Source organism: Coenobita brevimanus, chromosome 13, assembly GCF_032717465.1.
Source record: "Coenobita brevimanus isolate Jiangsu-jjx chromosome 13, ASM3271746v2, whole genome shotgun sequence".
NCBI classification, from domain to species: Eukaryota; Metazoa; Arthropoda; class Malacostraca; order Decapoda; family Coenobitidae; genus Coenobita; species Coenobita brevimanus.
In genome coordinates this window covers 9731101-9803189 of record NC_136966.1, presented here as the reverse complement: position 1 = coordinate 9803189, position 72089 = coordinate 9731101, and the positions used below count along the sequence as shown (strand labels likewise).

General features: G+C 43.1%; 1 long non-coding RNA gene and 2 pseudogenes across 1 annotated transcript; 2 read left to right on the top strand and 1 right to left on the bottom strand.

The window, feature by feature from the left end:
- The first annotated feature begins 18531 nt into the window (after window positions 1-18531).
- LOC145414874 (toll-like receptor Tollo) lies at window positions 18532-20288 on the top strand (annotated as a pseudogene).
- Window positions 20289-24908: 4620 nt separating this feature from the next.
- LOC145416055 (uncharacterized) lies at window positions 24909-39249 on the top strand. The gene is made up of 3 exons (XR_013900195.1): window positions 24909-25004; window positions 37873-37979; window positions 39182-39249. It is a non-coding gene; the product is annotated as an uncharacterized LOC145416055 (long non-coding RNA).
- A 20375-nt stretch (window positions 39250-59624) lies between these two features.
- On the bottom strand, window positions 59625-59743 carry LOC145416837 (5S ribosomal RNA; annotated as a pseudogene).
- Window positions 59744-72089: the final 12346 nt, after the last annotated feature.

The window sequence follows — 72089 nt, the reverse complement described above, 5'->3', positions numbered from 1 at the left end:
CCTTTAGGTGTACACTTCCAAACTGAAAACCTGGTGCAGCCCATGTCATATGCGTCTCATTACTTAGTTTATCCATCAGTTCATTTGACTTCACAATGTCCATTCCTCCCTTTCTCATGACGCACCCACCTGTGTTGGGTTTCCACGCCTCCATTTGCCATCAGACACACTCTAAATTCCCTATTAACCACGCTAGTCACATCCATTTTCTCTTTGTTAATCATGTCATTTCAACAACATACTGTACTCTTTAACCTTTTGATCACTGGACATCCTTACTCAACGTGTCATAGAACTCAGTAATTCTCGCCTTAACCAATCAATGTAGCAATACGATGTTATTGGTGATGATTACGACTACTATTTATCCTACCAGTAATTCTGTCCTTCCTCATATTTCTCGATCAGGTCACTTATAATCAACACATACACAGTGCTAATGGTGGTGATGATTATGACTCCAGGTTAGGCTATCCTACCAGTAATCCTGTCCTTTTTTTCCCGATCAGGTCACTACCACAGCAGATCGAGACAGTAAGAGGAGAAAGATCATCCCAGGAGGCAAACGTACTTCCAGGTTTTACACCGCTACGAGACCCACAACCCTACAGCTTGTCTGAGTTTCAGAGCTTGTCAGTTTCAAAATCATCGCCCTCTATAACTCGCCCTGAAAGGATTGCAAAGAGACACACTCGAGGCTGTGACTGTAAAAGAGTGGAACACATGCACCGAGCGTTGCAAAAGATTAAACAAATTATTGCGTCACCATTAATCCAGGAACATGCAGTCTCTTATTCACCAAGTGTTCCCTGTGGTTCGGTCCTTGAAGGTTTGCAGCAAATAAGCGTAATTATAAACCAGATTCCTCATGGCATATCAGACACAAATCTCGACGACGAAGGACGAAGCTATATACCTAGTTGCCATCGGGAATCCAATCCTGCAACTCTGGTATTTGTTCATACAATAGAATATTTGATAAAGTTTATGAACACCATGGATGGAAGACAAGTTCGCAAGCAACTAAAAAATATAAAGGAATTACTTCCCACCATGTTTTCAGACCTAAATAACGAATGTTTGCATCATGAGCTAGAACAGGTATTGAATCATTTGAAACATCTAAGTGTGTACAAAAACATTAAACGAAAACCTGTTTTAACAAATGTCATACTGTCTCTCCTCCATCTGGCAAAGCATTCAACATTAATAAAGATTTGCTTTGATATACAGTCTGTCGAGAGAGAAATCATTCGAATTCAAGATGACCCCAATTTAACAATTAACCTTATCGCCATTATGAAATTACTTCACCCGGCCCGCAACATTCCTTGGCCAACACTGCCAGCAGAGATACCACGCCAGCCACGGGACCTGTTCGCGAACATAATTCTGATTTTGCTCAACCAATTGAATGGGATAGATGATGTCAACGGACCACAAGATATAAAGATAGTAATAGGGATACTTAAAGAACTACGCAGAATTATCGATGAACGTGATCCATCCATAGATATTAGGTTGATAATAAAGAAAATAAAGGCTGTGGGAAGATATACTGATTCATCAGAACCTCAGCCAAGACTAATCACTGAAATTATATTACTGATATTGAAGCTGGCCACAAAGATCAACGAAATAAAGAGTTACTTTGATCTCACTGCCCTTACGAGTGCAATCACAGCACTTTCAACCAGCACCAACTTTGAGCATGATTGTGAACTGATTTTTATTTTACTAAACCCAAATAAGAAACCAATACAGCCAACAGTGCGACCAATAATTGAACCACCGAGACCACCCGTACCAACACCATCCATACCACCCATACCACCACCAATCCTACCAACCATACCACCACCAGTCCTACCAACCATACCACCCCCAATCCAACCAAGCATACCACCACCAATCCTACCACCCATACCACTCCCAGTCCAACCAAGCATACCACCACCAGTCCTACCACCCATACCACCACCAGTCCTACCACCCATACCACCACCAGTCCTACCACCCATACCACCACCAGTCTTACCACCCATACCGCCCCCAATCCTACCAAGCATACCACCACCAGTCCTACCACCCATACCACCCCCAATCCAACCAACCATACCACCACCAGTCCTACCACCCATACCCCCCCCAGTCCTACTACCCATACCACCACCAGTCCTACCACCCATACCACCACCAGTCCTACCACCCATACCACCACCAGTCCTACTACCCATACCAACACCATACTTTCCATTAGCGACGCCACCCATCCCAATAGTTCATCCACTGCCAACCTTGCCCAGCATCTGGGTAACTCAGTCCCCGTCAGCTAAGTTTTTGGACATTATAACCACGCTGATAAACTTGTTGGGAGAGAAGGATGAGAGCAAGGCGCTCCATGATATTGCTGTTTTGAGACTAAAAATCACCTATGTATTCAGTCAACCAGAGTACAACTGGGCAGTTACTTACGTTAATATTGTATTACAGAAACTAGATCAGCTGAGAGGTAATTTGAGGCCAAGCCCCAGTCAGACTCATTTGTTACTTGAAATCTTATTGAAGCTGCTGAACATAGCAAAACAATCACCTCAGCTAACGATCCAGTTCGACATACAAATATTTGAAAGAGAACTCAAGCGACTGTCACTTGATCCCACTCTTATTATTGACATGAGTGGCATCATCCACTTACTACAGTTGGTAAAGCCAGTCAAACCACTTGATCCAGTCCTCAGTAGGGAAATAATCCTGATCCTTCAAAACATCACCCACGGCAGCCCCATCATTCAGCCAAACTTCAGAGTTCAGGACCTACTGGTGCAGCTGCGACAGCTTCTGAGTAACAATGGACTCACTCACTCCATCCCTCACTTGAACATTGCCATCCTATCAAAGCTACTGAGTTATCGACCAGAGTCAGATCAGTCACCTCCTTACTTCGATGTTACTCCTCTCATAGCATTAATTATTGAAGAAAAGGGAGCTTTCAACTCAGAGACAGATTTTACAGTAGAACTATTGTTGAAATATCTGCTCAGTGTATTAAAAGCCTCGGTAGCTGTAGAGGAAGAGGCACCTTCGGTTAAACCAAATTTGATTATTGATTTTATGTTTAAACTTATAAATCTGATGAGATCTCCGACAAGAAATCAAGAGAAAATTGAACTTGAATTAATAATTAACAAGTTTAAGCAAATGATTGCTGGCAGTGAGAATTATCCTTCGGTTAAAGTCATTCTCACATTGATACTAAGTCTTCAGCGTGACATAACCTCCGGGAACATGCACCCAGCAGTATACATTCACTTGTTAATGAAGCTATTGAATCTAATGAAGGAATTTACTCCTTCTTACCCGGGTATAAGTATTGTAGTTATTGAGACTCAGATTCAACAAATTCTGTCACATTTAAATATGTCCACTTACACTCCATCGACTGAGTTCAGTGCATTATTAAATCTCTTAGTTAAGCTTCAAACAGCTGTACTAGAACCGTCACCAACACCTAAACCAGTGATAACTGGTGATTCATCCTTTATAACTAACATAATCATCAAGTTAGTAAACATTCTTAATGCACCAGGCCAGAGTAGGCCATCTTTCGAAACACAGTTAATCCGAAAACATCTGGAAGCGCTGTTTACTGGCAGGCTAAACGCTGAGATCCGTGGGAAGATCAGTTTGCTAATAATGGAGGTGGATAAACTCAACCAACAGCAGGTTCACGGCAAGCAACTGTTGGTTCTTGTGATACAAATTTTGATAAAACTGCTGAAATTGCTGGGTCAGTCTGAGAGGTACCATGTAACTTTTTCCCTTGGACCTTTACAACAAATTCTGCATCAGATTCAAGCCAGTAATGTTTCTAATATACGATTAAATCTCAAATTCTTGCTGGATGAACTTGGGAATATGAAGTAGGATTTTCCAACTAATATCACCACCTCCAGCTATATATGTACCAGCATCTGTATACAATAATGAAGGATTCATCCAACTACTTCAGTAGGCAGGCATAATACAAGGTCCGACACCCCCTGGATTCATTATGGAAGCACTGTTACAGCAGCTGGATTAGAGAACACAGAATCACAAAGTCACTCAGAAATACTGAAGAAAGTGCAAGCTGTCTTGAAAAAATATCCCAATGTTCCCTTCGAATCAGCCTATGGTCTATGAAGCTCATCTTGTTGTGTCACATATTCAGCTATTTCTCTCTCAAAATGGGAGCTCCAACGGTAGTATAACATTCGAATTAAAGCCAGACAACTGGACTGGAATACATAATGCAACACTTAAGCTGATCTCTGGCAAACTTCTACACCTCTTGCAGTCTGATAACTAAATAATACAAATAAATTAAAAAACTAGGGATATCCAGTTATTGATATGCTAATAAAGATCATTATTTAATTAGATTAACAGACTCCCAGGCACTTGGAGTTCATATATTACCAAATAACAACCAGTCAAGTAACGTGTATGAAATCCCATATCCTCAACCCCTATCCTTTGTTTAATCGTTCTCTTTACTCTGTCAGCCTGTTTTCTTTTTCGGGCTCTTCCAGTCACAGCTTTATTTCTGCAACCCGTCCTGTTGCTCCAGTAAGGCTTGTGAACCCTCCTAAGAAGCAGCATCTGTTGCACAATGGCACAGATGATTGGGAGGCCCTTAGGCAGTACTACTTTGACTATCCCCTGGGTTATTATTGCTTCCAAGAATAAGATCCATCTGAGTGTGTTCTGCACTTTACTGAGGTTATTCATTTTGGTCTGGAAGTATATACTTCTTATTCCTACCCTCTATTAAAGCCATAAACTCAGTATAATCCCTTCCGTTCTAATGCTGTGCACAACATGGCGCCTTTAAATACATACTGATACCAGTGAAACCCTTAATCTTATGCACTTTATAGTTTTGCCAAGAACTGTACTAAATCTGTTTTTGTACTCATAAAAACTATTTCATCCATTCTATCCGTAGTGCATTTTCCACCTGACTTCTACTGATGTTGACATCTTGTTGAAAACTTCTCCAACTTTTATATTTTCTTCCTTCCCCCTTGTTTGTTGTTGTTCCTTCCTCTGATAAAGCTGATTCATTTCTCAGTTCATTTATATATATATATATATATATATATATATATATATATATATATATATATATATATATATATATTGATTGATTCCGCGGTTACACTCTGCATGGGCAAAATATTTACCTTTGTTTTTCAGCTTGCAACTTTCCTTATAACTTGGAATTTGCTCTCTTTTGTCTCCTTTCAAAGAAAGGTAACCATTACAAGCTATCTAATAACGCTTCTTGCATTTTTAGTCTTTGAGTTTCTCCTCATAGGAAGATTCCATTAAGGACAGACTTGTTTAAAAAAATCCTTCTGATCACTGATAAGGGTCCCATCGCTTATTCCCTATTGGTCATTGTTTCACACGTTGTTTGTCATCCCCCTTTTGACGCTCAGATGAAACCTTTGTCATTGCACTTGACATCTTAAAAGCTTTCGACAAGGCTGACACAGAACTTTAAGTTCCACATTGCATGCTAACTATGTCTGTGTCTTCAGTCTCCAAAACACACACACACACACACACACACACACACACACACACACACACACACACACACACACACGTTCTATTGTCTTATCTGTCACAGTCTTCCACCAAAATGTCCCTTCAGTTTCAACAGTTCACAACTCAGTCCTTCTCTCTCTTGTAATCTGTCATTAAAAACTGCATTACTTCCCATGCAAAATCAGCGCAGTTCGTGCATCGGGGCCTTTCACGCCCTTGTGTGCAGTGCAACACTTATGTTAGTGTGGGGAGAGGGAGGAGACCCGCCACATGCAGCTCATCCTAAACATGGGGCAGTCAAAGAATATTCGGTTCCCCACTGCTCTTCTGAATTATATGCCTGCATCCCTCTCCCATTTCAGTGGGTGCACCATACCCTTCTAGCAACACACTATTTTCAGTTATCTATTTAACCCACTAAACAATAAATAGCTGGTAGACCAACTCTTTCCTTCATTTAATTATAAAATCTGGTAAACTCTCGAACTGTCTCTGTCTGTATTTCCTTCTTCCTGTAACCTCCAGCCCTTTAAAACCAATTTTTTCAGCATCTAGATATGACCGGATCTTGAGTTTTGCTCTTTGTTCATTTCTCTTGGTATCTTTTCCAGGCTTCCAACCTTTAGTTCATGCTTTAGTGCATTAAAAATATCAACATATACTGGATGGTCAGTTCCACAACCAAGAAGTAAATCCACCAAAGGGGGAAATTATGAAGTCTTAAACTACAGGAAGTGCCAGAGATTGCAAGACTCTACTGACTTTGAATGCAATTGAAAGTTCCTTAGTTTTCAATAAAAGCAAAAGTAGAGTGAAACCTCAGTCTTAACACTCTGTAAAAAAAAATGAAGAGACCGTTATCGATTGGTAATTCCTAGATTATAAATATATTGCAGTGTGAAGCTTTTCCTGCAGCTTCTAAAGCACCTTGAATCTTACGAGAAGTTTTTTTATTCTTGAATTTTGGGGAAAAGAAAGGTTAGTGCCAATAAGATCTGATGTTGAACAATATTTATATCTAAATCATAATCAAATGATGAAAACAACATTGGAATTCAATCCATTTTATTGCTCTGAACTTTTGATGTAAAGGCCGGAAGCGGTGCGCTGCTGTTAGAGAGATGGCTCAGGAAGCATTCTAAAATCTCCAAACAAGTTCGATGTAGTTAGGCAGATTCAAAGGTTATCCAGACAAAAATAATCGATGCAACGCGTTAGCTACTCATGTAATGTAGTCTGGCGAGGGGCTTGAAAATATTTAATAGTGTAAATGTATGTCAGCAGGTTGCATCTGATGATGGCGCTATACACTCTTCTCTGTCGCGTAAATAATGGTGGGTAATACACTGTATGATGGACAAGGTGAGGCAGAAGCTTTTATGCCAGTATCATCTTGTCAGTTTCAGAGGACCTGTAGCTCATGACAGGTGGCTGTGCATGGTAGCACTGGTCCTGGTGAGGTACGCCATCTAATACACTAAGATACAAGAAACAGCACAGTTCATAGATCTAGTGTTAAGACTGAACAATACAGATATCGGCTGAGACGTGTCCTACCCACAAACAGAGACATGTTGAATTAAATAGTATAGATCTTTTACAGAAAGGCCTCAGCAGAGGTCATCCTGGCACTATTAAGATACTCTTCAAACAGTGGCTGTGGCAACTTAGATTCATAATATGGCTGTCTCGCTATAGGACTGGGCACAGATACCCCCCAGTGCAAGGACCCTCACTATGATCCACTTGAATTCCTGGTGAAGGTAACGTGGCCTCTTGCAGTAAATTACCTGATGCATTGACGGTTAAGTAATGTTACAGATCGTCTCTATATCCATTATATTTCACTATATTTAGCTTCAAATAACCACAAGGTAGAATATTATACTGAATATGTTGCTGGTGAAAGTATGTGTATAACTTCTTGGCTTTGATCCCTCAAGACACACCATGCCAGGTTCAGAGTTGAAACTGAAGGCATGATCAAATTTCGCCAACGTAAAATAAATGGATTGGGTGCAGAGTCTTGGCACAGATTATGATGGCTATAAAAATAAATTGCTATGATCAGTAGTAGACGTAAACCCAGTACTAATAAGGGAATATAGCCCAGAAAATATCAAAATATGAGTAGTGTCAGTAATGATGCAATGCTGTTCTGTATGTTTTTATATATGATTGAATTTGATTTAACATCTCTAAAACTGACTATATTGTCTTAGATTAGTTAGAAGTATCTTGCTATGAATATTGTTTGCTCTGTTATTCTCACTAGGCCATCTAACAAAATATTTATAAGAAAATAAAAATCGGGAAATTCAAGTTCCATATGCACTGTGTATTTTGCAGTTTTAAAGAGCACCGTAGTTGGTATTAGTTAACAGGAGATTTTATTTACATGTCTGTGTAATTTGCCTTTGTATTGAATTTCCCTATTTGTTACCATCAAATACATAATTGGATATTAAGGTAAATGTGTTTTCTTAGCATATATGATTTTTTTTTCACAGTATTCATCATCATCACCATCATCCCAGCCCAAATTGCCACAAAGAGATGGGGTGAAATAGAATCCAGAAAAAAGAAAAAAGATAGAAAGAAAACATAAAATCAGGACTAGCACACAGCACGGCCAGAGAAAATGAGCTACTCTTCTCAACAGTGTGGAGTTAAAATCTTTTTGTCTTATTAACTCTCCTGCTCCTACTAGCTTCCTTCACCCGCTGTTTCTTCGTATCACTATTGCATTTGTATTTCTTTTTTATCGCTACTTCAGTGGTCACTTCTCTGAATGCTTGACTCCCACCACCACTACAGCTGGCACGTAGCATCTGTCTGGAAGCAAACTCTCATCTCTTTTCTGTCCAACTCTCTAATGCAAGAGTTATGGTGACCGGTACTCCCAGTCTTTCATGTATGCTACAGGTCAACTTTCGAATTGTCTTCCTTTGTCTGTATTTCCTGCTGCCTATTAGTAGGTAGGTAGGTAAGCTAATTGGCTAGTAAGAAAGAAAAGAGAGGTAGAGAGTTAATGAACAATGATGACAATGGAAGAAGGGAAAGAGAAAGGGAAAGAAGGGATAGAGGGAAAGAAGGGAAGGAGGAGAGGATAAGTAGTGAAGAAGGGATGAGGAGCAAGATAACTGAAGGGAGGGAATACTGAAAACTAGGAGGAAAGGGAGAGACGAAGGAAGAACATACGCACGGTGCTGTATGAAGGCAAAAATTGACATAGGGAAAGAAAGAGAGGAAGGAAGGGAGAAATATGGGAGACGATACCTGAACGAGAGAGAGAGATGGAAGAAAAGGTGTTGATTGACTCAGCGCATAGACGAAGGTTTTTATGCATTTGTGTTACTAATCGTACTATATGTTACCGATATTCTCCCTTCCCCTCCCAAAAAAAATAATAATAATAATGGTAGTGGGTATTGCGAAAAGTTAACTTAGTACAGGTGGCGAGATCCTGTAGGTAAACATATTATTTTAGTTCACTACCGTATAATCTATTCTCTCTCTCTCTCTCTCTCTCTCTCTCTCTCTCTCTCTCTCTCTCTCTCTCTCTCTCTCTCTCTCTCATTCTCTCCTCGCCTTCCACCTTCTCCTCTCTCTTGCTGAAACTCCTCACATTCCTGACTGGGTTTGGATTGGCCCACTTCAGATCTGTCGTACTAAGTTAGGTTAGGTTAGGTCAAGTACATTAACATAGATTCAGCTGGGTTCAGGTAAGTTCGTTAGTGTGTGTGTGTGTGTGTGTGTGTGTGTGTGTGTGTGTGTGTGTGTGTGTGTGTGTGTGTGTGTGTGTGTAAATAAAAGCAAAACACGTCTTGTCACACGATATTTTTTTTCCTGAATCTCCGCGTAACTCAGAAAACAACAAGTATACTCCTTCCATCCTCATCTCCCTGTGTTTCCTCTCTCATGCCTTCTTTCCCTCCTATCTTCCCTCATTACTCTCTTCCTCCTTGGTTCTTTCCCTTACTTAATCTTCATCTCACCTCTCTTGTCCCCTCCCTTCTTCCTTCGTTACTCTCTCCTCCCTTTCTCTCCTCCTTCTTCCCCTTCCCCTCGTCTTCTTTAATTACTCACCCTTCTCCTCTTCCATCCTCCTCTCAGCCACTCTTCCACGCATTCTTCCCTCCCCTCTTCTCTCCACCTCAAGACTCTCTTCTCCTTTGCCTTCTTTCTCATTAATTTCCTCTTCCTCTTCTTTCCTCCAAGCCGCTCTTCTTCCTTGTCTTTTCTCATTACTCCTCCCTCCCTCTTCTCTCCTCCCAAGCCTCACCGTCATGCCGTCTTCAGCACCACACATGTCCAGACCAAATGAGAGAGACATCTGTCAGTTGCCATATTGCACACACACACACACACACACACACACACACACACACACACACACACTCGCTGGTGCAGTGGTAACGTTCTCGCTTGCCAACTGGTGGACGGAAGTTCGCGCCTCGCTCAGTTGCGAAAAGTTTCACTGACGAAGTGGGTGGTTACTGTCCCCCTTGAGCAAGGGGACGGGTGTGTGCGTGTGTGAAGGTCACAGCCTTGCCCTTAGATCGGACTACATGAGCTCTCAGCTCCCTTCCGGGAGGGTAAAAGCTGACTATCACGACCATCAAGTGATCCTGACCGACCCGGTGAATTACACACACACACACACACACACACACACCACACACTTATTTAAAGCTCTCCCTCTACTATAAAAGACAACTGCTACTATTCTCACAAAGATGATGTGATGGGAGGTGAGTATAGCAGCGGGCTTGAGCAATGAATGGGTTTGGTGTGATGGTGAGGGTGCTCAGTCCTTACCACACGTGACTTGGTCCTTCCCCAGCCTGTGATGATGGCCAGTGGATATACCACCACCATGTACTCAGCAGGGTTACAGGAGTCTGCCGGCAGCTCTGTCTGTCGAGCCCTGACTTCCAACGGATTTTCCATTCGGGGTTTACTCCCTTAGTCCTGACCCAGCAAAAGGCAATCCATAAGGCAGTGGACCTGGGAACACTTAGTCAGACCCCTCACTGATGGCCCTTCCAGCCTGGGCAGCTCGCATGAGTAGGTATACAACAAAGAACTTAAATCATCTTCCCTCCATCCAGTGTTTTTCTCCTTGCCACTGATGCTCTACATCATTGCCACAGCACTTCTTCGTGACTATCAGTATTTCTCTGCTACAACCTGGCATTCAAGATGGATGGATGTGAATTATTATTATTATTAGAGAAAAACGTGTAAACAACAAACAACTTAAATCACCACCAACCTTGTTTGTTCCTTAATGACCCGTGTTTTCGTCACTTAAGGAGGGTCCCTAGCATCCCTTCCCTGGCGATTTATTTTTGGATACGACTGGTTGGTATAATTTTGTGCGTTATGTCTGCAGAGTACGGCGATATTAGAATGATTTTTGCAACACAGGGAGGGACGGTAAGTAATAATCCAAAGAAGTCGCTTGGGAAGAGATGTTTGGGAGCTTCCATCTTCTTTGTTATTCTTATCTTTGTTATTTAAGTCATTCCAGTGTCACCATACTCTTCATAAATATAAGTTTATAATTATACTGAACGGCCATATCCAAGAATAATTCGCTGAAAAAGAGGTGTTAGGGAGCTTCCTTAACCGAGAACACAGACCCTCAATAGTGATGATCAACTCGCCAGCCACACACCATCCTTCAAAATTCATCCTGCCTGGTGATTACTGGATTCTCATTGGGCGGGCGAGAGTCAGGAGGGGTGAGTGATGAGACGCCTGAGTTACCAGCAGTGTTACAGGTGGGAGAGACACACACACAGACAGACAGTGGTTGTGGATTTGAGTTAGTTTTATCGTGTTTGTCTCCCGAAAGTGTTGAGTCAGCTACTCTCTCTCTCTCTCTCTCTCTCTCTCTCTCTCTCTCTCTCTCTCTCTCTCTCTCTCTCGTAGTGGTAGTAGCGATAGTAGTAGTAGTAGTAGTGGTAACTCAGGATCATTTGGACGTGAACCCCGTGTACTGTAAGCTGAGGCTGTCCTTCTGTACTGCACCTTTTTCACTCACCCAATAATATTTACAAGAGAAAGAAGAGGAAGGAGGAGGAGGAGGAGGAAGGAAGAAGAAGGAGGAGGAGGAGGAGGAAGGAAGAGGAAGAAGAAGAAGAAGAAAAGTCCCTCAGCTTAGACCCTGGAAGCTCCCTGGCACCTCTTCCTTAGCGAATTATTTTTGGGTGTGGCAGGTTAATATATTTTTGTGCGATATTTATGCAGAGTATGGCGATGTTTGAAGGATTTATATAACACAAAATAGGACAGTAAGGAGTAAAAAACAAAATAAATCGGTAAGGAAAAAGTGTGGAGAGGATAGAGAGTGAGAGACTGACGAGGAGAGTGTATGTGAGTGAGGTGGAGGGGGGGAGAGGGAGAGGGAGGCCAAGGATGAGATAGAGGGATGGAGTGGAGAGGTATATGAGGGAGGGGGTGTGAGCTGGGAGCAGGGCAGTGAAATGGCGGGAGACAGAGCGACATGGAGGCGATTTGTTTGTGGCCACCCCTTACGGGATTAAGGCGTCTGACTACAGACAGACAGATAGATAGATAGAAAAAGTGTTACAGAGGTTTCCTAAAATGTGGTCCCTAACGTGAGGTGGGTCTATACCAGAGCCATTGAGTAGTACATAGCCCTCCCCCCCAGCATACCTATCCACTAACAAGCCTTCACTAACAACCCAGTTATTGCTTGCCTTCATTTTGTGTGCGTGTGTGTGTGTGTGTGTGTGTGTGTGATGTTGTAGGTTATAACGATAATGACGATGATGATGTTGATGTAGGTTATGATGATGATGATGATGATGATGTAGGTTATGATGATGATGATGATGATGTAGGTTATGATGATGATGATGATGATGTGCATGATGTAGGTTATGATGATGATGATGATGTGCATGATGTAGGTTATGATGATGATGATGATGATGTGCATGATGTAGGTTATGATGATGATGATGATGTGCATGATGTAGGTTATGATGATGATGATGATGTGCATGATGTAGGTTATGATGATGATGATGATGTGCATGATGTAGGTTATGATGATGATGATGATGTGCATGATGTAGGTTATGATGATGATGATGATGTGCATGATGTAGGTTATGTTGATGATGATGATGATGATGTGCATGATGTAGGTTATGATAATGATGATGATGATGATGTAGGTTATGATGATGATGATGATGTGCATGATGTTGATTGCCAACTCTATTTCTTGGGATTTTCATTTCCTGTATTGACAACTCATTCGTATGTTCGGTAAATCAAAATAAGAGAAAAACGAAAAGAAAAACTAAAATGGTGGACTATACACTGAGCAGGCTTTATAGGGCCTTTAAGGTGGCGTGTAAAGTGGCGTTGACGGCGGTGGTTTGCGTGGGAGTGGCGTGGGTACTGATGATGGCGTGGGCTTACGTGGAGATCAGCCACGTGAAAGGTCTCCTCAACAGGATGGATCACATGCACACTGGTCTCCCCTCCCTCTTGACGCAAACCTGTCTGGAGCCACAGACTTCTTGGTTGAACCCCTACCGGACTGTGATGGACTTCAGGGCTTACCAGGCGTGCCTCATGGACCGGATTGAGTCCATTCAGAGGTGGACCGGGAGCATCATCACGCTACTGGTGCTCCTGAAGTTGTGGTCCATCAGGTGGTCGTGGCAGAGGGAGGTGGAGCTGGCCAGGATGAAGGAGTGGATGGCGACGGAGAGCTGGACGGAGTCGGTGGATGAAGAGGAGGAGGAGGGAATGGATTGGGATGAGTGGGAGGATGAGTGGGAGGAGGAGAAATGGAAGAATGGGCTGAGGATGTGGAAGAAGGGGTTGAGATTGGTTGGAAGGACTTACCATCTTGAAAAGGACACCTCCATCCCTCAATCCCCCTCCAACCCACTGTCCCCCTCTGACTCCCCCACATCCCTGTCCCCCTGCAGCTTCCACTCTCTGTCCAGCTCCGACTCCCCCACCTCATATCCCTACCCCCTGTACCAGCTCTCCCACCCCAGCACCTTCAAGGCCTCCCCGTCTGATCCCGATGCCCTCTTCCCGGACCCCGTCTAACTGGACCCCCTCCAGGGTGCCACGACCCCCTGCAGTAAAACCCTCTTTACTGTACGGCTAAATATAAGGTTCTCCCTCCGCCGATGTCACTGTCAGTCACGGTAAACCAGCCTAAAAAGTGAAGGATGAGTGACCGGCAGCTGTGACTCTCGCCTTTGAGCGGCTATTACTCCCTTCTTGGTATGGGGGACCTGCTTTCCGTGCGGCCACTACTGCACGTCTACTGCGGCATGGGTGCTGGAGAGTGACTGCTGCCGCCATCACACGGTGGCTTTGATAACTGGACGATACCGCTGCCCTGCTAGGCAGACTTAATTCCCTGTCCCCTAAAAAGGGGATAGGCTACCGGACGTCTGTGAGTTTATTTTGATGCATCTGCGATTACAACAACTACTACTACTAGTTCTACTACAACAACAACAACAACTGCTACTAGTACTTCTACTACTGCTACTACTACTACTATAACCAACAACAACAACAACAACTACTACTACTACAACTTCAACAACATTTACTACTACCGTACTACTACAGCTGCTGCCACTGCTGCTGCAGTACCTGGCAGAGCTCCGTGACCCACTTTCAGTTAATGGCAAGACGTAGTCAGAGTGAAAGTTTGATTTGTCTAGTAACCAAGGAGACTCATTCCTGCCTCGTAGCCACGTTTCATTAAATCTCATGCCGTATTCTAGATGGCGTAGGAGGGTAGTAACATCTCTTCCTTAGTAATTTAATTTTCGTAATACGCTGCATCTTAATGCTTACTTTCGGTTAAGAGCTTTGGTAACACCCTTTGGTAAGTGATTTATTTTTGCCTGTTACACAAAATATGTTATTGTTGCAGTGTTATGGGTTGAAACCTTTTGTAACACCGCTTCCTTAGCGATTTATTTTGTCTTTTACCCGCTAGTATTCTCTTGCATGTTGCTGATACTTACTGTATTCTCGTCTGGTTATCAGCTTTCGTAACATCACTTTCTTGGCGATTTATTTTCATGTTACACCTTAGTAGCCTACTGTAACTTGGCCTAAAATTGTCATCTCTCAAACTTGAATGCCGAGTTGTAACAAGCGATAATATCATCATTTTCTGCCACTGACCTATGTGGTAAGAGTTGGAAGAGGACAAAGTTAAGGTGAAAGAACGTAGAGAGAGAGAGAGAGAGAGAGAGAGAGGGAAAGGGAAAGGGAGAGAGAGAAATGCTATGGCTGTACATCCTTTCCATGGCACGAGAGAGAGAGAACAATGCTATGGCTCTACATCCCTCCATGGCACCTCTCTCTCTCTCTCTCTATCTATCTATCTATCCACCTATCCCACTACATATGTCTCTGCATCTATCTGTGTCTGTGTCTTCCTTTTATCCATCAATCCCCCGTATGTGTCAATTCTTTCTCTTCTCAGTTCTTCTTTTTCTCCTTACTCTTTTGTTTCTCCCTCAAGCTCTTTCCAACCTTTACGAGAGAAAGAGAGAGCTAGACAGACAGCGACAGAGAACATGAAGAAAGGAAGTATACACGGAGCAGACGAAATGGCAGGTGTGATTCTCTCTCTCTCTCTCTCTCTGCGGTTTACCCCTTCCGAGCAAGCCTGTATTTTTTTTATAGTATGGTCAAGGTCTGGCGAATATATATATATTTTTTCAACGGTATGATCAAAGTCAGACGATTTTATTTATTTTTAGTTGAATTTTCTGGCCAGGAGGGGTTGATGAGACAGGAGAGATAATAGCCTTCCCCCTCCTCTCTCTCTCTCTCTCTCTCTCTCTCTTCTTCCTTCCCGTTTTCTTACAATATAATTAAAATTGACCAGTGATAGTAAGCATAAAGAAGATAATAGTACGCCCCTGCATCCTTCCCGTAGCACTTCTTCGTGACTAGCATCGTATTCTCGTGTTAATCTATTGCTATGGCTCCACATTCAAGGTGGGAAGATGACAAATACACACCTACATTCCTTTCACTCTAACCTGGCCTAAAATTACCATCTCTACCTCTTGAACGCCGAGATATAAGAAGATATTAAGACATGAATATGCTACTAGTCACGAAGAAGTGCTGTGGAATGAGTATAGCGCCGTGCCATCGTCTTTTTCTGCCACAGACCTACGTGAAATAAACTGCAAAAGGACGAGAAATTCAAGGCTAAGTTAAGGTGGAGGGAGTATACTAGTTTCTTGGACTACTTAAGCCTAGCCTCGGATCCTTACGCCTCCAATACTCAGGGAGCGCATACCCCTGCCAGGCAATACCGTCCCCTCTTTTGACCTTGACCTTTGACCTTTTATGTCCAAAATTTAACCACGTGTTCGTTTGGCGGTCCGTAGTGATGATTCCATATTTAGTGCAATTCTGCCAAGTAATTATTCCGTGGTGGTAGGTCGTGGCCACCATCATCCACTCACTTGTTGTACTTCTTCCTTAGCCTTTATCATTCTTTTTCTGTGCCTGCCCTCCTCTCTTCCTATTTCTTCCATCTTTCCTGTCACTTCTTATTGCTCTTCTTTCCTTTGCAAGTGGCTTTTCATTGAGTGACAAGCCAAATGGTTTCCTGTAAGCCAAGAAACCATTTACAACGCTGGGTGGTAACCATATAACCAAGCCATACGTGCTCCCTACGTGCTAACAAGTGAGTTGGTGGAGGGTTAGTGCCCCTCCCCATAAAACAAATAACTCAAAGTCAAATGGCCACCCCTTATGGGATTATGGCGTCTGGCAATAGATAGATAGATAGAATTTTTCCCTAATATTGCTGACAGACAGACAGACAGACGACCAAACCCCTCCCTTCAACAGTAACCACAGAAGTCACAAGTCACCCCCCCCCCCACACACACACACTATCTGTCTGTCTATCTATCTCGTTCTGGCTATCTATCTGTCTGTTCAAATGGTAATAACAAGACGCCTTAATTCCGGATGGGGTGGCCTTAAACGAATCACCTTCATGTCGCTCTGTCCTCAGTCATCAGTCAGCCCTCTCCCCAACTCATAAACCCCTCTTGCATACACCTCTCCAGCCCATCCCTCCATCCCATCCTCAGCCTCCCTCTCACCCCCCTCAACCCCACTGACACACACTCTCCTAATTAGTCTCCCATTCCCCATACTCCGCACCTCCCATCTCATCCTCGGCCTCCCCGTCACTCCCCTACACCTCATCCCCACACACTCTCCTAGTCAGTCTCATTTTCCACTGTCTCCCCATGCTGAGGTGAAAAGAAGTCAGCGCAGTATAGATCAGTGACAATATACGTTGAATCAGTGCCAGGCAAGCTTTTTTTGTGTGTCAGTCGGTGTCTCTATGTCCCTCCCACACCACTGTACGGCCGCCTGCAAAAGATAGTGGACAGTCCTAAGCCAGTATTGTGTCCTGCTTTCTCTATTAATCATTCCTCCCCAAACGACACAGTAGCCTTCCTTCTCATAGTTTGTGTGTGTATGTGTGTGTGTGTGTGTGTGTGTGTGTATGTGTGTGTGTGTGTGTTTGTGTGTGTGTGTGTGTGTGTGTGCTATCCTGTTTTACATATTTCTTATTCCTCAAAAGAATATCCTTCCTTCTCATAGTCTTTGTGTGTGTGTGTGTGTGTGTGTGTGTGTGTGTGTGTGTGTGTGTGTGTGTGTGTGTGTGTGTGTGTGTGTGTGTGTGTGTGTGTGTGTGTGTGTGTGTGTGTGTGTGTGTGTGTGTGTGTGTGTGTGTGTGTGTGTGTGTGTGTGTGTGTAGCCTTCAATATAATGCTAAGGTAAAAATAAATCAGCAAAAGAAGAGGTGCCACGAAGCGTCCTACGCCACTAAGGATATGACCCTCCTCCTTTTCTTCTTTTTCTTATCATCATTATCTTCATCATCATCATCTGCTTCATGGTAATCATCATCATCATCATCATCATCATCGTCCGTTGCCAGCCCACCATCCCTGTTCTTCCTTCCACGAGCAGCTGGCCTGTGAAGTGGGAGGTGGAGGAGGAAGGAGGTTTGTAAGGGATAGACCCTCCAAACACACAGACACCCTACTCCTTTCATCACAACATCCGGCGATTTAGTTTTTATCCTTTTGCGTGTTCCTGAGGCAAGCTGGGTAGGCTCTGGAAATAGATTAAAAAACATGTGAGAGAATTTTCAAGATGTAATATGAAAATAAATTGTACAGAAAAAAGTGTTACGAAGTTTCCCACCAGTATACCCTCCTCATGACGTCTGGCTCCTCCTGCCTGACCCTTCGTCCTCCCGACATGTGGCACCTCTCTGGTGTTAACTGTGTGAAGTACAGCTCCACAAACTTTCCATAATTAACCAAATAATGATTAAAGTTTTTAACTGTCTCTCGCACCACGCAAAAGCTTGAGGCAAGGGGCGCCAGCAGGTTAGAAAGTGATACATCTTCAAGTTTCAAGTAGCCAATAAACTCACGTTCAAATCTCGCAAGTGGCAGCAACCTTCCCTCTCGCGCCCCAGGAGGTTTACAAGTAGCGGTGGAGGAAGTTAGGTCAGTATGTATCTGGCATTGGTGGAGGGAGGATGTGCCACTCCTCTCCGAAAGTCGCCAGAACTTTGTAAACATAGCCGAGGTGTATGAAACATTTTTACAACTTCATGAGGCACAAAAGCACCTTCGTACTGACCCAATACAGGCCAGACCGACCCACGCAAACCATATATAACGGGAAAATGAGGGGGATTCCGTAGTGATTGTCTCAACTCTGTGCTTTGCCAAACGTGGCCGAGATGTGAGAAATACTTTTACAGCTTTTTAAGGTACAAATATACCCGTTTTTTGAACCCAGTCAAGGCCAGTCAGTCCCACAGAATACAAGAGTAACATGAAAATAGCGGTGTCACCAGCTGTGTTGTGGAGTGTGGTGTGTTGCGGCGCAGGTATGGCGAGTTTAGCGTTCACGGCTGCCGAAAATTGTGAATGGACAGTGAGGGATTCTGCGACTAATGCCATGAGAGATGAACAAGTTGTACTATCCTGTAATTTGAGGACCATCTGGAGTAACTTTGATACTAGGAACTTCTCCCTCTTCCACAGCGAACACAGTGGAGTTCAGAGTGCTGTGTAGCGATGTTATTTTTCCAGTCCTTGCTAAAAGCACGGGTATTCCAGCGACTTTATAACCTGGACTCCATCGCTGTCGAGTACTGTAAACTGAACGATATTCCACCTGCAGCATTTTGGAGTCTGGATGATATGAAAAGCCTGAGATCGAACCCACAACAGTGACTGGTGTGCCAAGGCACCTGACAGTCTAGTGGGTATGCCTCACTTACTGCAGAATACCTAGACTTCGGCCAAAACAACATCTGGAACCTGCCTAAGAGACTTTTGTGCTCCCTGCCAGCGCTGCGGCACTTAAACCTGACTTGGAACCGCCTTCAGGATGTGTCAGAGGTAGGCGTGTCTGAGAGTTGTGGGGCGCACTTAGTCACCCTCGATCTATCTGGTAATGACTTAATGTTGCTCCCTGAGGCTTGCCTGGCGGGTCTGCAGTCGCTACAGGAGCACATCTACAATACAGCGATCTCTTCATGCTGCTGACGGTGCTCTCCTCAGTCTCCCGTCGCTAAACATCCTAAACATGTCAAGTAATCGACTGTCAGCCCTCCCACCAGATGTGTGCAACTAGACTCTCAGCCTGACAGAGCTCTATACCCCAACAACAACACCATCACCGTCTTCGCGCCCGGCCTCCTATCCTCCCTCACTCGCCTCACCGTCCTCGATCTCTGTCGTTCAACCACCTCACCTGGGAGTGGGTCTCGGGTGAAACCTTCCGAGGCCTAGTGAGACTAGCGATGCTAAACTTAACCTACAACGGTCTCACCCAAGTCACACTCGAGATGTTCCAAGATTTGTCTGCACTTCAAGACCTAGATCTAAACCACAACCAGCTGTCTGTCGTGAGTGACATGACATTTTCCACTCTGGCAAATCCTACACCGCCTCGACTCGAGTTATAACAAGCTTCAGACTATCGAGGCTTGGAGCCTAGCTGGCCTATGCGTGATAGCCTCCGTGTCAGTGTCTCATAATAATCTGTCCCGAGTATCCTCAGAAGCCTATGTTAACTGCACGAGTTTGAGGAACCTACAACTCAAGCACAATTAGCTACGTGAAGTGCCTGGAGCTGTGAGGGAGGCCACGTCGCTACGAACCCCATGTCTAAGCCAGAATCATCTCTCTGGCTCCTGTCACTCAGATCTCACCAGCCTCACCGCCTTGCAACACCTGGATCTCTCAAACAACCTGCTGCGGGGTATCTGCAAATCCTGCCTGGCTGGCTGGACGATCTGGAAGTGTTAGACCTTCAAAGCGGTGCATTTGGAAGCCCTGAAGACGATGAAAGGTCAGATGGTTGTTGTGGGCTGCGGTGGTGCTGGGAAGACGAAGGGAGACCAGAACGGTGACCTGGCTGAGGTGCTGCAGGGCGCTACTTTGCTTAGATACGAGTACAAGACATTCTGGGCCAGGTTTCATGTGGTCATTCCCCTAACCAGAGACGCCTCCTCATCCTGCTTCATCACCGAGACCAAGTATGTCATTAGGAACAGCGTGTCCAGTCTGATGCCCAGCTAATCGTGGGGAGTAAAAATGGTGCCTGGCACGGTGCCCTCAGACACTTTGAAACCACCGGAGCCCTGCCGTCACCACCACAGTCACCAGGCCTTACTGAGCACCGAGGGGGATGACCACAAAACCTTCACGAGTATCAACACCATCCACTTCTCCTTCACAGCACACTCCTACACGACTACTCCTCCACAAGGGGTCCTGGCTGCCACATCTACACCATAGACGAAACAACGCCAGCTGTACCGCCTCCTCCACCCCCTACCACCATCACCACCACCCACCGAGCAGCCATCACCCTACATCACCCCCCCAGTCATCACCACCACCCGCCTGAGAGACATCCAGAGAGACATCAACATCTCTCACATGATCGCCACTGCAATATTCAACAGCAGACGTACCTTCCCATCCCTCCACGCCTTGCCATCGAGCAACCCCGTCGGTTAAGGAAGCTCCCTAACACTTCCTCCATAGCGATTTGTTTTTGGATACGGGTAGTTAATATAATTTTGTAGGTTATATGTGAAGAGAATGAATTAAATAACACGGGAGAGGATAGCATGGTGTAATACGCAGAATAACTCGCGAAGGAAGAGGTGTTAGGAAACTTCATTAACCTACAAGAGTACGGGCCTTAGTTCTTGTAGGGGGCTGTGTGTGTGTGTGTGTGTGTGTGTGTGTGTGTGTGTGTGTGTGTGTGTGATGTGCCTGACAAACTGACGTGTCTAGGGAGGTGGTGAGCGGTAGGCAAGGAAAAAAAAAAAAGCAAGAAATGGAAAGAGACGGCAATAGAGAGAGAGAGAGAGAGAGAGAGAGCAAAAATGTGAGAGATACAGCAAGAATAGAAAAAAGAGGGCAAGTAATGGAAAGAGAGAGCATGAAATGGGAAAAATGGTGCATGAAATGGGAAAAAGGGTGCATGAAATGGGAAAAAGGGTGCATGAAATGGAAAAAGAGAGTAAGAAATGAAGAGGAAGAAAAGAAGCAAAAGTGGAAGAGAGAGAGAGAGAGAGAGAGGGGGGGGGAGAAATTAGAATAAAGCAAGAAAAGAAAAAAGAGCAAGAAATGGGAAAATAAGAGAGCAAGAAATGGGAAAAGAGAGAGCAAGATATGGGAAAAGAGAGCAAGATATGGGAAAATAAGAGAGCAAGAAATGGGAAAATAAGAGAGCAAGAAATGGGAAAATAAGAGAGCAAGAAATGGGAAAATAAGAGAGCAAGAAATGGGAAAATAAGAGAGCAAGAAATGGGAAAATAAGAGAGCAAGAAATGGGAAGAGAGAGAGCAAGAAAAGGGAAGAGAGAGAGAGCAAGAAATGGGAAGAGAGAGAGCAAGAAACGGAGAAAGCATGCAGTATATAAAGAGTACGTGAAGTGAGGAGAGGAGAGAATGAGTGGGACAGAAAAATAAATGAGAAAGAGTGACACGCTAGCAAGAAATGGAAAGAGGATGCAGTAAAAGAGAGAAAGAAAGAAAGGGAGGAAGAGGAGAAGAAAAAAGGGTAGTAGAGGAGTAAATGCAAACAAAGTGTTATCTTTATCCCCCGCTGGCAGAGGAAAATATATCGCTTTAAACAAAAAAATGTAAATCAATAACACAGGGAAACAATGTACAGTATATGAAATTCTTGTCATCATCATCATCATCATCAGTAAACGAAATATTTGTTTACCGGTAGCTTCTGTCACCTTCCCTTCATCATCATCATCATCACCCACAGTAAAAGTAGCATTTTTGTAACATCTGCCACCTTACGTTCATCATCATCATCAGTGAAAGTAACATTTCTGAAACTTTTGCCACCTTACGTTCATCATTATCACCACCATGACGATGGTGGTGGCGGTGATGGTGGTGATGATGATGATGATGATGATGATAATTTGACAGAACTGATGATAACTGACGAGTAATATATTGAAATAATTATACTGATTTGATGATGATGTTCATCATCATGATCATGATGGTATAGAAATGAAAATGATGGTAATGATGGATATAGTTATGACGATAATCATGATGATATGTGGCCATGAGGTAGTGATGATAATGACGAAGATGGTGTCGGTGGTGATGAAGGTGGTACTGATGACGACAGCGGTGATAGTGATGATTACAGTGATAATGATGATGATGATGACGACGAAGGCAGCTGTGATACATGTGATTAAAGTGGTAATGATGTAAGTGATGATGATGATGATGATGACGGCAGTGGGTATTGATACAAATGATTTCAGTGGTGAAGATTATGTAAGTGATTATGATGACGACGGCAGCTGTGATACTGGTGATGATGATGATGATGATGATGCATGAGTAAAAAAAAAAAATGAACAAAGAAGATGCCTACAGTCCTCGTCCCTCTTTAAAAAAAAAAAAAAAAATGATAACTAAAAAAATAACCAATCCAGTCCAGCCACCCTGTCTGCTGTCCTCTGGTGCCCTGTGAAAGATGGCCTTGTGTGTTTGTAATGGGGTCAAATAAATATATAAATCAGCCTTGGATTCTTTTTATCTTCCAAGAAGGCCTCGTAGCTCCTCTTCCTTGGCGATTTATATTCCAAGAAGGTCTCGTAGCTCCTTTTCCTTGGCGATTTATCCTGGACACCTCAACATTAAAACAGAATAGCTGACATACGAGAGGAAGCAGAATATCGAAAAATAAGTCGCAAAGGAAGTGGTGTTACGAGAAGTACAAAGCTAGCTAGAAATGGTCATTAATCTCGTTGTCTAAGGGGATATTTTTGTACTTTAACACTTTTTTTTAAGCGATTAATTTTGCCCATTATATCTATGGATTAAGAACATGTCAACTATAAAAAGAGATACCGTAAATAAACTATGGTAAAATACTAGGCTGTAACATGCAAATTAAATCGCTACAAGGAAAGTGTTAGGGTATCCTGTGTGAGTAGGAGGAGAAGGCAAGGAGGTGAAGGATATGGAAGAAAAAGAAGGAGGGGAGGAAAAGGAAGAAGAAGGAGGGAGGGAAGGAAGAGGAAGGAGGGAGGGAGGGAAGGAAGAAGGAGGGAGGGAAGGAAGAAGGAGGGAGGGAAGGAAGAAGAAGGAGGGAGGGAAGGAAGAAGAAGAAGGGAGGGAAGGAAGAAGAAGGAGGGAGGGAAGGAAGAGGAAGGAGGGAGGAAGGAAGAGGAAGGAGGGAGGAAGGAAGTGGAAGGAGGGAGGAGAAAAGAGGAAGGAGGGAGGGAAGGAAGAGGAAGGAGGGAGGAGGGAAGAGGAAGGAGGGAGGAGGGAAGAGGAAGGAGGGAGGGAAGGAAGAGGAAGGAGGGAGGGAAGGAAGAGGAAGGAGGGAGGGAAGGAAGAAGAAGGAGGGAGGGAAGGAAGAAGAAGGAGAAGAAAGAGACTGAAAGGGAAAGGAAAAAGGAGAAATTAATAGAAGGAAGGAGAGGAAGACGATGAAGGAAGAGGAGCAGAGAGGAGAAGAGGTGGCTGGCTGGCTGGGGGTTGTCCTCTTCACTACACCCTTTCTAAATTAGTCATGAGGAGGAGGAGAAGGAGGACGTACAGAAGATGAGACGATGGAGGAGGAGACGAAGGAGATGAAAGGGATTGCGAGGGATGAAGACGTAAGGGAAGGAGAGAAAGGAGAGACAAAGAGAATGATAACAAAGAAAGAAATAACAAAGAACAAATAACAAAGAAAATTAAATAACAGAAGAACATGGACTGACAGCTAATTACACAGTGTCTGTCAAATCCACTATCCACTCACGTGATGTAGCACTACTCCAAGGTGATTCAAAAATGAGTGACCAGGAAACCATTTATTACGCTGGGTGGTAATCATATGACTAAATGAAAGCCTAATGGTTTTAAGACTTTCCAAGCAGATATGGGCCACCGGGTTGGGGTTTACTACTAACATTATGCTACTCATGGTCAAGAGACTGGTTATTACTGCCTTGAATGTACGGACTATTTCGCCTAGCCCCGGACCCCTACGTTACTGATTGGGTGATAAATGGAACAGCCAAGGTATATAGATAGATAGATAGAATAATAATAATAATAATAACAATAATAATAGTAGTAGTAGTAGTAGTAGTAGTAGTAGTAGTAGCAGTAGTAGCAGTAATAATAATGATGAGATGATGATGATGATGATAAATAATAATAATAATAATAATAAAACCATGTTCATTCGATTATATTTATGAACAAAGCCAGGACTGCAAGGGTGTGAATGATGTCTGGGTGAGTTTTTGTATTGGGCACTGCGTTGTTACTTCTCACATTCTTTTTCGCTGTTTCTGCATCACATTTCACCTCATCCTTAGCCGAGAACAAAATTTAATGGTTATGGTGATCTTGATGAGGAGGAGGAGACTGATAATGATGATAATGTTGGTGATACTGATGATACCGAAGTAGATGATGATGATGATGAAAATTGGATCATGATGAAGATGACCAAGATGATATTGACAACGATGATGATGATGATGATGATGATGACAGTGACTATGGTGAAGTTAATGATGAATATGATGATAATGACGCACAGGATGTCTAGCTGCACAAGCCTGATAGTAACACCGGAAATCTCAGCGCAGTGTAGTGTCGGTGTAGTGGTGGTGTAGTGTCGGTATAGTGGTGGTGTAGAGGAGACTGGCACCTCGTCATTCCCGCCATCGTACACAAGGAGGCGACATCCAGACCTTTACAGCCGTATCGCTAAAGCTGTGTACGCCAGTGTGTAAGTATGCCCTCAGTCACTTCACCCCGATGACGTCCTTCCTTATATTTTATACTTGCTACCGCCAGACGATTTTATTCATCCTAGAAATGGTCTTGTGAAGCGATAAGGAAGGTCGATGCGCCTGACTCTTCCAGATCAAAAGTTTAATAAATAAATAAATAATAATTGAAATACGCGTTACTGGATTTAGGAGATTTATACCTAAGTTGCCATCATGCAGTGTTCTCTTCATGAGGCTACCATCGAAGGATTAATTCAACTTACAGTGGGTGTTAAGGTGTGCAGGAGTCAACTAACGCTGTGTCCTGTTGGAAAAGTCTCCCCTGCGCTGACTCAAAGTGTTCGGAAATGGAAGAAAATTATTTTAAAAAAACAAAAAAAAAAACGCAATTGGTTTAAAGAAGCCAGCCTCTGAGGGTCAGTTTTAACGAGATGTTAGAACAAATACTGGTGTATTACATTCCACTGTACATAACGCGATCACAGCGGGTAGCAGGGTCAGACTTCTGCAATTTTTCATAAATTTTAAGTGGTCTCAGACTTAATGCATACCTTTCCTTCGCGATTTTAGGCCTAACTCCTTCAAAACGATACAATTATAGATAGATAGATAGACAGACAGACAGATAGACAGGTAAATGTATAAGTTGTTGCTGCTATCTGATGAAATTGTTCAGGTGAAGGGAGATCTACACTGAAGAGGTAATTGAAGGTTATATATGACCAGTCCAATCAGTCTATCCTAAGGTGAATGCAAGTCTATGGAAGTATTAACTGATAAATAAGAATGATAAAATCGAAGTGAAGGTTAACAGAATCAACCTTTAACCCCTTGACTAAGATTACGTATATATTTAATCTTTTAGTGTCATTTTCAGACGATGTGAATCAACTCAAGCAAGATATTACGAAGGGTATGGGTTTGATACATCCTGCACTATTTCCTTCACCTCTAGAGATCCTACTTCAGCTGAACATGTCATTTAGTACCAGCAAAGAAAGTACAAACACATGAATCACTCGCGTTGCAAGAGCTGTGTGCTGTGACCAAGGAAGCCAGAAACTCTTGCATTTTTGGTAGGATATATTGACTGTAATGATTCCGTAGAGAATATATGTTTCCCTATATATTACCTCTCCTGTTTCACACCTACATCTCCTTGTTGATATATATATATATATATATATATATATATATATATATATATATATATATATATATATATATATATATATATATATATATATATTTATTTATTTATTTATTTATCTAAGAGAAGCTTAGAATGTTTCTCTGTTCACAGAAACTAAAGTTCGCCTAATGTTTCACCTTTTGTTCTTCTCACTGCCGTTTTCTGTCAATATTCCAACGGCAAAAGACTCATGATACATTTTTGTCCCCAGAGATGATGCTCTTTGATCTGATACATCAAGGAGTACGTGACTAACATTCCCTAGATATACAGACGCACTGGGACCGTATGCCAATTTGGCTCCTAGGTTTAAAAACTAGACATAGGACAGTATATATAAACTTTCCTAAGCTAAATTATGTATAAGATTGTTTGTAGTTTGTCTTCACTTTACGGCTACCATGAGCAATGCGAAACAAGAAGGATCATCGGAGAATACATCACCGTCACTTACTAGTTGGTGTGAGGGATGAATATTTTGGCTTTGCCCTGTTACCGAAATAGAGAATTGTTTGAAGGTAATTAGAATTATATTGAAACTAGCACTTTAGGTTTAATGGGGTCAGGCAGTTCACTATAATGACGTATATTGTACCCTTGATGCCACCAGACGCCTTTACTAAAGTAAAAAGAGGATTTTCAGACTTAAGGAGATTTATATAGCCTTTACTAACCTTACGAGAGAGAGAGGGGGGGGAGGAGGGATCTTAATGTTAATAATAAAGCAAGTAGGTAAGAAGATTAAAATGTAAGAGGTCATGGATGTGGAGAGGTTAAGGAGGCAAGATGGCGCCAATATTTACAGAATTTTGTTGGCGTGTGGCGCATTCTGTATCGCACCGGATGCACTTCCTGGCGTCAGCTAATCTGGATGTAGATGATGACTTTCTTCTCTGAGCTACAGCTGTTCTACTACGTGCTATGCATATCACATGTCACCACTTTAGCACCAATACCCACCGTCCATATTGAATACATGTCAACCTGTCTCATACAGGACTGATGTATTGGTATTAGCGGGGGTATTTTTACAACATGGCTGTAGATCGGTAGATCTGGTAGATCGGTAAAGTTTGCTATTATGAAATTCAGATCCATAAACTCTTCCCTGCTCCAACGGGGATTTGAACCTGGGTCCGTTCGGACTGCAGACCACCTCTCTACCGACTAAGCCACCGACTCTAACGACTGAGGCAGTTCACTATAATGACGTATAAAGAAGCGTACATTCTGCAGTTCTCAGAGTTGATGCCGTCAGTGGCGTGTTGTGTGAAGTTGGTTGGTAAGGTGGTTGTGGAGTGTAGTGCTCGAAAGCCATGTTGTGGGGGAGCAAAGAGAACTTGAGGTGCGATTTTAAGAAACAGATGTTACAATAATCTTGGATGGCTTGCTAAGTAATGTTATGGGTCTGTACGAAGGAGGGTGTCTTGGGACCTTGTTTGGTTTATGTATGGTGTGATTGTTTCTTGTTTCCTGAGGTTGGTAATGAAGTGTACGTATGTGTACTAGTTGTTGTTTGTGAGGGCCTGGATGTCGTGTGCACATATGTGTTTAAGGTGAAGGTTGCTGATGTCATATCATGTGCGTGTAGAATCCTTTCTTTTCTAGATGTTGTTATGGTTCTAATTTGGAGTGATGGGAGTCATGGTGTGGTCGAGTAAAAATAGTCTACCTCTGCAGACAAGCTTGTTTTATAGACTCAGGGCGTGTTGATGTAAGGTGACTTGCGTTGGGCAGTGGTCTACGAGAATGTCTGCTTGTTGTTTGTAGGAAGGGATGTGCTGGGTGTTAGTAGTGCAGGGGTCTTGGAGGTGCTTGTTTGTGATTTAGCGATGATTTTAAGTGTTTTGCAGAGCCCAGAGGGGTCTATAGAGTGGCTGGGTATTGTTACAAAGGCTTTCCAGTTGTTTTTTTTTTCTTAGAGTTGATGTCAGTTTCGTTGTTTTAATGTTGGAACGTTGTGATGGCACCTTGTGTGTGTAGCAGAAGGGAGTTGTGTTTAAGTGAGTCGCGTTGTTTTATGAGGCGACTAATCTTCGGTATAAGGTTTGGATTGCTTTGTCTTCTTTAGCCTCATGAAATATGGTGTTTGTCTGCATTAAGTATCATGTAACATTTCTTGAGGAGCCTATCCATCATGATGCTGAAGTGATGTTCTGTTTCTTCGGCGAAATTTGTCTAGTCAACTTTCTTTTATAATCAGTAATTGATGTGTGCTTCCTCTGGTTTGGATTATTTTTTTCCTTTTTTTCTTGTGGTGATGATGATACTGATGATGATAGGAATGGGGCTTGAATGGAGTTTGGGTTCTTCCTCCAGGTGATGGTGCATGAAAGTTTGAGCAAACAGAATGTGATGTCTGGGGAGACGGGGGAGTGGAGTGCATGGCATGGGATGTTGGTGTGTAGCAAGGTGTACAAAGACAAAAGCCGTGTCGTGAAATTTGGAGAAAACCTCTGCTGAAAGGCTCAAGTTTTGGTGCGTTCTGCATCGTGTCATGTGGACGGTTGGTAGCACTGGCATGAGATGGCACTTGCCCCAGGTGGCCAGCTTGTGGATGCCAGCATATACATTGTTTTTTAATAAGCGAAATAACTCTATGTATTGTGTTCCTCCGACTGCTACTTTTACTTGATATGTGTGAGCAGTTTCTCATCTGTTCTCTTTTATACTGTCATTTCAATAACAATGAAATTCAATTAGCTAAATAAGCGTCCTGAAATCCGTTGTCTTTCTTTATTCATTTAACTTGTACTGAGCTGAATTTGATAATTATTATGAGCTGTGACTGTCATTGTCTGTCAGTGTTATCTAGAGAGAGAGAGAGAGAGAGAGAGAGAGAGAGAGAGAGAGAGAGAGATGGATAGATAGATACATAGATACATAGATATATGGATAGATACATACATACATACACACATACATAGATCCAAACTGCTCTTCATATGAGGATAGAGTTACTGTATAATGATAATCGAATATTTTGTTATGAGTGACAAAATGAATCCCACAGGAAGGAGTTCGAACACATAATCCAGAAGACCGAAGTTCACCCACAACTCTTCGTGTGTTTCATTCTAGGTGCAATTCATCTCCTACCGTGTTAACATTGCTTGCAGGTGCTGCCTTCCATTGTTGTGTTTTTCCTGGTCCTGCAGTGGTGTGGCAATAAGAGTGCGATCTGAAACTTGACCTTTCTCTGCTGTGCCTTCCTCCCGAACTCACTTAATTCATCTTTCTGCTGTTCTTACACCGAGTGTTTGAATTATCTGTTAGGGATTCTCTACCCCTAAATAAAGGTAGATCCTACCCTCCCTCATCTCCCTGGTAGTTGGATGCATGTTGCTTGCCCTCCACACCAAGGTATATACTAGGCCTGCTTGATGTTTTGTGCTAAAGTGTGAGATGAAACGGCCAGACAATCATCGCAGTGGCGAATATATATCACATTTCGTCTCTCGGACGCAATATTTCTCGTTTTGTTTGTTGTTGTTGGATATTTGCCTACCTGTTGTGGGACACGGGCAAACTAAGAGCCCGTCAGTGATAAGCAGAGAATAAACGAGAAAAAAAAAAAAAAAAAAGGGGGGGATGAGTTGGACCTAGAATAATGACGGGGGATGGAAGCAGCAGTCAACGAGGAGGAGGATAATCCCGTACAGTTTGGAGGAGCCTTTGAAAGGTTGCATTGCCAGTGGCCCTAGCAGCATCGTACACATCATTGCCGGAGCGACCAAAGCCCTCTCCAGGGGGCTCTCGAACAAAAGCGGTTGCAGGGCAGTCGAGAATGTAATGGCAGAGGGGTTCAGCAGACCGCTCGTAGCAGTTGGGGCACTGTTCAGGGTCCAAGTTGGCAATCTGACAGAAGCAAAGGAATCCCATGCGTAAACGCCGGAGCCTAAGAGATAATTGGGTAGGCCTGGAGGGATCGAGATGGGGAATATGATTTGGCCGCTGCATACCAACTGGCCGAGCGTGAGCCGTCGGCAACACATGGGCAATGGTCGTCCCTTGTAAGTTCTGTAATAATGCCAGCCACAGCAGAGAAAACTCTGGAAGCACTGGGCCGAAGCGGAAACGTAACATCAGGGAGTGATGTAGCTGCACGTGCAGCAGCATCGGCTAGTTCATTACCTCATATCCCAACATGCCCAAGTACCCAGTGAAAAATCACAGAGCCACCCCACTGCTGGATGAGGGAGGACACTGTAAATATGGCAGTAAGTAAGAACCGGTGGGCAACTAGAGAGAGAGATGCCAGGCATTGAGGGGAGGATAGAGAGTCAATATGGAGAATGACACGTCTTTGTCGATGGCTATAGGCATGGCGCAGGGCACCGAGAAGAGCCACTAGCTCTGCCCAAAAGGCAGAGAAACCCGTGGTAATGCTCCAGGATTCAGTATGGTCCCCATAAGCAAAAGCAGCTCCTGCTGAACCATCGGACGAAACAGAGCCATCTGTGTAGTAGACTGCTGCATCAGAGGAGGTGAGCGCAGCAAGTCTACCGAGACTCTCCTGCCGAAGGATGGCCGGGATCGAGTGGCGAGGCTTCATGTCGGTGGGACTGATAACGGTGAATGGGGGAGGCGCCCAGGGTGCAGGAGGTTCGTAGCCTGGACATACCAGCTCTGGATCTTGGCACACCTCTGGTGCCATACCTAACTTGTGAAAGAGAGCTGCCATGACTAGAGCCCAATCCCGAGGTGGGGACGGGTCTGGGGGCCTGCTAGCCAGGGATTTGAGCAGAATGGAGACATGTAGTGTCGGGTGAAGATTCAATAAACGATGCGTCTCTGCCAGTGCACGCAGTGCGATCCAGTGGGTGAGTGATGGAAACCCACTCTCCAACCGTAAATTGACCAGTCGGGTTCAGCATGGAGCGCCCAGCATAACCCGAAGGGCGTCATTTTGGAGTACCTCCAAGGACTGGGAGATGGGGGAGGCCAGCCCTGGGAGGCAGATCACACTGTAATCGACTAGAGAGCGGACTGCGTGGACATAGAAAGTATGCAGAACTGCGTACGACGCCCCTAAGCTGTGACGAGAGAGGTAGCAGAGAGCAGAAATGTGGGAGGCGGCCCGCTCTCGTAAGTATCTCACGAGTCGGGTGAAAGTTAGCCCTGAGTCAAAGTAGACCCCCAGATAGCAGTGCAGCATGACAGGCTCGATGCAGTGGCCACCCAATGAGAGGGGATGTTTGGGAGGGTGGAGACCGAAAGGTAGGCACTTGGTCTTCTAGAAGTTGACTTTCAGCCCAAGTTCATTACACTTGTTGTGCAATCTAGAAAGAGAGGTGGGTGCCTGGGTGAAGCAGTCCTTCCTCGAGAAGACCAGTCCCAGGTTGTCTACGTAAACAAGCAGTGTCACGCCGGGTCCATAATCAACAGTTAGATGTCTCTCAACCAACACACTGAATAACAGGGGGCTAAGAACGTTCCCCTGGGGAGTGCCACTGGGATGATGATAGAAGGGAGATAGTTGCCCCTGAAATCTAACCCCTGCTGTCCGGTGAAGAAAGAAGTCTCCCACCCACAACAAGAGTCTACCTCCTACTCCCCTGTCGGCAAGGGCTGCCTGGATGACAAGAGGGCTCACCAGCTCGAAGGCCTTTTTGAGATCAAGGAAGACAGCCATCCCCCGTCCACCTCGAAGCTCTCCAAGGAAGGAAGCAAGGCAGTGAGACGCACTCCTGCCAGGATGGTAAGCAAAACTCCTCGGGTGCAACAGTCCCAGACACCAGGCAAGGCGAGCACACACAACCCTCTCCGCTGTCCTAGCCACACAGCTAAGCAGCAAGATAGGGCGCATGGCGCCGGGATCATGAGGTTTGGAAATCGGGTGGATGACAGCTGTCTTTCATGACCTCGGCAAATGGCCCTCAGACCACGAGTGATTGAGAAGATCAAGGAGATTGGTCCTCCCACATTCTCCGGCATGGGACAGCACGGAATAGATGAGCCTGTCAAGCCCTGGTGCAGTGTCTCCTCAGCGTTGCAGTGCTTTGAGTAGTTCCCCACTGGTGATAGGTCCATCAGCGGGGTCAGGCCTTTTGCAGGTTGCCTGAATAGCTGCAAGACGAGAGATAGACAGCTGCACCTGTTTGTCTCAAACGGACTGCGGGAGGTTGTGGGATTCTGAATGATCTGAAAAGTGCTGCGCAAGGCGGCTGGCTTCAGCGGCTGGATCAGGGTGAGAAGGCGGTTGGGGAGGGCGTGGATCAGAGACGGATCGGATTTTCCTCCACATCTCACGGAGAGTGGTGTGAGAATCCAAGGACCTGCACCATCTGATCCACGCCTCCTCTTTGGGGCAGCGTTTCTCTGAGACAACGTGTTGCATAACAGCTGCAAGGTACCAGCGGTGCGGGGATGTACAGTGCTGCCAGTACTGCTTTCACGCCACGTTCAGCCGATGATTTAGTTCCCTGACCCTGTCGCAGTAAATCCAGCCGTCTCGATAGCGCTTCGAGGATCAGCACTGTAGCAGAATGGTAAGGGAAGCGGCTTGTGCAAAAGCACTGGCAACTTGATCTGCTCTATCCTCGAGGTCCGGGGGAGTAGGAGAGTCCTGAAAATGGCTGTTAAAGCCCTGGCAAAGGCAGTCCAGTCGGCCTTGTCGAGGTCCCACCTAGGCTGGGGGGTGGGAGGGGCACGAGCAGCAGCCTAATGTCAATGGCATAGTGGTCGCTGGTTAGGCGTGGGTGGCGCGACCATCGTACCAGGCCGGCAAGGGGGGAAGATGTAAAAGATAGATCCAGGCGTCCTCCCTGAACATGAGTGGGTTCCGTGAGGTCATTTAAGAGAGAGGCACAACTCATCTCCTCCAGAACGAGTGAAAGGTGCCGTCCAGCCTCATTAGGTGGAGGGGGTGAAGCGAGAAAGGCACGATGGGCGTTAAAATCGCCCCTGATAAAGGCAGGACTGGAGACAGCGTGCGAGAACAACTCCCCCACATCGAGAATACCCCCCTGGCCTTTATATATGTTGTACACAGTAAGTGAGGAGGATGCCAGGTGCAACATGACACCCTGCACCTCCACACCCAGTCCACAGAAGGGCAGAGGGTCACAGTCGGTGCAGGGGATATGCTCTCACACAAGTATGGCACATCCTTGTGTGGCGCTGCATTCATGAGGGAAGAGATGGGAGGCGTATCCCGCGAGGTGAAAAGAGGAATTGCTATAGAACAGAGTCTCCTGCAGGAGGAACATGTCGGGCTGGTCCCTGGCAGCTGCCTCCTGCAGAAGGGGGAGCTTATGCTTGATCCCCACACAATTCCAGAGTATTAAGTGGACCCCCCTCATTGATCTGGGGAGGCAAGGGGCTGTCGTCCGGCAGGGAGGGCGGGACCTCGACCACCATGTTGGCTGCCACTGGTGCCGGCTCTTGCTCTGGTGGAGGGGGAGGAGGGAGAGTTTCCTGAACCCCCTGGAGTGGGGAAACGGTGGATCGAGCCCGTGCCCTCCGCGTCGGGCTAGCCGACCTGCGTGAGAGAGGTCTGGCAGTGTCTGATTGGGGTCCTGGCATGTGGGCTGGCAGAGGGGCGTTGCTCTTTTTCTTGCTGACCGCCCGATCTATGATCTGGTCGATCATGGCGGAGACTGGGGTTGTGGAGCAGCTTATCCCCAGGCACTGGGAGAGGCCCTCGACGATGGCCTGTGCTATTTCTCTCCCCAGCATGCAGAGCTCCTCCAGGGTAAACACTGGTTCTTGCTGAGTTGGGGCTTGAGGGGGGCTGAGAGTGCTGCAGGCTGGAGGAGTCGGTGGCTGCGAGCTTGGGCAGTGTACTTCGACAGAGGTGGTGCCCTTGACGAGAGCAGTTGGTGGAGGGGCTGCTTTCTCGCAGCGTGGAGGTGAAAGAGGCGCGGTTGGCAGAAGCGGGAAGTCTGCCTCGTCCAATGTGGGTGGGTGTGGCTCGTTGGGGCGGTGCTGCTGCCCCCATATTAATGTGCCTGGAGGGGCTGGAGTCAGACTGACCTCCTGTTGCTCCCGCACCCATGCAACCTGCTTCTCGTGCCCTCGCATGACTCGTGTTCTGGCAGGGCAGCCGGGGTGCCAGGCGTGATGCAAGCCTGAGCAATTGGGGCACTGGGATATCACTGGTTCCTTTGCCTTGAGTTTGGCCAGACACCGCTCTGTGTCGTGGCTGCCGCTGCAGATGCCGCACACTTCGGGGAGACGACAGTTGGCCCTGTGGTGGCCGGATCACTGGCGACGATAACATCGGAGCGGTTCTGGGGTGTAGGGGCGAAGGTGGAATGTCCCCCAATTGTCCAGGTCCAGGCATGGCACTAGACAATGACCTGCACTGTCTCCTCCCGCGTGTGCTGGTTCCGGCAGCCTTGGCTTCCTCTACCAGGCTGTTTTGCAGGAGAATCTCGACAGGCATGCGCCGAGGATATCCCACGACGGTGTCTTTGGTGAGCACCTCTCCCCGCTGCAGCTCAACAATTTTCACGAGCGGGGCCTCTTCCTCTGCGAGCGCCTTCAGCTTCAGATAGGCAGCCTCTTCGTGCAGGATGAGCACACAGCTTTCATCGCGGCATGGGACATTTGAGATGGCAAGCCCGGGCAACTGGCACTCTAAGGCTTGGACTGCATGATAGCTGTGGTTGAATCCCGGTTGGGATGAGACGCGACAGTCTGGAAAGTTGGAGCTGGGTAGTTTGGGAGTTTGGACTGAGACCGAAGAGAGTGTTGCAGAGGGAGGCCGTCGTGGTGCCACAGCCTCCCGTGGTGCCACAGGCCTGGATGCAGGAGGAGGGGCGTTTCCCTGCGCCACTCACCGTCGTTTGCGTGCCACAGTGATAAAACCGTCAGTATCAGGAGAGACAGGAAAAGTGGCAGCTCCAGCAGGAGAATGTGCAACTGAGGGCTCGGCAGGAGCTCCTGTGCCATCGGGCGCACCCAAAGCATCAGTTGAGGACAGTGTAGTGGTGGTAGATGCCTGGCGGTGTGGGTGCTCAGAGAACGGGGCAGAACAGCAGGCAGCACCTGAGGTCTCAGAGGTGTGATGAGGAGGAGGAGGAGCCGAAACGCCGTCCTCCATTGCCTCATGGACACGTGCAACCTTGGCTGCACGTGCCGAAGGGGAGGGGGGGGCTGAAGCAACAGCCCTAGCATGGGGAACAGTCCCCATAGGCCGAGAAGAGGGAGGAAAGACAGAGGCGTCGCCAGACGTTGATGAGTGGGAGCTGGCATCTGAAAGACGCCACTCCCGCTTCGCGCCTGGCATGGCAGTAGGGCGAGACGTCCTCTGCACAGGAGGGGGTTGACGGACTTGCCCTGTGGGCTGGGGGATCTGAGTCCTCCTCATGTCCTTGATGGACAGACTCACAGACAAACACACACAGACGTCACTCACACAGACACCCAAACAGATAAACCAACACACACTCTCAGCACAAGAAAACAATAAACCCAAAAAAATCCGCCAGGTCCCTACAGTGACGGGCTACCTATGCTCCCCGCCCTCTAAAGGGCGACGTAGGAGGCCCCGCCACCGCCCCTTTCGGGTCTTCCCTAATCTATCAGAGCCGCTCTCTGCGCTTCCTATAACCAGGCCCTAATGCCCCCCCTCTCATGGAAATGCCCTAATGGCACCCCCTCAGGGTTCGGCTTCTTACCACGCTGAGAGACATTAACGGCAGCCGGAAAAAAAAAAAAAAAAAAAAAACAGTCACACACACACAAGCAGCAGGGTCTATCTGTCAGGGACCGAGTCTCGCCAAAAAAACGAAAAAAAAAAAAAAATCACCCTCAGTAAATGAGGTAGAAGTCCCGCAATGCAAAAAGCAGGAAAAACTCCCGGAAATCTTTCTCAGTAAATGAGACAGAGTCCAGAGCTCGAGAGAGACTGGCCGGAGGTCTGCTCACGTCGAGAGCTAGGCAGGGAGTGATATATATTTCTCGTGAATCAATGTTAAAAGCTTCGGAATATCCTGGGTTCGTTTATACCGCCAAGCCATCAAAGCAGATATGAAGCTTGAGGAAGACAGGCTAGCCAACCACGAATATGTAACTGTGGTAGAGCTCTCATAATGTTTCACTTACTTTATCTTCTGACAAAACAGCGACACGACTTTTGTCTTTGGCTGTACATGTTGTCGAACTGTGGTTGTCTTGGTTGCGTTACCACCAGGAAGTGTTTTTAGCATTACTGTCCTCAGCAGCAGGCGAAGTGGGTGTTTGTGGTAGATGAAGGAGCTGAGGGTTGTATTGCAGTAATAATGATAATAATAATAATAATAATAATAATAATAATAATAATAATAATCTATCTATCTATCTATTGCCAGACGCCTCAATCCCGTTTGGGGTGGCCACAAACAAATCGCCTCCAAGTCGCCCTGTCCCCCGCCATTTCACTGCCCTGCTCCCATCTCACACCCCCCTCTCTCATATACCTCTCCACCCCATCCTTCCATCTCATCCTCGGCCTCCTCCTCCCTCTTCCCCCCCTCCACCTCACTCACATACACTCTCTTCGTCAGTCTTTCACCCTCCATCCTCTCCACATGGCCAAACCACCTCAGTGTGTTCCTCATAACGCTTCCTATCACATCCACATCCACACCACAACGCTCCTTTATATCCTCATTCGTCAGCCTGTCTCTCCATGTAACTCCACAGGCTCCTCTTAAATAACTCATTTCCACTGCTCTCACTCTTGACAATAATAATAATAATAATTAATAATAATAATAATAATAATGATTACTGTAAATATTATTATCATTATTACAAGGTGCACTATGGTCTACACACACACACACACACACACACACACACACACACACACACACACACACACACACACACACACACACACACACACACACACACACACACACACACACACACACACACACACACACACACGATAAAGACTCAGTGGTGACATTCGTGTTATCAGTCATCCTGTCATCAGTCATGCTTCTACCTTTCTTTTTCCGACACCTCTCTCTCTCTCTCTCTCTCTCTCTCTCTCTCTCTCACACACACACACACACACACACACACACACACACACACACGATATTACTACCTGATACTTCATCATTTTGTGGTCACTTACGACATTAACATACTCAGTGCAGTTATAAGTTTACTGAAGGAGTTTTGCAAATGAAGCTGAAGTTAGTTTATGTATTCATTTATTTATTTATTTTATTTATTTATGTATTTATTTATTGCTTCACCCTTTGTTGATCCCTGGATAAGTATGGTAGATAAGGAATGCTGATGTGGAGAGATATCAACGAAGGAAGTTACAGCTGGACTGATTATCATACTATTTGGTTTAATGTTGAAATATTTCCCTCATGCACAGTAGGTCCAAAGACATTCATTCAGTGGGTCTCCGATGATACTGGTAAAGATATTCGTATAAGCTGTGATGTCCCAAGAAGGTTAATTTACTATATTATCATTTGAAAATTTATATAAGTCCGGACTGGGATGACACAAACATGCCACATAATATACACCTTCATCTGAGCACACTTACCAATGTGCAGTTGAGTCATCGGACAGTTTTCAGCAGCCATCGTCTGTGGTGTCATCGTTTAGCGTGAAGTGTGCACCTGTACGATTTGGAACAAGTGTACAGGAACAGAATGGGACTCTTATAAGGATGGTAAAGGTGTTTAGTTTTTCCTTCTTTCTCACAGATCCAATGGCGCTCAGCTGCTCAAACACACTCGTGGCGTGCCTGGCCATACTGGTTGTGTTGTTAGTGTTCAAAATGACCGTGATGGCACTCCATTATAGGCGCCAGGTATTGTACACCCTGCCTCTCTCCCTCCTTATCTTGCCTCTCACCCACCCTCCCTGCCGCTCGCTCACCCTGCCTCTCACCCACTCTGCCTTGCCTCTCACTCACTCTGTCTTGCCTCTCACCCTCCCAGTCTCTCACCCACCCTTCCACTCAGTAACCCTACCACTAACCTTATCCTGTCCTGCCTCAAACTCATTATTACTCCCACCCACCATGCATCTCCCTCGCTGTTTTCCCTCATTCACACTGTTCTCCCCTCCACCCGTTGCTGCTTCACCTCCCAGCTTGCCTTTCACCGCCAGTCTGTTATGCCCAATACAAGGACAGCAATAAGGGGAATTACTGAACCGTTTATTATAGTGACAAACAAGACAAAAGGTAAGGATATGAGTTGGGTTCTTGGTGACTTAACGCCTCACTAGGATGGTGTATTTTGGTAGTTTTCCTGGTGCTGTTGGATTATTTTGTTTAAGTTAGGAAGCTCGTGTAAACCATTCTGACCGAGCAGACCCATCAATCGCAGGCAGCAACCATCTCTGCAGGGTCATCCCATGCAGTGAACTCATTTCCCCTGCGGCTGACAGCACCTCGCCACAGGCAGACGCGGGGAAAAGTGTGAAGGTTTGGTTCCTGTGTGGACACCGAATTTGCGTCTCTCCACCCAGGTAACAGGGGCACCATAGCAGGCTCCTTTTCACTTCTTAATTTTGTTATATGGTTACCACCCAGCGTTGTAAATTGTTTCCTGAGTTGCAGGGAACCATTAAACCATTAAACTTGTCACCTGAACTGGAAAGAAGAGTAACAAAAAGTGACACTAAGGAAAGGGAGAAGGAGGAAGAAAGGATGGCAGACAGAGACAGAATGAGAAAGAGGAAGGAAGTAGTGGGCAGCATTACATCAAGTGAGTGGATGATGATGGCCACCACCAAACCATCTTTTGTACTGGAGTTTATGAAGCCAGTAGTTCACCCTTCCACTTCGAAAAGTTTGGCATGAGCTTAATATAATCGTGTGAAGTAAGTAGGACTGAAATAAATAACACGCAATGGGACTGAAGGTGTTAATAATGTATATATAAAGGGAAGCAAGAGTAAGGCAATGGGTGGGCAGAAGTGAACACCTTACTGTATGTGGGAGCGAAGGGAAGCACTGTTGCCAACACTTTTTGTCAACACTTTTTCCTTTTTTCTTTTTTTCAGAAGAGAAACTGGATAAAACCAACACCAGATTCCAACAAGAAGGATGAGGGAGAGTATTTGGATCCACTGCCTGCCCCCAAGAAAGAAGCCTCACCTGAACACATCTACGACGAAGCCTCGCCTGAACACGTCTACGACGAGGTACAAGATGTTACAAAAGAAGCCTCACCTGATGACCACATCTACGAGAAGGTGAATTAGGCTGGGCATCTCACCTCCACCAGGGCATTACAGCATTAAAGAGAAAATAAACACAAGCAATGCTGTCGCTCCAACACAATTTGTCAGATTAACAAATAATAGAATACTAATGCCTTATTTTTTTATTCCTTGGCTTCTTTGAGTGTATTACAGTCATTTTTGACATGTATACTTATTTGACATAATCACCTACGTTCGCTGGAAACAATGAATGCTTCATAATTCAGAATGAAGTATTTTCCTTAATTATGGCCATTGTGTAAATGCAAGTATATTTGTATATTTCTCTTGCTAGTAACACAATATCAACAGCACCTGTATACTGGACTGACTTTCATCTAAAGCAGATGATTCGAAATTTTCATGGCGTAAAAAAAAAAATTCATACCACACCTTTTTTTTTTTAAAGGTACTGGACATATGCTAACAATAAAGGATAATCCAAAATGAGTGAAGCTGCAATAATTCCACGGTCCTTGAACAATATCTATCATGAAAATGTGTACGTGTAAAACCTAACAAAATATAATTATATATAATATAATTATATAAAGATTGGAACACGACACTTTCCCCTCTTTAATTTAATCACAAACAAATTTTCTAGGTAGCAGTGTCATTATACTCCTATTTCCTTGGCAGGTATTGATTAGGAAGTGTCTCTTTCATGCACTTCCTCTCCTGGGAAACATCCAGCCACCCCCAACCCAGACACAGTATCTCATGCACTGTACACTGAAGGTTACCAGGTTCACAGCAACTTCATTTTGCGGAAATTTATTAAGTAGAAATTGGGAAAGGTCAGGTATAATCTCACTTCTGTCTTAGTTGTTAAGGTTTATAGGAAGCGTAGGTATAATCTCACTTCTATCTGTTAAAGCAGAAGGAAGTGTCAGGGATAATCTCACTTCCGTCTTATCTGTTAAAAAGAAAGTGTCAGGTATAATCACACATCTATCTTAGTTGAAAAAAAGAAAGTGTCAGGTATAATCTCACTTCTATCTTATCTGTTAAAGGAAAAAGAAAGTGTCAGTTATAATCTCACTTTTATCTTAACTGTTAAAGGAAAAAGAAAGTGTCAGGTATAATCTCACTTCTATCTTATCTGTTAAAAAGAAAGTGTCAGGTATAATCTCACTTCTGTCTTATCTGTTAAAGTAGAAAGGAATGGTTAGGGATAATCACACTTTTATCTTAGCTGTAAAAAAGAAAGTGTCAGGTATAATCACACTCCTGTCTTAGCTGTTAAAGTAGACAGGAAGTGTCAGGTATAATCTCACTTCTGTCTTATCTGTTAAAAGGAAAGTGTCAGGTAAAATCACACTTCTATCTTAGCTGAAAAAAAAAAAGAAAAAAAAAGAAAGTGTCAGGTATACTCTCACATCTGCACTAGCCCTTAGAGGAGGCTGTGGCTGCAGAAAACACCTATGTTGCTCCAGCCACTCCAGCACAAAGGAAAGGCGTGGGATGGGGCTCTGTAATACCCTGAACCAAACTTCACAAATTAAATCCCAGTCTGAGGCAGGAGTCAAACCTGAGCCAGGCGGGATTACACGCCAGGTAACTGCTGACCCAGGAAGAGTATTTCCCTTGACAACCAGCCTACACGGAATTTTGTTGCCTAATAAATAAGTAAACAAACAGGAAATGAAAAATGTCACCTGTCACTAAGGTAATACAAGTAAACACAATTATTTCCGTTCGACATCCTCCTAGGGTGGTATGTGGTGGCGAGCATCATCCACTCACTTGATGTAGTGCTGCCTACTTCTGTCTTCACCTGTATCGTTTTTTGTCTGTCTGCCTTCTTGTTTTCCTGTTTCTCCCATCTTTTTCATCACTTTGTATTGCTCTCCTTTCCTTTCCAGACGGCTTTACATAGAGTGACAAGCCCAGTGGTTTCCTGTAAGCCAGGAAACCGTTAACAACTCTGGGCGGTGTTCCCTACGTGCCAACAAGTGGGTTGGCGGAGGGTTAGTGTCCCTTCCCGTAAAACAACTAGCTCAAAGACAAACAGCCACCCCTTACGGCGTCTGGCTATAGATAGATAGATAAGCAGACAGATAGACTTCCTCCTAGTTTGCAAATGGGTCCATTATATGTAAAGTAATTCAACCCTGACTGAAAAAATTTGGAGATAATTTACGCTCACGGACACACTGCTATTGACCGTAAGTGTGAGGTCAAGACTGGGCGATTCGCTTCTGTGATATTATCATAGTTTACATTAATATTTAACTTGCTCTTCAGCTACAAAAAGCGTATATATATGAGTGTAAGTCAAAAATGCAAACAAATGTGATTTCTGGGTTTACAATACATAGGAAAAAAGTCCTGAAAATAACATAGTACTGCACCTAAAACATCAGCAATGAGAGCCGTATATGAGGGAGGGGGGAGTGAGCTGGGGGGAGGGCAGCCAAATGGTGAGTGACAGAGCGACTTGGAGGCGTTTTGTCTGCAGCCATCCTTTGCGGGATTACGGCGCCGGGCTATAGATAGATGGATAGATAAACAGATAGATAGAGCCGTACCTCCAGGCCCCTATTCCCCTGATGAGGCAATGAAGGACTAATGGATGGATGGAACAGGATAATAAATCGCTAAGGGAGAGGCGCCACGACAACTCCTGAGCCAGAGGGAGAAGGGTCATCGCCACTACCGGATGGCCACTTGACGTTCTGTACAGGATGTCGGGTCTGAGTCACGTCGCCGCCTCTCCGACCCTCAAAATAATCATCTTTTTCATGTTTTCCACCAGTTCAGCTTATACGTTGACATTCTGCTGCTCTTGGAAAATTTGAGGAATGTGCTTGCTTTCAAACAACAACAATAACAACAACAGTGAGAAGAAGAAGAAGTACACAGTAGTTTTGGGGTGCGGTAATGGCTGATGTAGGAAAATAATTACACAGACTTGATGAACTGACGCTCCTTCCTCGCCTCTGATCTACATTTTATTGCTTGATTCATTACCATATTTCAAAACTGAGGAGTAGCGTTCTGGGACATGACAGGTGCCCACTGGTTGGATGGATGTAAGACATAACCTTTGACCCTCTCCTGTGTCCCTGACCTTTGACTGGTTGCTCTCAATATAGAATTACTCATTTCTTACCTGACCCTCAACTCATCCACCAAGTTTGGTTCAAATCGGATCAGAAATGTTTAAGTTGACTTTACCCTGTGACTTTGAACTTCGACCCACTGGTGTGTAAAATGAATCAAGTCATCCTCGGCTGATATTAAACACTACCACCAAGTTTAACCTAAATCGAATAAAACCCATTTGAGTTAAAAAGGCCAAAATTTTGTTCTTTTCCTGTGACTTTTACTTTCGACCAAGTGTTCAAATGACCCACAGGCGACTTACACTCTGAAATTAAAATCCTGCCTGTCAATGGTATCTGACAAGGATGGAAAATACTTACTCTTCCTGTATGGCTGCTGACGGCATTCTGTAGTACTGCGGGCTGACTCTACCAAATAACCACAGGCGTTCTATTAATGACCTTCAAAATTTACCAGCTTCCATTCCACTTGGCTATTTAAGGTTTAGGCATATGACCTGTAGTGTTATTTCTTCCTAATGACTCTTACCTGAGCGACTCTGTGAGACTCCCACTGTGCCCACGGCTGTGATGAATCCCTGAGCGTTATAGTCTCACTCATGATGGGAAAATCAACAAAAATCACAGCGCTTTTAATGACGAGTATTTCTGAGCAAGAAAGACCACTGATTTTTTACATAAATTATCAAAATATTAATAATTATAATATTAATGCCTTATCTTCTCCTGTTTCCTTGGTTTCTTTGGGTGAATCAGAATTATTCAGTAGTAATATATATACATATCTGACAACCTGACACCTGCGTTTAATGAAACTAGTGAATGCTTTATACATCAGAAACTATTTTCCATACTTTTAGCCAATGCTTTATTTTAAGTTCATTCCTCTTACAGCAATATACAAACAGGATCTATAGACTGGTTGGGTTTTGATGATCTGTGACAGAGGAGATTCATATGACTTAACAAGAACAACTGTTATTTACCACGATATTTTTTTAAATAAAAGTTGTTTACATGTACTGACGATTAATGGTATAGTAGTTACCTTGTGATGACTGCAGCAGTCCTGAACAGTTCGTATTATTTTTTTTTTTCTGAATTCTACCTCATCCAGTCTCCGTGGGAATTTGGGCTGGGATGATGATGATGATGATGATGATGATGATGATGATGATGATGATGATGAATACTGTGAAAAAATATATAAATAAGCGAACTAAGGGAAAGGAAACACATAGGTACCCAATTATATATTTGATGATAACAATAAAGAATATTCAGTGTAAAGGCAAATTATATAGACATTTCATAAAGAATTCCTATTAACTGTAAATACCAACTACAATGCTCTTTAACACCACAAAATACACACTACATACGGGACGTGTATTTGTCAGGTTTGATTTATTTATTTATTTATTTATTTATTAGTAATTGACCTAGAGAGAATAACTGAGCAGGCAAAATTTATAGCAAGATACTTCTAAGCAGTCTAAGATAATATAGTTAATTTTTTAAACGCTAATCCAAATTCCATCATACATAAAATCATACAGAACAGCATTGCATCATTACTGACACCACTAAGTATTTTCATATTTTCACGGTTACAGTCCCTTATTGGCACTAGGTTATGTCCATTTCTGATCATAACAGTTTATTTTCACGGCCATCAAAATATCTGTGAAAACCCTGTACCTCATGCAATACCTATAGTTCATTTATTTTAACTTGGCGAAATTTGACCATGTGTTTATTTCCAGGTTTGAACCTGGCATGGTGTATCTTGAAGGATCACTGTCACGGAAGTTATACACATACTTTCACCAGCAACATATTCAGTATAATATTCTATCTCGTGGTTATTTGAAGCTAAATATAGTGAAATATAATGGATATAGAGACGATCTGTAACATTACTTAACCGTCATTGCATCAGGTAATTTACTGCAAGAGGCCACGTTACCTTCACCAGGAATTCAAGTGGATCATAGTGAGGGTCCTTGCACTGGGGGGTATCTGTGCCCAGTCCTATAGAGAGACAGCCATATTATGAATCTAAGTTGCCACAGCCACTGTTTGAAGAGTATCTTAATAGTGCCAGGATGACCTCTGCTGAGGCCTTTCTGTAAAAGATCTATACTATTTAATTCAACATGTCTCTGTTTGTGGGTAGGACACGTCTCAGCCGATATCTGTATTGTTCAGTCTTAACACTAGATCTATGAACTGTGCTGTTTCTTGTATCTTAGTGTATTAGATGGCGTAGCTTACCAGGACCAGTGCTACCATGCACAGCCATCTGTCATGAGCTACAGGTCCTCTGAAACTGACAAGATGATACTGGCATAAAAGCTTCTACCTCACCTTGTCCATCAAACGTAGCTGTGACAGTGTAATGCCCACAATTATTTACGCGACAGAGAAAAGTGCATAGCGCCATCATCAGATGCAACCTGCTGACATACATTTACACTATTAAATATTTTCAAGCCCCTCGCCAGACACTCTACATTACATGAGTAGTTAACGCGTTGCATCGATTATTTTTGTCTGGATAACCTTTGAATCTGTCTACATTGAAATAATCTGAAGATTTTGAATACTTCCTGTGTCATGTATCCAATAACTGAGCACTGATTCCAGTCTGATATCAAAATTTCATAGTATTAAAATAGACCGAGTTCCATTTTTTTGTTGTGTTTTCATAATGATTTACATATGAATATTGTTGAACTTTAGGTCTTACTGACACTAAATTTTTTCTTCAAAATTCAGGAAGTCTTAGGAGTAAGAAAAAAAAAATCTTGTAATTATCAAGCTCCTTCAGCAGTTACATTAAAAACTTCATGATGCAGTATAGGTATAATCTACGAATTACCACTCGATATGTCTTTCTTTTTTTTATATAGATTGCTAAAACTTAGACCTCCCTAGCTATCTTTGTTTTTATTCAAAACTAATAAACAACAGTCGCAGCCTTGCTACCTCTGACACTTTTGTGTAGTTTAGGACTTCATAATTTTCCCCTTGATGGACTGTACTCCTTGGCTGTGGAGCTGACCGTCCAGTATGCGTTGATGATATATTTAATGCAGTAAAGAAAGAACTAAAGGCTGGAAGCCGTGAAAATACACCAAGAAAAAATTAACAGAGAACATAAATCAAGATCCTCTCATACCTAAATGCTTATTATATATATATATATATATATATATATATATATATATATATATATATATATATATATATATATATATATATATATAAAGACTGGAGACCACAGGAAGTGGGATATACAGACTGAGACAGACAGTGTACCACGTTACACAATTATACGGAGGACAGAGTTGGCCTACCAGTTACTTGTTGGTTGAGAGTGTTAAAGAGAAAGTCAGAAATAGTGTGTTGCCAGAAGGGTACGGTGCACCCACTGAAATGGCAGAGGGATGCAAGCATATACAGTAGATCAGAAGAGCAGTGGTGAGCCGAATATTCTTTGATTGCCCTATGTTTAGGATGAGCTGCATGTGGTGAGCCTCCTCCCCCTCCCCACACACAAACAAAAGAGCTCACTCCACACAAGGGAGTGAAAGGCCCCGATGCAGCAGCTGCGCAGAGTTATAATTATTAGTTCACCATACCCGCCTTCCGAAAAGCTGTTTTGGTTACCGAAGTGATGCAGTTTTTTTATGAGAGAGAGAGAGAGAAAGTTGTGAACTGTTGAAACTGAAAAGACATTTACGTGAAAGATGTTATGGATTAAAGAACAGAGAATCTTATTGGTGTGTGTGTGTGTGTGTGTGTGTGTGTGTGTGTGTGTTTTAGAGACTGAAGATATAGACAGACATTGTTAGTGGGCAATGTGGAACTCAGTTATGTGTCACAGTCGATCGAAAGCTTTTGAAACGTCAAGTGCAATGCCAAAGGTTTCAGTAAAGTATCGGAAGGAGGATGACCAACATCCTGTGAGATGATCAATAGAGAATGTCTGATGGAAACCATGTTCAGTTTTTTTTTTTTTTTTTTTTCCATTAAGAAGCCTACACTGAATGGAATGTTTGTATTGAGAAGAGACCCAAAGACTAAAAATGCAAGAGATTAAAGCATTGTTAGATAACTTGGAATGGTCCACTGTCTTTGAGATGAGCCGAATGAGAGTAAATTTCCAGTTACAAAGGAAGGTGCGAGTTGAAAAGCTAAGGTAAAAGATTCGCCCAGGCACAGTGTCAGCAAGGAATCAGTTTTTTTTTTTTTTTTTTTTTTTTTCTTAAGAACAAGAGGGATCTCTTTAGCAGCATGCACCTCATTAGTTTTGAGGTCAAAGAGGGCGTTTATTCTGGGAAAATATATATATATATATATGCTAAAGTGGCGGCAGATGAGAGGTGGGGTAGGCGGCTGACAGAGAATTTTCAACGGAATAAGAAAATGTTTTGGAAGGAGGTGAAAAGGGTGAGTCTGGGAAGGAAGAACGAGTAAAAGCAGAGGATGGAAGGATGTTAAGGAAGAGATGGGCAGAGTATTTTGAAAGATTGTTAAATGTAGAGGAGGAAAGAGTGGCTGAGATTGTGGCGGATGGAAGGGTGCAAGGAATAAATGTGTTGGGAGAGTTGAATGATTCTTTGATCACGAAGGAGGAAGTGGAGAAGGCAGTAAAGGGGATGAAAACAGGGAAAGCTGCAGGTATGGATGGGTGTGCTGTGGAATGCCTGAAGGGTGGTGGAGTGACTATTGTTGACTGGTTAGTAAGATTGTTGAATGTGTGCTTTGAGAAAGGTATGGTGCCAATTGACTGGGCAAGTGCTTGTGCGGTCCCGTTGTATAAAGGCAAGGGTGATAAGTATGAATGTACTAGCTTTAGGGGTATAAGTCTGTTGAGTGTTGTAGGTAAGGTGTATTGTAGAGTGTTAATTATGAGAGTTAGAGAGGGTACAGAGGGAGTGATTAGTGATGAGCAGTGTGGCTTTAGGAGAGGGAGGGGATGCGTTGATCAGGTGTTTGCTGTGAGACAAGTGTGTGAAAAGTATTTAGCGAAAGGCAAGGATGTGTTTTGGGCATTTATGGATTTAGAGAAAGCGTATGATAGAATTGATAGTTAGGCCTGGTGGACTGTTTTAAGATTGTATGGACTTGATGGTAGGTTACTAAAAGGGGTGAAAAGTTTTTATGTAAATAGTAGAGCATGTGTAAGAGTGGGAAATGCTGTGAGTGATTGGTTTCCCGTGAGAGTGGGGCTGCGACAGGGATGTGTGATGTCGCCTTGGTTGTTTAATATTTACATGGATGGTGTTGTAAGGGAGGTGAATGCAAGAGTTTTAGGTGATCTGAGTCTGGTAAATGTTGATGGTGGAGATTGGAATCTAAAGCAGCTGCTGTTTGCAGATGATACTGCACTGGTGACTGATTCAGAGGAGAGATTGAGACAGTTGGTAGAGGAGTTTGGAAGAGTGTGTGAAAGGAGGAATTTGAAAGTAAATGAGAATAAGAGTAAAGTGATGAAGTGTACGAGGTTGATAGATGGTAGGGGGATGAATATAGTTTTGAATGGTGAGTTGCTTGAGGAGGTAGATTGTTTTAAATATCTAGGGTCACATGTGGCTGTGGATGGAAGAATAGATGCAGAAGTGAAGTTTAGAATAAATGAAGTAGGAAAGGTGCTGGGAGGAATGAAAAAAGTGTTTAGATGTCGTTCGCTTAGAATGGATGTAAAGAGAAGGCTGTATGAGGGTGTTGTGGTACCGACTGCATTATATGGGGCTGAAACATGAAATATGGGTGTAGCAGAGAGGAAAAGTTTGAATGTAATGGAGATGAGGTGTCTGAGGAGTATGTGTGGTGTGACGCGTATGGATCGGGTGCGAAATGATGAAGTGCGAAGGAGAACTGGAGTTGTTCGGGAGATGGCTGGTAGAGTTGAGCAGAGAGTGTTGCGATGGTTTGGGCATATGGAGAGAAGTGATAATGAGCGATTGGTGAAAAAGATAACTAGATCTGATGTGAGAGGTGTAATGCTGAGAGGAAGACCACGAATAGGATGGATGGACAGTGTGAAGAGAGCGCTGGATGCGAGAGGGATGTCTGTTGAGCAAGGAAGAGTGGCTGTGCGTGACAGAAATAAATGGAGAGAAATTGTGAATAAATAAGTGATGACGCAGCCCTGAGGGGATATTCTCCCGCATTTGGTCTGATCAGGTAGTCAGGTCAGGTGTGGGTAAGGGGATGGGTCTATTATGATGTGGCAGGGGTAAACCAGTTCTGCTGTCGGGCCCTGCTGCGGATGTCACTGATTGCATTGCACAGTTGACCCTTGTGCGGTGTGGTGCGGTGAGGATCTGTCCGTTCTCCCCTTTGGGGCTAAGATGTGAATGAATGTGTTTGAATGGATGAGTAAATGGAGAGTGTGTCGTCCTGTCTCGGCTACCTCCCTTTCCTTGGGGGAAGCAGCCTAGGTATATATATATATATATATATATATATATATATATATATATATATATATATATATATATATATATTCAGAAATAAGGAAGTCATATAGTGGAAGAGATGGAGGAACTGCACCCGAATCAGTCAGAGTAAAAGGCAAAGGACTGAGAAAATACTTCAGCTTCGTCAGAGGAAGAAACAACAACAGAGAGGAGGGAAAGAGGAAAAAATCAAGTTGGGGATGTTTTTGCCAGATGTCAAGATCGGACATTTGAGCTGGAAATTCCACTACACATGGAATATATGGTTGAAATTGTTTCTGAGTAGACGAAAACAGGTTTAGTATGATTCTGTGGAGAAATATAAAGTGCATAAGATTAAACGTTTCATTGGTATCAGTAACTGCAATATTAAAAAACGCCTTGTTCTGCACAGAATCAAAGCGAATCAGATTATAACAAGGAATTTTGGCTATAATCACAAGACAGGAATAAGAAATGTATGCTTCCATGCCAAAGACAATAATAACCTCAGTAATAAGCAAGAACACACTCAGATGGGTCTTGGTCTTGGAAGCAACTCAAGGGATGGTCAAAGACGTACTGTTTAGGATCCTCTCAATCAGCTGTGCCATTGTGATACAGACGCCGCTTCTTAGGAGGGTCCACAAGCCTTACTACAGCATTAGGATGGGTTGTGGAAATAAGGCAGTCATTGGAGGAGCCCAAAGGAGAAATAAGAGAAAAAAGAAAGACTAACAGAGTAAACAGAAGAATTATTTGGAAGACAGAGTTCCAGTACATGGGACTCTGTCCATGACGGTTGTTAATAAGGGATAACTGACTGGTTGTTCTTCAGCAGATCTATTAAGTCGATGTTCAACTGGAGCTGATTGGATTTAAAGTAACTGTTAAACAACTTTGCTAGCATTTCAGTAATCGAGTGTGGTATACCTTGTTCACTGTTGTGCATAGTTGATTGATTCAGCATATTTTGCAAGATGTTTAAATCAAAATTTGGCGAACTGTCTTGCATGCCTAGGATTAACTTTATTAGATTCATTATATATTGGACATCAATATTTTTGTGGTTTTCAGATTATAAGAGGTGGATGAGTTTATCATATATCAGCATCAGTGTTGCACTGGTTGCTCCAGCCATCTGTATGGCCTCTAATGGTATGTAAGAACCGTGAGGGGGTGCCTATTTTTAGATAGAAATTTCACAAACTGTGATACTAACAGTTGTACGTGAGAAGGTAAATGCAGATTCGAAGCAGACTGTGATATATCATACAACAGAACCAGCAACTCATTCAGTAATCCTGAGTCATGTAGTGAGTGTATGTTGCTTAACCTCAGCTGTTGCAACAGTGTTTCAATACTGTACCTACGGCCTGCCACACGTTCTATTATGCCTGTTTGTCGAAGTTGTTGAAGTAATTGGATCAATGCCTCAATACTGAGTACGGGTGATGATGCAGCTGTAGGTGAAATACCCTGGTTCAAATTCCCAAGCTGATCCAGCAAGAATGTTACATCTAACTTTATATTAGAAGCATTACTGGTTTGAATCTGATGCAGAATTTGTTGTAAAGGTCCAATGGAAAGAGTTACATCGTATATCTCAGACTGACCCAGCAATTTCAGCAGTTTTATCAAAATTTGTATCACAAGCACCAACAGTTGCTTGCCGTGAACCTGCTGTTGGTTGAGTTTATCCACCTCCATTATTAGCAAACTGATCTTCCCACGGATCTCAGCGTTTAGCCTGCCAGTAAACAGCGCTTCCAGATGTTTTCGGATTAACTGTGTTTCGAAAGATGGCCTACTCTGGCCTGGTGCATTAAGAATGTTTACTAACTTGATGATTATGTTAGTTATAAAGGATGAATCATCCGTTATCACTGGTTTAGGTGTTGGTGACCGTTCTAGTACAGCTGTTTGAAGCTTAACTAAGAGATTCAATAATGCACTGAACTCAGTCGATGGAGTGTAAGTGGACATATTTAAATGTGACAGAATTTGTTGAATCTGAGTCTCAATAACTACAATACTTATACCCGGGTAAGAAGGAGTAAATTCCTTCATTAGATTCAACAGCTTCATTAACAAGTGAATGTATACTGCTGGGTGCATGTTCCCGGAGGTTATGTCACGCTGAAGACTTAGTATCAATGTGAGAATGACTTTAACCGAAGGATAATTCTCACTGCCAGCAATCATTTGCTTAAACTTGTTAATTATTAATTCAAGTTCAATTTTCTCTTGATTTCTTGTCGGAGATCTCATCAGATTTATAAGTTTAAACATAAAATCAATAATCAAATTTGGTTTAACCGAAGGTGCCTCTTCCTCTACAGCTACCGAGGCTTTTAATACACTGAGCAGATATTTCAACAATAGTTCTACTGTAAAATCTATCTCTGAGTTGAAAGCTCCCTTTTCTTCAATAATTAATGCTATGAGAGGAGTAACATCGAAGTAAGGAGGTGACTGATCTGACTCTGGTCGATAACTCAGTAGCTTTGATAGGATGGCAATGTTCAAGTGAGGGATGGAGTGAGTGAGTCCATTGTTACTCAGAAGCTGTCGCAGCTGCACCAGTAGGTCCTGAACTCTGAAGTTTGGCTGAATGATGGGACTGCCGTGGGTGATGTTTTGAAGGATCAGGATTATTTCCCTACTGAGGACTGGATCAAGTGGTTTGACTGGCTTTACCAACTGTAGTAAGTGGATGATGCCGCTCATGTCAATAATAAGAGTGGGATCAAGTGACAGTCGCTTGAGTTCTCTTTCAAATATTTGTATGTCGAACTGGATCGTTAGCTGAGGTGATTGTTTTGCTATGTTCAGCAGCTTCAATAAGATTTCAAGTAACAAATGAGTCTGACTGGGGCTTGGCCTCAAATTACCTCTCAGCTGATCTAGTTTCTGTAATACAATATTAACGTAAGTAACTGCCCAGTTGTACTCTGGTTGACTGAATACATGGGTGATTTTTAGTCTCAAAACAGCAATATCATGGAGCGCCTTGCCCTCATCCTTCTCTCCCAACAAGTTTATCAGCGTGTTTATAATGTCCAAAAACTTAGCTGACGGGGACTGAGTTAGCCAGATGCTGGGCAAGGTTGGCGTTGGTTGAACTGTTGGGGTGGGTGGCTTTACCAACTGTAGTAAGCGGATGATGCCACTAATGTCAATAGTATAAGTGGGATTAATACGTGACAGTCGCTTGAGTTCCCTTTCAAATATTTGTACGTCGAACTGGATCGTTAGCTGAGGTGATCGTTTTGCTATGTTCAGCAGCTTCAATAAGATTTCAAATAACAAATGAGTCTGACTGGGGCTTGGCCTCAAATTACCTCTCAGCTGATCTAGTTTCTGTAATACAATATTAACGTAAGTAACTGCCCAGTTGTACTCTGGTTGACTGAATACATGGGTGATTTTTAGTCTCAAAACAGCAATATCATGGAGCGCCTTGCCCTCATCCTTCTCTCCCAACAAGTTTATTAGTGTGGTTATAATGTCCAAAAACTTAGCTGATGGAGATTGTGTTAGCCAGATGCTGGGCAAGGTTGGCGGTGGACGAACAGTTTTGGTGGGTGGGTTTACCAACTGTAGTAAGCGGATGATGCCACTAATGTCAATAGTATAAGTGGGATTAATACGTGACAGTCGCTTGAGTTCTCTTTCAAATATTTGTATGTCGAACTGGAGCGTTAGCTGAGGTGATTGTTTTGCTATGTTCAGCAGCTTCAATAAGATTTCAAGTAACAAATGAGTCTGACTGGGGCTTGGCCTCAAATTACCTCTCAGCTGATCTAGTTTCTGTAATACAATATTAACGTAAGTAACTGCCCAGTTGTACTCTGGTTGACTGAATACATGGGTGATTTTTAGTCTCAAAACAGCAATATCATGGAGCGCCTTGCCCTCATCCTTCTCTCCCAACAAGTTTATCAGCGTGTTTATAATGTCCAAAAACTTATCTGACGGGGACTGAGTTAGCCAGATGCTGGGCAAGGTTGGCGTTGGTTGAACTGTTGGGGTGGGTGGCTCTAACAACTGTAGTAAGTGGATGATGCCGCTCATGTCAATAATAAGAGTGGGATTAAGTGACAGTCGCTTGAGTTCTCTTTCAAATATTTGTATGTCGAACTGGAGCGTTAGCTGAGGTGATTGTTTTGCTATGTTCAGCAGCTTCAATAAGATTTCAAGTAACAAATGAGTCTGACTGGGGCTTGGCCTCAAATTACCTCTCAGCTGATCTAGTTTCTGTAATACATTTCTAACGTAAGGAACTGCCCAGTTGTACTCTGGTTGACTGAATACATGGGTGATTTTTAGTCTCAATAGAGCAATATCATAAAGCACCTTGCTCCCATCCTTCTCTCCCAACAAGTTTATCAGCATTGTTATAATGTCCAAAAACTTAGCTGACGGGGATTGTGTTAGCCAGCCGCTGGGCAAGATTAGCGGTGGATGAACTGTTGGGATGGGTGGTATCACTCCTGGTGTTGGCCATATAAAATGTGGCCGTAGCAGGGTTGGTATATATATGTGTGGTATACCTGGTATGTGTATGCCTGGTATGTGTGGTACGAAGGGTCGTGGTATGTTTGGTATGAATGGTCGTGGTATGTCTGGTATGTATGGTCCTGGAAGCCTTGGTATATATATTCCTGGAATCCTTGGTATGGATGGTTTTGGTATGCTTGGTATGGATGGTTTTGGTATGCTTGGTATGGATGGTCCTGGTAGCCACGGTTTGTATGGTGTTGGTATGGGTGGTATTGTTGGGTCATTAATTATTGGCAGCCGTGTTGGCCTTACTGGTGTCTTATATGGGTTCAGTAAAATAAAAATCAGTTCACAATCATGCTCAAAGTTGGTGCTGGTTGAAAGTGCTGTGATTGCACTCGTAAGGGCAGTGAGATCAAAGTAACTCTTTATTTCGTTGATCTTTGTGGCCAGCTTCAATATCAGTAATATAATTTCAGTGATTAGTCTTGCCTGAGGCTCTGCTGAATCAGTATATCTTTTCAATTCACTTAATTTCTTTATTATCAACCTAAATTCAACGGATGGATAACGTTCATCGATAATTCTGCGTAGTTTTATAAGTTTCTTTATTACTATCTTTATATCTTGTGGTCCATAGACATCATCTATCCCATTCAGTTGGTTGAGCAAAATTAGAATTATATTCGCGAACAGGTCCCGTGGCTGGCGTGGTATCTTTGTCCGCAGTGTTGGCCAAGGAATGTTGCGGGCCGGGTGAAGTAATTTCATAATGGCGATAAGGTTAATCGGTAAACTGGGGTCGGCTTGAATTCGAATGATTTCTCTCTCGACAGACTGTATATCAAAGCAAATCTTTATTAATGTTGAATGCTTTGCCAGATGGAGGAGAGACAGTATGATATTTGTTAAAACAGGTTTTCGTTTAATGTTTTTGTACACACTTAGATGCTTCAAATGATTCAATACCTGTTCTAGCTCATGATGCAAACATTCGTCATTTAGGTCTGAAAACATGGTGGGAAGTAATTCCTTTATATTTTTCAGCTGATTGGGAGCTTGTCTTCCATCCATGGTGTCCATAAACTTTATCAAATATTCTATTGTATGAACAAATACCAGAGTTGCAGGATTGGATTCCCGATGGCAACTGGGTATATAGCTTTGTTCTTCGTCGTCGAGATTTGTATCTGATATCCCATGAGGAATCTCGTTGATAATTGCGTTTATTCGTTGCAAACCTCCAAGGAGTGGAACACAAGGAACACTTAGTGAATAAGAGACTGATTGCTCCTGGATTAAAGGCGATGCAATAATTTGTTTAATCTTTTGCAGTGCTTGGTGCATGTGTTCCACACGTGTACAGTCACAGCCACGAGCGTGTCTCTTCGCCATCCATTCCGAACGAACTATGGAAGGCAGCGATTGTGAAAATGGCTGGTTGTGAAATTCAGACAAGCCGTAAGGTTGTGGGTCTCGTGGCGGTGTAAAACCTGAAAGTACGTTTGCCTCCTGGGATGATCTTGCTTCTCTTATTGTCTTAGTCTGGGGTGGTAGTGACCTGATGGAGAAAAAAAAGGGGAAGGACAGGATTACTGGCACGATAATCTGGAGTCATAATCATCACCACCATATCCTGTTCCTTTTGATCAGTGTCCAGTAGAGTGAAGGTTAAGTAATGGTTGATCTTGTGTGAATCTAATATGCGTATGTAATAACTGAAATGAAACTTAACAAATTAATCACTGTCCTGGCCGAGGTTCAATCTCAGGCCCCCACGCTTGGTACGCGCGCACGTTACCACTGAGCCAAAGAGAGGATCTCCCCTTTACATCTAGGCAACGTGGGCTTTTATACACCCCATTACATCCCTCTTTTCTCCCGTTAAGCCCCCGTCACACATTCCATAATCGAACCACGACAGCGCCAATATTTCAGTTAGTAGCGGCATCATGGTCCTGATTCGGGGTCTATCGTGATCGATCGTGACACTCGTGACGAACGCGGCCAAGGTCACGAGAAATTAAAGCAAGCGTTAATTTATCGTGGAGCTCCCAGATTTTTGTACCCAATGTAGCGCTATCGTAAGTCTTACGTGACCCTATCGTGAACTTCGTTGCAGCTACGCGACTCTGTCGTGGCCGTTGTAGGTCCTTTCAGTCTTTCATGACTCTGTCGTGACAAAAAAGAAACGTTACGAGTGAGTCACGATAGCCCTAATACTATGCCGAATGCGTCACGATAGATGCAAGCATGAGTCACGATAAAGCTAATAATTTTGACAATCATTTGACGGTTAACACGCGCGTGTCACGCTGGTCCTAAGATGGAGTCATGATAACCCTAAGAATATGGCAATTGAGTCATGATAGAGCTAATTATGGGTCATGACAGAGTCACGATAGAACTACTCACTTTTCGCAGCCTCGGCGATTTGGCAACCGCGCGGGCACACGTGGCACACAGTGGGTGTGGGGCATGTGGGCATAACTCTTGATGCTATCGTGGTACGTTCATGGCACCGTTGTGACTCTGTCATGGCACTATCGTGGTGATAGTGGCCTCATCGCGATGACAAAATGACCGTTAAAAATCTGAAAATCTGCCAGTCGTGACTCAGTCTTACAGCTATCATGACTTCATCGTGACCATCTTACGACCATCATGACATACTTACAGCCATCGTGACGCTGTTTTTTATCATGGTCAAATTTCACGATAGCGCCAATAATTTGAATTAGTGGCGCTATCGTGGTCCGATTATGGAATGTATGATGGGGGTTTAGTGATTAATTTGGTGAGTTTCGAACACACAGGGTAGCGTAGCATTGGAGGCCATTTCGGGAAGGCTGTGGACCACACCGAACAGCCCATCCCCGGGATGTAAGGATAGGGATGCTGTCAGCTAACCAAGGAACATCAATTGCCAACCAGGCCTCGCCGCACATCCCACACCGCTGCCAACCAATGTAATAACCGATCTGAAACTTAACAGATTAATCACTGGTCTGGCCGAGATTCGATCCTGGGCCCTCGCGCTTGATACGGGCGCACGTTACCATTGAGCCAAAGAAAGAATCCTCGCTTTACTACTAGGCAACGCGGGCCGTTATACACCCCATTACACATACATATTCACGTGCGTGTGGAGACCCCTTCCTATACAGTAATAATCAGATCACTTTTATCAAAAACAATGCAGCAAGTTTATGTCGAAGCGCAAGGCAAATAGAAGTATCATTGTTCATTATAGTTTTATTCCTTAATTAACCATACATGAAAAACAGGACTTTGTGTCTCAAACTATATTCATTTTATTCTAACCTGGCCCAGATTTTCGTCCTTTTACAGCTTATTTCACGAACATCAGTGGCAGGAAACGACAATACTACTGCGTTAAATCCTTTCCATGGCACTTTTTCGTGACTAACATCACATCCTCGTGTTACTCTTTAGTTATAACTCGGTATTCATGACGGAAAGATGGAAATTTTGGTCAAGTTAGAGTAAAATAGATATAGTAACAGGCCACTCCAAGCTGTATCTACCTGTATCTCGGAAATCTTACTACTCAAACACTCGTCAGGAATTGCCACTGCCATCCGAATTCTTCTTCACATACCTGGTCCTGAGAGAAGGTTGAACACATAGTTATGGTCCTCACCTTACAATGAATACTCCGTCCTTGAACCGCATTTTTCTCCCTCACTCTAAATGTAACCACATCTGACCACTATTACTCATTCCACACCTATCCACCTTTTTACCCTCACCAACAGCACCCCTTCCATACCATCGTGAAGTGCGTTTTCGAGCTAGACTATGAAGAACAGAAAGATGGATGAATATTATGAACTAAAGCAATACTCCATCTCATAATCTCAATGGAATTAGTGTTATGTTTAGCTACCGGTATGTGGATGAATATATTTTTTCGTTAATTTGTTGGTTAATTGTTAAGCATAATTAGGTGCTTCTGATGGCACTGGTGAGGAAGCGTTAATGATACTGATGAAGAGGGCAGTATTAGAAGTGGTGAATAGGGGTAAAGGGGGTAATGACAATAGTGGAAAAGGCAGTGATGGTGGCAGTGATGAAGACGGTGTTGGTAGTGGTGGACAGGGGAAAATGGTGGTGGAGAGGGCAGTGGTAGGGGGGTAGAGGGCAATGATGTTAGTGGAGAGGCGGTGCTGGTAGGGGGAAGAACGTAGTGATGGTAGTAGTGGAAAGCGAGGTTATGCTAGTGCTGGAGAAGCAGTAATGGAAGTATTAGGAGGATTAATTGGGATGGTAGTATCATGGGAGTTGATGGTAGTTATAGCGAGGGGGTGAAGGTGTTGGTGTGCAAGAAAAACTGACTCGCTTTTATCAAACACGTGTAAATAAATAACTAGACAACCTCACGAATTTATGCAAGCTAAACCAAATTTTATCCGTAAGAGAATTTCGCCTCACTTATTCTAGGTTATCGTTCGTGAACATAACAAATACTTTTTATCTGCCCATACCGATTTGTCTGTTTATTTGTTGGTCTATCAGTGTATCTATAGTCAGATGCCTTAATCCCAGAAGGGGTGCCCAGAAACAAATCGCCTCTATGTCATTCTGTCTTTGGTATCTGACAGCCCTACAACCAACTCACACCATCATCATTCATTTACCTCTTCATTCCATCCCACCACCTCATGATAGCTTCCCCTTTCCTCGCTCCTTCTCCGCACCCACGTACACTCTATTAGACAATCTCTCCCTCTCAGTTACCACACGGCCAACCCACCTCAGGGTACTTCTACTAATACTTTCTAGCACAACCATATCACCACCACAACGTTCCTTTACTTCTTTGTCTGTCTGTCTCTCCACGTAACTAGAAATGCCCATCTCAAAGAACGAGAGGTGGGTGACAGTCACTGTATATGGGTCAAGAAGTGAAAGAAGTGCAGGGAAAAGGGAAGGATTCCAACAGGAGTTCATGGAGTGTGTGGCAGGTTTTGAGGAGAGGAATCGAATACTGGTAGTGGGATTTTGAGTGCAAGGGTTGGGGACAGGAGAAGGTATGAAGTTCTGGAGTAAATGAGAATAGCGCCTTTTTTTGAACCTATGTGACAGTAGGGTTAGTGATTGGAAACTGATATTAAAGATACATCCATAGGTATATGTTGGTGGATGGGGTGGATGAACAGCAGGAACTGACTGTGTGATGGTGGATTGCCGTGTCAAGATGTTACTTGCTGTGGGCGTTCTTAGAGGGCAGTAGGAAAGACACTGCCGTTCCTGGATGAGGCAGTTACGAAAATGTGCAGTAGTTCTGAGAAATGCAGGAAGGAACTGAGCTGGAAAAAGTAGTAAAGTTTAATGAACTTACAAAAGAAGTCTATAGGGTTAAATGTTAGCAGTGAATGAGAGGAGATTATTTAGAGTGAGATACTGTGCTAAGAGGAGTGGAAAGAGAATGCAAGGGGCTCAAGTAAACTGTTCCAAAGAATGCCAGGGAAGTTTATAGCATGAGGAGCGTGGATGGAAGTAAAAGGAGAAGGGATGCATCAAACTGTTAATTAAGTATTGACACCCAGTATAGTGGGTAATTAGGGTATGACGGTGATACGAAGTGAAAGTGTCCGTTACAGAGGTCAAAACGTTGGGATCGAAGCCAGCTCAACAATAATTTCCACTGAAAAGCTGTTTCTAGATATTTTACAGCACTTAGTATTAACCAGAATTTTATCATAGGACTCTTTAAAATCAGCATTAATTTTCAATAACGTGAGGTGCAGGAGTTATGAAAATAAGAAAAAATAATATTATAAATCTATATTCCCTCAAAATAGTGTAGCTAATTTTTCAGACAAAAACTTTGTAGTCATGTTGATATTAAGTTTACCATCTCTGTCATGCAGTGACGTATGACTTGCATTTAACTGATTTTGAGTTTTTGACAATATATTTTCAGCTGCGAAAAAATACTTAAAGGATATATTTTTTCACTTACTGAACGAAAGCGTCTGCAAAATCACAACGCCAAGGCGTAGACATATCTCTAGGGCCTTGCCTAGCTTTTTTTTTTTTTTTTAGTCCTTCACATTTTTCATTCATTCATTCATTGCCAGACGCCATGTATCCCAAACGGGGTGGAAAAGGGCTTAGAGTTACTTGTTTTACAGGGAGGGGCACTAATCCTCCACCAACCCCACTTGACACGTAGGGAGAACGTTATGCCAACAGCATCTGGTGTTCCCAGGCGGTCACCCATCCAAGTACTAACCAGACCCAACGTTGCTTAACTTCGCTGATCCGACGAGGAGCGGTGTACTCAACGTGGTATGACCTTCACATTTATTCCTTTATATCTAGGGACTACGACAATTATACAGTAGAGATGTCCTCTGGCGTCTCACGCTCTAACCCCAAACAATTACATTCATAATCATTCCTATTCCATACACTTTAGAATTACACTGAAAACCAAGAAAGATCATTTTCAGTTTAATGGAAAATAGCTTCTGGAGTGGTTGTGGTTTACACACTGATATCGGTGTTTGGTCAGAGGAAAGGATAAATATAGAATATTTGTGAATATCAATGCCGCATTCATAATATCAGTATCATTGATCCATAATTCGGCCTTTCCACTGTTTAATGACTACCTAATGTAGGTGCAGAAACAGAATAATTAGTAAATGTGTATGTGTAAGGCAATGGAGAGGTCAGGAGCCCTTGGAATTGTGGTAGCATGTGCTTTCATATGGTCTTAATACAGAACAGTCGTATGAGTTCGACGCCTACGAGAGAACTGAATAAAGACGTATTAGTGCCCACTTTAAGGTATGGATGCGTGAGACTTTGCAATGGCAGTTTACACAAATCAAGAGTGATAGAAGAAATGGAAGTATCAAAAAATGTCTGTCAGGTACTTAGAGTGGACGGGATAAGAAGTATAGACAGCTGTGAAAGCTGAAATTAGAAAGTGTACTGTTCAAAGATATAAGAAGGCGGACTTTGATGGGAAGGCGTATAAAGGATATCGACACGTAGTGAAAAAAATAAACATGAATAGATCTGAGAGTAAGGCGATGTGGAAGACCAACAAATAAGAGGATGGTTATGATGATAAAGACGTGATAGACGAGGTACGAAATTAAAGGAAACCAGAGAAACGAATGAGAGAGATGAATGGATAAAATATGCATGGAAATGTTCTGTATGAGACACTGGTTTCACTCCATATTTAACTTGACAGACGACAGAATAATACTGATTCCCAGGGCATCCACTTGACACACTCTCTCTCTCTCTCTCTCTCTCTCTCTCTCTCTCTCTCTCTCTCTCTCTCTCTCTCTCTCTCTCTCTCAGTTACTTACTTGGGCATGGTGGTGGTGTGGGTTGTCCCCGTCATCACCACCAGCACCATCATCACCTTCACCCAAAGCTCCATCATGGTCGCCTCGGGAACTAACTGAAACGTAAGAAAAAATACTGCCTAATACAACTGACATGAACAATATTTACGCGTCACGGCTGTAGTATTAAACAAATACCATTTAAATCACAACGTTTGTCCCAAAGATCCTGCCTGCGTTACAGGTCCCCATACAGTTCCTAGGGCCAGTCAACTTGTTATTGTGTCTCATGGTTCTGCAGCCGCATCTTGTGAAAAATGATCTCTGCAAAACGAAAAAATTGAGGGATATTATCCAATACCGTTCAATGCAAAGCCTACATAGCAGGCATCATTTACACTAATATAAATCACTTGTGCATTACAGTACTGTGACTGTTGAATACAAAGCCTACATAGCAGGCATCATTTACACTAATATAAATCACTTGTGTATTACAGTACTGTGACTGTTGAATACAAAGCCTACATAGCAGGCATCATTTACACTAATATAAATCACTTGTGTATTACAGTACTGTGACTGTTGAATACAAAGCCTACATAGCAGGCATCATTTACACTAATATAAATCACTTGTGCATTACAGTACTGTGACTGTTGAATACAAAGCCTACATAGCAGGCATCATTTACACTAATATAAATCACTTGTGCATTACAGTGCTGTGACTGTTGAATACAAAGCCTACATAGCAGGCATCATTTACACTAATATAAATCACTTGTGCATTACAATACTGTGACTGTTGAATACAAAGCCTACATAGCAGCCATCATTTACACTAATATACAGTAAATCACCTGTGTATTACAGTACGGTGACAGTTGAATACAAAGCCTACATAGCAGGCATCATTTACACTAATATAAATCACCTGTGTATTACAGTACTGTGACTGTTGAATACAAAGCCTACATAGCAGACTGTTGAATACAAAGCCTACATAGCAGGCATCATTTACACTAATATAAATCACCTGTGTATTACAGTACTGTGACTGTTGAATACAAAGCCTACATAGCAGACATCATTAATACAGTACTAATATAAATCACCTGTGTACTACAGTACTGTGACTCGCCAACCAGTAATGATGTTCACACAGAGGTTCACCGACTGGCTGCTTAACAGAATACAAACAAAGCCTCATTGTCTTCATTTACTTACACATTTGACCCAACAGCACCACAGGAGTTTGTATTTACGCTTAGGATTACACCAGTGCGTGGGGGAAGAATACGGGTATTTAGTGACCAGTGCCCGTATAATAAAAACTCGTAGGAGTAAAAAGTTCCTCTCAAAGTGAAATCTGGCTCCTAACTTCTAGAAGTACTCCTAAAAGTTACTTTCAACTACCAAGTTTACTCTTAAAATCGCTAAAAGTAGAAGTCCTCCACAAGGACTTTTAAGGAGTTAGTAGGGCTTTTAGTGACAGTAAACACAGTAGCTGCGTCCCTCAAACACCAAGAGACAAGACAACATAGACCATGGCTGACCGACACCATCCACCACGTAGAAATTTTCGAGCTCGGAAGGATGCATTCATGGAATATGATGATCAAGAACTTGTAAGAAGGTGCCATTTCGATCGTGAGGGCATTCTGTTTATTACTGATTTAGTAAAAGATGTACTGGAAAGGCCCACACATCGAAACCATCCTCTCACACCCGAGATGGAAGTGTTGACACTATTAAGGTGTACCTTGCAACTGGAAAAATACAGCAGTGTAATTGTGATGACTTTGGACCATCGCAGCCATCAGTGAGCAATGTGATAACGGAAACACTCTATGCTCTAACTGCTCCACACATTGTTAAGAGGTTTGTGTAGTTCCCTTGTACACTCCCAGAACTCAAAGAACTGAAAGAAAATTCAGGCGAATTGCTGGCTTTCCTGGGGTAGCTGGTGTGACTGATGGGACTCACATACGAATTGTGGCACCAAACCAGTATGAAGAAGTGTATGTGAATAGAAAAAAATACCACAGCATGAACATTCAGTTGGCGTTTGATAATGAATATAAAATACTGGATGTGGTTGCAAGGTGGCCTGGATCAACACATGATGCCCGAATTTGGCAAGAAAGTGGATGAGAGGAAGCAGCATTCACGGCATTTGCAATCTCAGTCCATGCATGCTTTTTCATGTCCGAGGTGTTCCCCGGGCCGAATTTCCCTTTTATAATTCTTTTTCTTTCTCCAATGCCTTCTGCCAGCACGAGACACTCTTCCTCCGTCCAGTTCTCTTTCTCTGGAATTTATCTGCAGCCGTGGTAAGTTGAAATTGCGCCATTGTTGACGGTCATTGTACCACGTGTACACACAATGTCCCGATGGTAGCAGGTAGAGTACCTATGTCGCTACTCTCCCCGGTCTCCTGGTACTCTAGTAGCAGGCACGATCAGCTGACCACACGATGTGTTTACATTTTATCGACATTCGTAAAGAATCATTATACATGATCAAATAGATGTTGTTCCTATATATAAAAACTAGTTTTTCATTTTTAAACTACTTACTGATACTCTAAGGATTTCTAATTGTAATTTATTAAATATATTAAGCAGAGATCTTTGTGCTGGTAACACTTCATGGTAGGAGCGAAATTACTACTACGAGTCCTCCTAGGAGGAACCTTTAGAAGCAACTCTCATCTACAACCACTTAGTAGCAATTTTAGGAGTGAAAGATTACCGTTGGGTTGACATGGTGCTTTGTTTTAGCGCCGATATATATATATATATATATATATATATATATATATATATATATATATATATATATATATATATATATATATATATATATACTGAATTATTGACTGATTGATATAGTTACAGATGTATCAAGAATATTTCTGGCATATGTTCATTTAAGTTGTCATGATCATCGTCCTACCTCATTTTTCCACCCACAATGGGGTGGGGTAAGGTCCACAAAGGAAGGAGAAAAAACACGACAGTAGAAGAACTAATTAACAGTTTAGCAAACAAAATGGACCACACTCTCATTCATTCACCATTCATGCCCTGGAATCCTTAATGTACTGGACCACATTTCGACACGTATTCGCTTCATAAGTACCTATCAGACAAAGTCAGTCCAGTTCAAAAGGTGGTGCCAAACCCTTGTCATGCACTCGTCCGTACAAAATAAATCCAGCCAACTTGATACCTGGCCTCATCAACCAAATGATATCGTGAAATGATCGATAGAAAAAGCGTTATATTATTGGGTATGTGTCTGTAAGAACTTATTTTCACACTACTAGTTCAGTAATCCATCTACCTTATAGTCACTTGTGTTGTTTCCTGTCGTTGATTTAGACGGTCTTGTTAGTCTTATAAAGTACGTGTTTGATATATAGGATTAATATAAATTATTTTAATTATTCAAATATCTCATCGTTATGAAACAAATTACTATATTCTTATATTATTTCAACAATGTTTCTTCAGTATTATTTCTACAGTATTATTTCTGCACTATTTTCTCTACGGTATAGGATTAATACCGGTAAGCTTAATCATTCAGTTACCTCATCGCTATGAAAAACAAGTTTATTATAGTCTTGTATTATTTCTACAATTTATTTGACCGTGTACGTATTCATTTGGGTCTGACTGGAAGCATTGGGTTGTTCCAATTATTGAAATGACTTGTTTTCACAAAAAATTCTTGCTTACTAATTATATAATATTCATGCCTTATTACCCTACCAAACCTACCTTACCATATCTTGACATTGCTTGGCGTAGCTTCTCTGCATCATCATATATCAAGTTTGTTATTTCATCTAGCCATTCTAAAGTACAAGTACCTAATCAGCCCCAGCTGCATAGCAAATATTTCTAGTCTCTAGCCTAGCTAGATGCAGCAAATGTAACTCATATATTCTGAAACACCGACATACCGGTCTTAATGTTTCTGATCCGATCTTTGTAACTTCTGTCATCATTCTCATAATATTCTTTCAAACCTGCCTGACCAAGTATTTCAAACACTATTTTTGTCCATCTTTTAAATTGTCTAACATAACAAAGTATACTGGTACTAGCCCAGCAAACCTAAGCTTGATCATATTCCAACATCGGGTCTGAATGATATCTAAATGTGATATCCCTCGCCTTTCACGATAAAGATGGTGGATATTTGTGCCCAAGAGATGATTTTGAGAGTTGCTGGTGATCTTGCCTTGTGTTGGTTTGTGCTAGGTGAATTACTGGCTACTGGGCCTCAGAACAGGCTTTGTAGCTTATTGTCTGACTTGCACACCAATCTCTACAAATGTGCATCCGTGCAGACACCCTGCCTAGGCAGTCATTTACCTGCGCCTGTCATCCCGCATCTTTCCACTAAGACCTCTAAAGAATTAACCCCCTCACATCGAGAATGTATTTTTCTTGCGTTTTTACTGTCAATAGACAGTTATGCTCAGTGGAGATGTCTTGCTGTGAAGGGGTCAGTGCAGCTAATTTCTAACTTCTTCACTTTTAAATATGTATCCTGAGGTGAATTTAATCATTGCTGACTACAAGTATAAAATGTAAAACACACCATCGGACTAAAGTGGATAAACTCAGTGTCTCCCGCCATCTCGAATTTAATTGATCTCAGTTGCAGCTTGCGTTCCTTTAACTTTTTCCGAAAAAGGCAGTTTCACAGGCTTTTTTTTTTTTTTTCCTAACACGAAATCAACTTTTCTGGGACTCGACAATTAAGTGATGTTTTGTCTTATCGCTTAAAAAGCTTAATCTTTTATCATAAGCTATTCATAGAGTACATAATGACAATATGCAACAGTGCCAGAGTTTTTCTGTATTCTCTCTCCTTCCAAATCTGTCTTCAGTCCAGCCTTCTCCCTGACTGTCATCCCCAGCACTATACTCGTACTTCCCCAGCGACCCACCTATGCAGCAGTGCTGTGGCGGGGCGTGGTGCTGTGACACCCCTGCTGTTCCACACCAGACCCTCTGCTCCCGTGCCTCACCAGCGCCTGCTGTGAGGGAATCTGGCCCAGTTAGTGGAGGAAAGACGGAATATAACTGAGACACAGAGGCAAGATAGAAGTTATGGTCTAGCGGGCACGAACTGTTAATTAAACACTGAAATTAAACTGATGTGTTGACTCAGCCTTCATTGATGTTGTGCAAATATTGATAAAAAACGTTTTCTGAGACACCTGGAGACATCAACAAAGGATAATGAGCATGAAAAAATAGATATCCCGTTTCTGACTCGTTCCTGTATACTGAGATGTCGACATACTTTCTGCGTGTCATATACCTGTGTTCACAAGGTATCAAAGCAAGTATCCCTAGTTTATGCCAAGTATGTCAGTCAGGTGGTCATTAACCCCCTCATGGACGGGGCAACTCTTGAACTCTATTCCACCCAATGCCAGACGATTTTACTCAGCTGAGATTGGGTCAGAGGATCCTGGGTGTTAATACTGTCACCATTAAATACACCACTAAATACTGTCACCATTAAATGCACCACTAAATACTGTCACCACTAAATACTGTCACCATTAAATGCACCACCAAATACTGTCACCATTAAATACTGTCACTACCAAATACTGTCACCATTAAATACTGTCACCATTAAATACTGTCGCCATTAAATGCACCACCAAATACTGTCACCATTAAATGCACCACTAAATACTGTCACCATTAAATACTGTCACTATTAAATAGTCACCATTAAATGCACCACTAAATACTGTCATCATTAAATGCACCACCAAATACTGTCACCATTAAATACTGTCATCATTAAATGCACCACCAAATACTGTCACCATTAAATACTGTCACCATTAAATGCACCACCAAATACTGTCACCATTAAATACACCACTAAATACTGTCACCATTAAATACTGTCACTATTAAATGCACCACCAAATACTGTCACCATTAAATACTGTCACCATTAAATACTGTCACCATTAAATGCACCACCAAATACTGTCACCATTAAATACACCACTAAATACTGTCACCACTAAATACTGTCACCACTAAATACTGTCACCATTAAATGCACCACCAAATACTGTCACCATTAAATACTGTCACCAATAAATACTGTCACCATTAAATACCGTCACCATTAAATACTGTCACCATTAAATACTGTCACCACTAAATGCTGTCACCGTAAAATACTGTCACCATTATATACTGTCACCATTAAATACTGTCACCATTAAATGCACCATTAAATACTGTCACCATTAACTGCATCACTAAATACTGTCACCATTAAATACCGTCACCATTAAATGCACCACTAAATACTATCACCATTAAATATTGTGACCATTAAATACTGTCACCATTAAATACTGTCACCATTAAATACTGTTATCATTAAATACTGTCACCATTAAATACTGTCACCATTAAATACTGTCACTATTAAATACTGTCACCATTAAATATTGTGACCATTAAATACTGTCACCATTAAATACTGTCACCATTAAATACTCTCATCATTAAATACTGTCACCATTAAATACTGTCACTATTAAATAGTCACCATTAAATGCACCACCAAATACTGTCACCATTAAATGCACCACTAAATACTGTCACCATTAAATGCACCACCAAATACTGTCACCATTAAAGGAGTAGATGTGCAGTTTCTTCCAGTGCATTGATAAAACAAGGGCACTACATACCCAACCCTGCAGTATGCATGCCGACTTCACTGAAATCCATGTGCTCACCTTCCCCTATTTATAATCATTTTTGTTTTTAGTAAGGGGGCTGACCCCCCTCCCCAAACATCACTGTGGGGTCACGCTTCCCAAATATCGCATTACGGATGAGAGTCCATTGCACGACATATACAGATACTAAGACATCACAGGCATATCTGTCCTCCTTTCACTAATTCTTGGAATTTTTATTTAGGTGATGGGGGCTGACCCATCTAAAATTCATGGCTGGAAAACTATACGTAGTGGTAGAGCTTCGGAGTAAGCAAATGAACTCACCTGGGAAGTTTCCCCTCAAAAGCTTCTCCAAGTTTATGATTGCTTTTATTTTTGGGAGGGGCGTTGACCAAGAGGAATAGTTTGGGGGTCACGATCTCCAAATATTGAGTTACTGGTGACAGTCCATTGTACAACGTCTGCTTATATATTAAAGCCATAGTTGGCCTTCTTCCCTGATTTCGTATCCATTGTAAGTCTTAGAGGGGGTTCCCTAATAACAACAATGGTGGCAGTTTCATACGTAAAGACAGTATTAAGGAACCAAGGAACTGACCTGCGAAGTTTCAGTGAACTCCATGTGCTCACTTTCCGCTATTGCTGATCATTTTTATTTTTGGGAGGGGGCTGACCGCCCCCCCCCCCCGGAATCATTGAGTGGGTCACGCTCCCAAACTATGGCATTACGAATGAGAGTCTATTGCACAATATGCACTAAGATATCGAAGCCATATCTGCCACCCTTTCACTGTTTCTGACAATTTTATTTGGAGAGAGGGGCTGACCTCTCCTCCCTAAAGAAATTATTGTTGGAAAATTGCATATAATGGAAAACGTGCAGAGTAATCAGACAAACTCATTTGACCAGTTTCATTCATATCTTTCTCCTATTTCTGATCTTTTTTTTTTTCCGGGGGGGGAGGGGCTGGGAGGGATGTGGCCCCCCAAGAGTCACTTGGGGGGGGGCACGCTCCTCAAATATCGCATTATGGACGAGAGCCCATTGTACAACCTGCACTAAGACATCAAATGCATGTTTGCACTTCTTCAGGGAGCTTTTATTTGGCGCTGATCACCCGTAAATGTCATGATTGGAAAATTGCATATAGCGGAAACCTTTCCCGTAACCAGACGAACTCACGTGGCAAGTTTCATTCAGATCTATCAAACAGTCTTGGAGGAGTTAAAGCACACACACACACGCACACACACACACACTAAATTTAGCACAACTATTGAGAGAGACGTGCAGAAAATAATACCATCCTGCTTCATTGGCTTGATAATGTCACCCTTAAATACTGTCACTATTAACCTTCTCGGTCGAAACAATTCTAGTATTTTATTCTTTTCAGGAAAAAGTCAGTCACAGGAGCCTGAGAGTGTTAGTGGCTTGAAAATATCGTAAGTGCATAAATCTCTCGCAAAAAAAAATAAATGTAGTGTCCACCTAATGAGCTAGTGTTGGGAACAAATTTGCTTTCCATCAGGACCACACTTCACCTCCAGAGCCGTGTGTATTGATTATAAGGGGGATACTGACACATGATCTCTACATTTTTTATACAGGAGAGGCTACATAAATTACCCCTCCCTCCCGATGGTTTTTCATATTTCTATTAATTGAATGCCTAATAAGTCATTTGTATTGGTGCAGCATAATCTGTTAATAATGAGGAACTGAAAATATTAAACAAGGTTACAAATAGGGCCACTACTGAGAACTTGAGTGCAAAAAGCTCAAGCCATTCCTAATCAAGGAGCTAATGTAACGGTATGTTATATATTAGATTATGAGATACAGGCTGTGGCTGCCATGTATTATAACAGCATTTCAAATTTGTGGCAATAAGCAAGTTGGAACGCCGGCTATGCTTTAAGGCAATATGTCATGTGGATGGAGGGGAGGAGGGGAGGCAACAGCCCTCATCGTTTTCATATTTTCCTTGGCATATCAGATGTGGTGGTATCATATACAGTAGATAGATAGATAGATAGATAGAGAGATTGACAGGTAGATTGATATATATATATATATATATATTAGTTCAGATATTTAAAACGAGTGACCAGTTACTTATCCTCAAGTGGAATTATGTGGACAATAAAACCCAACCATCCATTGGATGTAAACCAATGTGTATAACATCTTGTTGGAGTGCGTTAACCCACTAAACCGTCCGGCGTCTATCTGGTTATACAGCATCTTTCACCATTAATAATTAATTCAAATGCCTCAGTTCCCTTCCGTGTCTTGATGGATGAAGCTGTGCAGTTACTGTGGTCCAGGTGAACCACTTAGTACCAACCACAGCAAAACTGAATAAAAACCAAGAGTAAGAAGTAGGGGAGTGAAGGATAGGAATAATAGATTGTTGGTGGAGAAGAGAGAGAAAGTGAGGAGATGGAAGGAGCACTTTGAGGATTTGTTGAATGTAGAGAGTGAGAGCAGTGTGAGTATAAGTGGTTGGGGAATGGCTGGGAGAAGAAGAGATGAGAGGAGGGAGGAAGAGATCAGTAGGTCGGAAGTAGTGGAAGCGATGAAGAAGATTAAGCTGGGAAAGGCCCCAGGAATTGATGGAGTGTGTGGTGAAATGCTTAGGTATGGGGGTGAGATTGTTGTGGAGTGGATATGGAAGTTGTGTAGATTTGCTTGGGAAGAGGGAAGGGTTCCAGAGGACTGGAAATCAGGTATAATTGTTCCTCTGTACAAAGGAAAAGGGGAGAGAGAAGTATGTGGTAACCATAGGGGTATTTGCCTTCTTAGTGTGACTGGTAAAATATATGGTAGAATACTCATTGATAGGGTTAGGCATATGACAGAGGAGCTAGTTGGAGAAGAACAAGGGGGATTTAGGAAGGGAAAAGGGTGTGTAGACCAGATATTTGTTCTAAGATGTTTAGTGGAGAAGTATCTAGAGAAGGGAAGGAAAGTGTATGCTGCCTTCATGGACTTGGAGAAAGCTTATGACAGAATAGATAGGCAAGGTATGTGGAAGGTATTAAGAATATATGGAGTGGAGGGGAAATTGTTGAGTGCTGTGAAGAGTATGTATGAGGGAGCTAGGGCTACGGTGCGAGTGGATGGTGAGCTGAGTGAGTTCTTTGATCTCAATGTGGGACTGAAACAGGGGTGTGTAATGTCTCCATGGCTGTTTAATATATATATGGATGGGGTTGTAAAGGAGGTTCAAGGTAGGGCAGTGGATGTGGGGGTGGCCCTAATGAATGAGGGTGAGATTAGGAAGCTTCCGGTGTTGCTGTTTGCTGATGATACAGTATTGTTGAGTGAAGATGAATGGGAGTTGCAAGGTTTGGTGAATGAATTTGGGACAGTGTGTAGGAGGAGGAAGCTGAAAGTTAATGTAAACAAAAGTAAAGTTATGGTGTTTGAGAGGAATGAAGTCACAGAGTGTGTAGTGAGGTTGGATGGTGAGGATATGGAGAATGTGAGTGCATTCAAGTACTTGGGTAGTGTGATGAGTAAGGATGGAACTTTGGGGGATGAAGTAAATGAAAGGGTACAGCAGGGAAGGAAGGTTGTTGGTACACTGAAAGCAGTGATGAGAAATAGGGAGGTGAGTATGGAAGTTAAGAAGTCACTGCATGATGGTATTGTGATCCCTACCCTGACGTATGGAAGCGAGGCGTGGACCTTGCAAGAAGGGAACAAGTCAAGAGTGAGAGCAGTGGAAATGAGTTACTTGAGAGGAGCATGTGGAGTGACGTGGAGGGACAGGTTGACGAATGAAGAAGTGAAGGAACGTTGTGGGGTAAATGTGGATGTGGTTGAAAAGATTAGGAGAAATACACTGAGGTGGTTTGGACATGTGGAGAGGATGGAGAATGAAAGACTGACTAAGAGGGTGTATGTAGGTGAGGTGGAGGGAGGGAGAGGGAGGGGTAGACCGAGGATGAGGTGGAGGGATGGAGTTGAGAGGTATATGAGGGAGGGGGGGGTGAGTTGGGGGGAGGGGAGTCAAATGGTGGGTGACAGAGTGACCTGGAGGCGTTTTGTCTGCGGCCACCCTTTGCGGGATTAGGGCGTCGGGCTATAGATAGATAGATAGAAGAAGTTCAGCCGTGCACGTAAATGGAAGACATGAAATAGGATGGCAGAAACAAGGCAAAATATGCTTCGTAGAAAAGAAAAAACAAAAGTCCTCTGTTTTATTTTTTGCGAAATATGCCTCCGAGACAAGAGAGAATAACAATCCCTTCATTGTGTTTTTGTTCCTGAAATCAGACTCGAGTGTCACGAGAGAAATCAACTCCCCCACTGATTACATTTCCCTCACGACAACACAACCCTTGCTAATGGGCGTGACGAGGGACTTTGCCTGCGTGTATCAACATCTGCAGGGTTGGTCATGTGTTGGTGAAGAGCTTGTTACCTGCTGCACCCGAAGAGGCAATGACAAGCACTACTTTGGCTGAGCTTCTGCCCACCTTGTGCTGATGATTGAATTTTCAGGCTTATTGTCCAGACTCGCGTATTAAGAAAGGTACCTGGTTTATTAATTTTACATCAGACTTTTTCCTA